The sequence below is a fragment of the Ylistrum balloti genome, unplaced genomic scaffold (genome assembly GCF_031769215.1).
Source record: "Ylistrum balloti isolate Yb309-2 unplaced genomic scaffold, AGI_CSIRO_Ybal_v1 Utg370246, whole genome shotgun sequence".
In the NCBI taxonomy this organism is placed as follows: domain Eukaryota; kingdom Metazoa; phylum Mollusca; class Bivalvia; order Pectinida; family Pectinidae; genus Ylistrum; species Ylistrum balloti.
Window position 1 is genome coordinate 1,080,002 of NW_026782198.1, and position 61,030 is coordinate 1,141,031.

The 61,030-nt window shown below is 32.4% G+C and overlaps 3 protein-coding genes across 3 annotated transcripts; 2 read left to right on the forward strand and 1 right to left on the reverse strand.

The window, feature by feature from the left end:
- Positions 1 to 14,923: 14,923 nt before the first annotated feature.
- Positions 14,924 to 37,775, forward strand: LOC132552413 (T-cell leukemia homeobox protein 3-like). The gene is made up of 3 exons (XM_060216581.1): positions 14,924 to 15,488; positions 32,464 to 32,680; positions 37,589 to 37,775. Exons 1-3 carry the CDS (start codon positions 14,924 to 14,926, stop codon positions 37,773 to 37,775), a joined length of 969 nt encoding a protein of 322 aa, XP_060072564.1.
- An 8,829-nt stretch (positions 37,776 to 46,604) lies between these two features.
- On the reverse strand, positions 46,605 to 55,541 carry LOC132552378 (uncharacterized). The gene is made up of 11 exons (XM_060216545.1): positions 55,457 to 55,541; positions 55,081 to 55,169; positions 54,059 to 54,145; positions 52,967 to 53,482; positions 52,336 to 52,458; positions 51,827 to 51,945; positions 50,041 to 50,116; positions 49,719 to 49,864; positions 48,731 to 48,860; positions 47,715 to 47,791; positions 46,605 to 47,355 (listed from the first exon to the last, which is right to left on the reverse strand). Exons 1-11 carry the CDS (start codon positions 55,539 to 55,541, stop codon positions 47,277 to 47,279), a joined length of 1,527 nt encoding a protein of 508 aa, XP_060072528.1. The 3' UTR covers positions 46,605 to 47,276.
- A 228-nt stretch (positions 55,542 to 55,769) lies between these two features.
- On the forward strand, positions 55,770 to 58,405 carry LOC132552412 (leucine-rich repeat-containing protein 57-like). Its single transcript, XM_060216580.1, has 3 exons — positions 55,770 to 55,787; positions 56,385 to 57,120; positions 58,039 to 58,405. The coding sequence occupies exons 2-3, from the start codon at positions 56,389 to 56,391 to the stop codon at positions 58,396 to 58,398; spliced, it is 1,092 nt and encodes a 363-aa protein (XP_060072563.1). The 5' UTR covers positions 55,770 to 55,787; positions 56,385 to 56,388; the 3' UTR covers positions 58,399 to 58,405.
- The last annotated feature ends 2,625 nt before the right edge of the window (positions 58,406 to 61,030 follow it).

A 61,030-nucleotide genomic window follows, 5' to 3' on the forward strand; every position in this document is an offset into this window, starting at 1 on the left:
CATGTTAAGAGAATCTTAATTCAAGCTCAAATTCGATGAAACAATTGCAATATATGACCAAAAGAAAGACTTACACAGAGACTCCTGACAAGCACAAGGAGAAGAAACACTATTCCTATTCTATAGGACAGACAAAGCCGTTCCATTCCGGAATATCCGTAATACAACATGAAAACAGATATATTCCTTTCACAATCCAGTTCATTCCCTCTTACAGGTCATTTTTTCTTAGGGCTTTCCACTTACCGTTATTTCTCTCTCTCTCCTCAGATACCTTGAGTTACGTTTTACAGTACAGTCTTCTACATTCCAAGCTTACGTCTTTTTTAAAAACAAAATCCAACTCTCTACCCTCATCGTTCAACTTCACATATATAGAATCTTACATGGGTGTTCCCGTAATAAGGAATTAATTTAACGAGTTCTATAATTCAATTGCTCGTGACAAGTCAAGTTCAATGTTAAATCGGCATGAATGTATTTTTGTTAATATCGCGTGACGTCATCAAGACGTTACTTATTTATCACGTCACAACGGTATCATTACATCTAAGACTTAAATGTTTATGACATAGCCGTAAGATATGTAACAACAAGAAAATTATATGATAAGTAAAAAAATCGCTGCCATTAATTGAATTTTTAAATGTTCCTGCTCATTTCATTTGCTGCTCGAACACACTCTCTCACAATCTCGCAGTTCATGTATCGCCTTTCATGAGTCCACAGTTTGTCTCATATGACGACAAAGAAATATTTCCTTTTTTATTGAAGTAAATACATGTGAATCTAAAAGAAAAAAATGGTTTGAAATAAACAAGTTTAAATGACAATTGTTTCTTTTATTTTAGTTTAAATGTGATTCATGCACATCTATTGCAGCCTATTGTATGTCTTCATAATATCGTTTTCGATAGTGTTTGTAACCACTCTCGTCGACTTCCCCTAATTCACAATGACGTAACAACTTTAGCTAACACCATAGAAATCTATTACAAATAATTTTTTTTCCGTCATTTCAATCCGCATTTTCGTCATTTCCCATGGATAAGATGAAACACAATTGTCACGTGTCTGTTGTTGTATACAAGATAAACTACATTATAATAAACATTTTTATGTATTTGTTACCGCATACTATATGTAAATGGGAATTTTTCATTTTTGACTGTTACCGGGAAAGTTTGGTAAAAAATTGCAACAAGCGGTCAACTGTGAAGCTTTTGTTCCGAACACGTTCAAGTCAAACAATTGTGATTAAGCATCTTTTTGATCCATTGCAAAAGTAACGCCATCTTCTCCGAAATGTGCAAAAGTAACACTACCATAGCAAAAATATAATAAGATATGATAACACTGGTGTGAGTTGATTCTGTGTAACATTACACGTGTTTAAAGAAACTAATTTGGATATCTTTCATTATTGCGTACGCATTATATGTAATCTTCAACTTGTGTCCACGTCACGCTAAATCAAGATTTTATCAATTGTTTAATGAATTTACTTTGACATGGTCGTTTATGTAAAGGTCTCCAGAGAAATAGTGGTAGGTCATGTGACTTTTTAATGAGATGTGGAGTAAAAAACTAAACGTTACCGTACAAAGTCGTAGCATTATGGTCCGTTAACCGTATCAGAACTTTAGAAGGATTGTGCAAAAGAAACACAAATGAATAGCACCTATCATACAAATGTAGAGACTAGACATGATAATAAGTTTAACTTGAGAATTCAAATATAAAAAGGAGTCAGTTTCGGTATTCCATTTGATATGCTCTAAATATCTTAAAATCGTTATCTAAAATTATTTTTACAGCATCCACCATGTTTATGTTAAATAACGCGCTTTTCTGACAACTAGCTTCTAATGAATCACGTGATATGTGATATATGTGAAATTTTATATGAGTTGCGAAGTGTGGTTTATAAAATAAGTTCATATTTATATCTATTTTAGGGAGCAGCCCTTTGTCTTATCAACTGAAACAAAAAAAAAAAAAAAAGAATTTAATCAATCACATAGGAAATACTAAAGAACTGTTAAAATCATTGTCTTTGTTATCACATAATCGGTTATTTCAGCAAATATTACAGATATACGGATACTTCAAGTCACATCTTACGTCACAATGGGAAAGGAATGTGTGACGTCATTTCCTTGGGAAACCCGACGTTATAATTGGTTTTAGAAAAAATAACAAAGACAAATACAAAAAAAAAAAAAAAAAATAATAATAATAATAATTATAATAAGAAAACAATCGTATGGTAAATTTCGATTCTAGAAAAGGAAACACCCAACAACAGACGGATGTTATACTGTAGCAGGGGAACTGAATCTCAACAGCAACGCACCAGATCGCGGATAAATACCTATCACTGCCTCGACTGTCCCTATGGATATCAGAGGAAAACACAAAATATTGAATCGAAATTTTATCAAATTTGTAAAGCTAATCTGATTCCTATGTATTAGATACTTGTATGCTTTGTGGATATACGCTTAGATGTGATAGGCCAATGATGCCATGTTGTTTTCTGTAAAGATTCATCAGAAGTTGCATTTACAAACGAATTAATACAAAGCCCCGGGTCTTCAATCAATGAACTTTCCGATGTGTTTTTCATATAAATAACAAATAGATATCATGTTTGAACATTCTAAGGGGAACCGAAGACGAAGACACAGAAAGAAAAGTGCGCATCGCGTCGCTTATGCGTATTATTCGTAACAATTTATAATAAGTAAACACAATTATCATTCATTGTCTAGAAATAAAGACAAAATGGTAATAATGAAATATTATTAGTGTGAATGCTTTTGCTATTAGATTTAACTTTTATCATTTTTCTTTTCTAGTCCTTATTTGATATATTTTTGAGACAAATAAAGTTAAGTTATTATAATAATTGCCTTGATGAATATACAATGCAGTTTATTCCCACATTAAATAAAAATGGAACAAACAAACATTTTGTTCTCCAATGTAACAATAAAAATCGTGTTCTTTCAGGTATGGAAGTAAAATTGAAAACAGACTATAGTTTATCAGACAGATATTAAGCTTTATGATTACGATTTTTTATCAAATACAATCAGATGAAACATCTGCATTCTTGTCTTGGTTTTTGACATATCCTAACATAATATTGTTTCGTTTTTCTTCCCCGTTATTTCTTGTAAAGAAAACATTAAAGTCTTTCTTTGCTCTTTTTCAACAATTGGAGTTCCATCTTTTTTCCTATCAGTGTTTCGATTTACATTGAACGGTTGCGTGCTATTTGAAAATTGTTTTTAAAATTATTTCCTAGCAATGTTGTAAATGTACGATGTCTGTAGTTGTGGTCGATTAGTTGGTATAATAACAAGTCAGTTATTTTGTTTATTGTTTTGATATAATGTAATTTGTCTTATTACATTAATACATGCTTTTCCTGAAAAGTGATCAAGAAGCATCAAGCTTTTCGGAGATTACAATGCTATCATACCGGCTAATTGCTGGAACACTGGAACAGATGGTAAATCCCAAATGAAATTGAAATGTTCAGGGTCAGGTAACAATATTCACTAGTACGACACTCTTATATGCTAGTGTTGGTAATTGATGATAGTTACTAAAGTGTTCTATTTTTAGAAGCATACTTACCTCAGAGAGGTACCTTTTTTCTTTGACGTCATAGATATTTCATGATAAGTTCTCATAATTCCGATATGGCGTATTGTCGTACAGATTTGTGTATAATCCAATTGTGCCTCTATTTCAAATTAAAATCACGAAGGAAAACACAAGCATAAATGTATATATTAATTTGTGTATTCATTTATTCGATTATTTATCCATGCGTTTGTCCATTAAAGTAAACGTATAAAACTTTAATTTGGCATTTTTTAATCAAAGCGCAAATCACAAAGAAAAATTGTACAGAGGGATATATATTGTATTTCGATGACTATAACAATGAAATATTGTGATTAATTTTGACAAAAGGCATTCATATTTGACAATATGATTACAAGGGGCATATGAATTAGTTTGTAAGACTTAAACAAGGTACACCCAGAAACACAGAAAAAAAGATATCAAAGGAAAATATCGTATTTACTATGATAATTAGAAAAGCGAAAAAATATAGACAGCGGTCTTAGATTAATAAAATCTGTTTCATGTAACTGAGCGAGATCGTGGTATCTCAGTCTTGGGCTAAGATCCTGTAGCATCCTAACAATATGTTACAGGATCTTAGCCCTCGACTGAGATACCCCGAACTCGCTCGTTCATTATACGTTATGTACATTTACAGGTAAAAGATTGTTCTGCTTGCACCTACTACCCTGAAAATTTGGATAGTGCCGCGTAAACAATGTAGGCCGCAAATAAAAATACTGCATTACCTTTCAAGATTGCCAGGTCGCATTTTCTTTTTTCATTTTATATATGATTCATTAAATTGCATATCGTTGAAATTTTAACGACATCACCGACGTTTTTTGTTGAAATGGAAGAGTGTAGGTGCCACCAACGCCTATAAGCGGATGAATACACCGATGCGTAAAACATTGCGCGAAAACGCACGTAAGAGTATTAGACAGAAATATTGGGTATTACGTGGGATGTCTCTCTCTGAGGTGCTAGAAACCCTTGTTACAATGTAGAGATTGTTATTTTCGAGCACTTCTATTTTTGCTGTGTTCGAGGATTCAATAGATCCGCGAAAATTAACATTGTGAAAAACACTGCGATAATAACAATAGATTAAATAAAATCATGATCTGTCTCATCACATTTTGCTTCGAAATATTGATAGAACTGTAAAAAATATTCCATTGAGAAAAACAATCTTAACGGTGAGAGGATTGGGGAGTCGGTTGGATGCTAATGATATTTGCCATTTTGTCAATAAGTCGTAATAAACCCGACAGCTTTCTCCATTGTTAAGAAAATAACACCTCTCACCATTTCTTTTTCAAAAGAATTTCTCAGATTTATATATGAGATATAAGAGTTACATTGCATAATACATGAAAAATTAACTTTATTGAATATAAGAAAAAGCCTTATCGATGATTTAGATAGATTATGATAGCATACCAAGAGAGATTACATTGATAGTTTATTTTAAACTTCGTGCATAAGAAACTGTGTTAATGGGTTTCTGTAGGCATTATTGTAAATTATCACGACAGAGTATTCATATTTAGATCATACACACCAGGCATTAAAACGCCGTGTCTGTACCATTACGAGTTAAAGTACAATGCCCGTATGTGCACATTTCACCTGATTGAAGACCATGTTGAGGGTAGTTTAATTTGCACGAGTCTTTATTCATTATTAAAGATTGCCCTCAGTATATTTGTACCGCTTTCTTTAAGATTCAGTTGTGTTTCAATTTCTTTAACAATTCAGACGTCTTGGTGGGTTTTTATATTAAGAAAAGTACTGTATCCACGTATCCATGTTATTTTGTTAATTCCAATCATAGCAATTCGTTTTAATTACAGAAATGGTTATAATCTTGAATAATGGAATGATTAGTACTGAAGAAATCGATTCTCCTTAGTATACATGGTGGTTATGTTGTTGTTTACCTTGTTCTTATTTGGATTGACCAAGATTCACATGGCGTGCGCTGTCGATAAAGCAAGGGATGTTAATTCTTCTAGGACATCTGGTCTTATTACCCCTGCGCCTTTTTTTCAGAAGTATCCGTGTAAATCTTTGTTTTGTTCATATTTTACCATAGCTTTATCGGATTTGTGTTTGAATTTGAATTCCGTTATCTGCCCTTTTACAGGAGTAAACATCGTCTGCTTAATCGACGATGCGTGCCATGTGGACCTTGGTCGATCCAAATGTCATTTTCTCAAATGAGAATAAGGGATACAACAACGTAACCAACAGGTATACAAACGAGCATCAAATAGTCCAGCTTCAGATCAAAGAAATACAATATTTCTAAATGAAATCATTATGACGGCCGTTAATTTTTTTCATATTTTTCATCAACCTGCATCTTTTGAAACCCCGAGTTACGATTTTGTCCGTCAGTCGACAACTTTTTGCACGAAAATCGTGATCATGGCACCAGGCTTTTGAATAACCAATTACCTGCTACATTTAAACAACAAAGGTTGGGGATGTAGGAATGTTTTTTTCCAGAAATGGAAAATTCACGAGAGTACTATTAAAATCACCACGTTTATCATACAGCCTGGTAGCCTATGTTGGTTTCGTTGAAGGAAAAGATCGTGTGAAGCGACTGATATAGAAGTGTCTGTCGTATATTTTATTTCCGATTCTGATAGGTATATAGATTAATGTGGTCAATGAATTTCGTGTAATTTAAAGAAAATATGATATGATTATATCTGAAAGTGGAAATGAAAGTCTTTGTGACCTGTTTCTATAAACTGAGCCTCGTATGAAAACAAAACCAAGTCAGCCAACAGAGGGGCTCAGTTAATTCCCATAGGGATGTCAATAGTCTGTTGGAAGATCTTATTGCCAATCTCGACGAATATGGCAACCAGAAACTTGTCCTTCGTATATCTCCTTTTTGATTTAGCTGTAGAAAGCTTCAGTTCACAACCATATATTCATATATTTGTACCGACGGTCACATTTCTTACACTTCTTCTCGTAACTAGAGATGAAAGACATTCTGTCATATAAGAATGGGATATGGTGGTGTATAGAGTAGACGATAGATGTTTTTAGGGCGTTGAAGATTGGTCAAAAGTTCTTTGCTAAGTTCTTTATTATCCACATATTATTGATTCAACTTCTTAAAAAACAGTTTCATAATTAGGCTGTAACCAAGTTGTGATAGAACTAAGAATGGGGGTTAGTAGTATTGACAGAGGCTTGTTTGATCCCACAATAAGATGTTGTTAAGTTGGATTCTGGTGTAGTATAGGCATGATACATAATAAGCATGATAAGCCAGTATTCCTCCTTTGGAAAGATTGAATAATGTATGGCATGGTTTCATTCGTTATCAGGCAAGCCTAGTTCTTTTTTGTATACAGGAAATGTGATCATGTTTGCAGACAAGGAACAAGTTATCTGCAGGCACAATAACATACCTGCCATGTAAATATTGAAGTGTGGATTAAACATTGAGATTGTGGAAATCTGACCCGAGTTTTGTTTTCATTTCGGAATCCAAGCTGCAATATTTTTACAAATGATAGGCCGAATGGATTTAACCTACTCAGAAAATGAATCCAACGCAACATGTTGTCGTTTCCACCCCTTCTCTGGCATCGTTTTCAACAGAAAGAGAAAGTGCTTGAAACTCGTATTCTCAGATGGGATTCAACTATATTTAGGACTCTTAATGAAAAACTCTCGTAGCTTAACATTTTGAATAATGCTTAAATCACCGCTTACTATGTTCCCAGTTGGACCATAGTTATAAGCAGAGGTGGAACATGAACAAGCTAACGGAGGACTAGTTAGCCTATATTCTGTTGCTGTAACGTTTGTTTGTATTTGAAAAGTTTGGATGCAGTGAGCTTAGAATAACTGTAGGAAATTACAGGGGTAATTCTGCTTCGAAAGTATTGCGGAATGTAAGCTTGAGTTGACTTCTGGTGTAAAATATTGCTGATTTTAGCTTAATTCATTTGAAGTTTTCGAAGCACAGAGAGAGGAAACGAATAAAAAGTAGTAAGAACATGATAGACGCCTAATGGTTTCTGTTAAGTATCAATTGAATGTTCAAACGTGACGAAATATCCGCTAGATTAATTGCAATACCTCTGCCCATGGCTTCGACGAATCCTAGTTTGACGAGTGAATAAACCCACTAGCTGTTGTGATTGTCTGTCGTGGTTGTATTATGGGGAAAACCATTTCAGGCTCAAAAATATTGATAGCAGTCAGCGTGACTTCCATATGTTGTTCAGCATGGTAGTCTTCACCTTTTGCATTGAGATCCCGCCTCAAAATGACCTTGTCGATATACACAGCAAACAAATAGATAAATATTCATAATTACTGGCAACGACGGAAAACTCACGCATAAGCGTTAGTAATGTACACTTTGGTATTGTTTTATTCTCTTAAAATTAATAACAAAACAAAATCCTGCAGTTTTAAAAACAAACAATTGTGTGGTTCCAAGGAGAAGTTAAAACGCAAATTTGGTGATATAATAACAACAAATACCAGATTATACAGTATAGTAATATTTTTTGATGAAATATTATTTGTTTTGCTAATCACAATTCCATTCTACAGAGATAATAAACCACAAGCAGTCTTACTTGTAGCGATTTTATCACAATAACAAGTGTTTCTCTATGTATTTTCTCATTTAATCATGCTTTTCAAAAGCAATCCACACGTGATGAGTTTGGCAACATAACCAATCTATTCCCTAGGGCATAACAAAAGAAAATATCAGCTATTTAATCTCAAAATGGTGATAGTATAATACATTAATCGTCTGAAAAACCTTGTAATGAACATCAATACGGGATCTAAAATTCATCTTTAAATTAGTGTTTACAGAGTAAAGAGTAAAAGACACACTACGAAGATTAATTCTCCTAAAATGCTGTCGCAAGATATTTATTTAATTTCAAGGAACGAATTGCATATATCTTCATTAAATCGAAACAGATTCATTTCCGCTGAATACGGAGATAACGATATTCGTTGGGCACTAGACATCTCATTTCCGAATGAAAATACAAGAAAAAAAAAGCTACATCGGTAAAACCCTCGTTGTGTCACAGCGTGTCTTCATTGATTGTACAAGCTATTTAATACAAATCTTCATTTACTTACTGAGAACCGACAAGCGTCGTAAATAATTGAAATAATTAAGACTTTAACAAAAGATCTGTGCAGCTCATAAAACCCGTATAGCATCTTTAATCGTTTCCTCTCTCACCGGTTTGTTTTACTCAGGCTTTCTTTATCATTTCCATCAGAGTCTTCACCAGTACAGTAAGCTTAATCTTTGACAATGAAAAAGAATAAATCAAAACAATTCTAATTAAATAGAATATTACTCTTCCAAATTAAATGTTAAAGATTTTATGAGCAGATATTTAGTGATTTTGAAACCTATGATTATGTTTCCTAAATAATACTTAAATTGGAGTTGTTAAATCTAAGTGACAATGCGAAGCGAATGAAGCTTTAGAGTTGTGACTGTGATGTATTTGCGATCATTCTGTACTTGTCTTTCTGAGAGGCATTTAGCACCTCGTTATTGATCAGTATTATTGTCTTAGAAGAAGCCATTATACACCATGTGCTTCCTTTTTAACTTCGCCTAATTCGTTACGATGACGGACAAATTAGCAATGTCGAACAACGCGATAACACAACAGTACACTATCCCGTCTTAATTAGGATCAATGAGGGTAACCCTTTCACGCGCGCATAAGTTCGTGCCTGACGCTTTCCTCACTCTGTTATGTAAACCTTTTACCAGCGTGTGTTAAACATTTGCTTCTCAGAGTGAGGGCGGGGTGACGTTGAGGCCGGGTCGAGGCTAGCCCAGTGTCTATGGGCGGAAGCTATACGCATATCGGTCGTATAATTGAAGCGTGCTAATGCTCGGACCCTTGAACCCTGTCAACAACAAGCCATCAGTAGTACACCAGACTTTGACAGATTCCGTCAGCAGTATCGTTCTAAATCATTTCAAGATATCATTTATCTGTAAACGGAATTAAATACTTTTAAAGATAACCTTTCACATTGCACGATGGATATGAAATAAATAAAATCGCATTCTTGTATTAATTAACACTGTTATGTTTATATAAAACACGCCTTATTTTAACGATATACATTTTATCCGACATATGTATAGTTTGGATGTATATAAATTTGCCAGAGTAGGACATATTGATATATACAATGTATATAAATACACCATTGGACGTTTAACAAGTGTGAGCAGTCTAGATTGGTATCGCTCCTCAAAAATCAGCCATACCGACAGGGAATAGAAATCTTGACAAATAAAAACAAAAATTGACATTACAATTTAAACAAATCATATCAAATTAGTGTATGTGTGACATCGAGCTGTGTGGGAAATGCTTTTCAATATTTCATGAACAGATTGGAGTTGTTTTGTTTTTTCAATTGAAATCTATCTTATCTAAATTTAAAGCTCATTAAAAGCTAAAGTTATTCTAAATGTCAGTAGATAGAATAAAATAACGAGAATTCATGATGTATTATTTAGTGTATTGTAAAATATACATCTAAGATTTCAAAACACAAAATTCAGACATCTTGTAGGATTAATTGTTTAGTTTATTATTGTATATAGAAAAATGTACAGAATTTGAGGTTTTAAACTTTTAAATGTAAAACATGCCGTTATTTACATGAGGAAATTAAATACTAATTGCAGTCGTATTTAAAGGTGACTGGAAATTCTCAAGAAGAAAAACTCCTTTGTTATCCTATTAGTTCGGCCTTGAGAGTAAGTTAAATCCTTTTAGCGTTGAATGGGTAAATAGATTGAGCCTTGCAAGTGAGGCATGGGATACTTTGCCTCAGCTTATTCTAATGAATCGAAATCGACCAAATCAACATAGCGTTGAAAGAAAATGACACACATTTACTCTTGTTTTGGAATATAAACGTGCAAAAATTCTAAGCGGAGAGGAAATTATCAATTTTATCTTAACTGTTTTATGTCTTTTTTTCAAATATCTATAAAGCGTTAAAACCATTAATGTATTTCAAAAATAAATATTATGAATATCTAAAACACTTGTTATTTCGAAGAGTTCACCACTACACATTATAGCCAACATTAACAATCCTCCTTCTTTTAAGATAGCCGGACAATCAAATCTAGACTTATTGAAGAATGACAGCAAAGCGATGTGTAATCTTATTGACTTGATGGTAACAACGGATTCCGATTTTCTGTACGAACGATGTTTTATAGTTGTGACATGACCATTTGAAAAGGGACTTCATATTGATTTGAAGCAAATTCATGTCATATTTGAAAATAAATCATAAACCGAAAACAAATGGGTCAAGTTATAAGGTGCGTTAATATGTTGAACTCGTTCATAGAATTCGTAATAGGTGATCTTCTCCAGAATCTAGAACTTCAATTATCTTTATTAAAGGAATGATATTTTTTTGTTTTTGAAGGAATGATAATTTCCATCAACATAATTCCGTTACAATAGTATTAAGTTAATAAGTAATGTTAATAATATTGTGATAATGTTATGCATAAAAATGAATAATTTATCATGTACATAGTACGTTGCAAAACTTAACCGCAAGTGCATTTCTCAGCAAGTGTGAAATACAGAGACTAAATGCCTCTTTTGGGGTTTGAATTAACAATCTTAGACTTTGCAGTCAGACTCGCTATCGTTCATCCCCCTCCCACACACACAATATTTTTTTCCTTGCCATACGATTTGTGCACTATATATGCCCTTAACATTTGTTTACTGAAATCGACATGATATTCAAAGTATTGCCAAGAAAGTAACCTCTCCTCCGGTGAAACAGCGTTTTGTATATATGATTAAAGTAAAAGTTGATAGATGCCACTTCATCTGATATCGTCGGGAAAATCAAACTAGCATTTAACTAGAAAACTCGGTAGTTTAAAAACAAGACATATCACAAATATGATGCCGTCAGAATATATAGTATATTAAGACAAGAGATTGGTACCAAAGCAAATATAAATTACATGTTTTATTTTAAATATATTAATGTATAATAAGAGTTTTGTCTTTAATATCGTTGTAAATTGTGTCTAATAGAAAACGATCGAGAAATATCAATTTCACTGATCTTTTGTTATTTTCATGTTATTCTGTAGAATGTTCTGAATTTTCTTAATATATTACAAACATGCTAAATAATCCCTTAAAGGGGAGGATAACTTCCCCGATGCAATTTTATTCGATTCATGACAACACAAAATCCATACATAGCTTGATTAAATGTTTGTTTCTATATCAAACTCTAATTAAAAATAAGTGTGAGATTTCTTACATAAAATGTCATTTACACATGTTACATCAATACGAAATAACTGTGGCATGATCCCAAATATTTCGATTAACAATTTGTATGAAATGTGAATCCTTCGCCATTTGTATGTTAAAAAGTCATTGTTTTTAAATTGCGTGTCTTTACACGTATATCATTGTGATAATTCCATATTAATTGTTGACATTTGATAAGGTCAATATGGTTTAGTATCAACCTTGCAGAAAACTTTTGACCAAGGGCGAACACTATATTGACCGAAATAAAGCGTTCTTTACTCTTACATTCCATATGAACAGGTAAATTGATTATTGCTTTGAATATATTCTTTTTTAAATCGTCTCATCCTAGATGGAAAATCAAGACGAATATTTAACGAACAAATGCAGCGAAACCTTCTAAAGCATTTTAACAATTAAAATATCTGAATTGATATATCACAACTTAATCTTTCAGACACATATCATATTCCGATTGGTCCGAATGATCCGGATTTTCTGAATTTAGAAACACGGAGTCTCTATGGTCTCGCCAACACGTGGTGATCTTTTATCCAATCATATCCTAAGGAAATCTAAACACATGTAATATTAGAAAGTAATAATAATTAAATGCGAAATAATCAGGCAATATTTTCAGAACGCAATAAATCATATTTATAACATGTCCAAAGTTTATCATCAATAGGTAAATAGATCATTGTAAGAGAAGTACTTAGTGGTGATCAAAGGTTAGCCTCAGCGGTAAAGTATTGGCGGTAATAGGTCACATAAATCGTGTGGTGTGAAATAGTATCTTAGGCTAGACGGTACGCACCAACTATTGGCAGGGTACATTATACCAATGTGATGAAGACGTCTTAAAGAGTCGAGCAAGCTTGATCTCATCGAGATTGATGATACATACATTTTCAATTGCTTACAAACAAATTGTAAAGTCTTTTATTGACAAACGAAAGAAATTAAACAAAGTTCAAATATAGATGTATATATGCCTTATTAATTTATCGTGAAATATAAAAAAATATGATCAAATAAAATGAATTTATGGTAAATATTGATATAACGTTGTAAGATAACAAGCCATTGCTAATCAGTTCAATACCAAAGTGCACATGATCTTAAAAATAATAGAAGAACCAAAATAGAAATATATATGTACTGTTGTTGAGGAGTTATCCATAATTTATGATGTACGTTCCCCACATACAATTTAATTCCATATGAATCTGTATTTGTCGGTTCCAATGATTACACTGAAGAAGCGCCAAATATCATAATTAACAAACACACTCCTCTCGACATAAATATCAAACACTGAAAGCAAACTACACTAAGACATGTTACTGAACGAGTAAATAAAGATAGATATGATGTAAAATATTCTAATTAGTTGCGTTCAAAAACTGCAAAACGTATACATCAATCAATTTATCAATCTAAGTAAAAATGAAAATGAAAGTACTTATCATTTTAAGGCATGGTTCTGCTATTATTTGATAATGAGTTTGAACTAAAGTTTTTATGAAGGGCTGATATCTTGTATAAACGTTATACCAATAAGTTTTAGTTACAAAATTTAACTAATAATTACTAAAATATTGGAAAGATTAAAAGACTAAAGATTGCTCCCATGTACTACTGTATCTAAACATTATTTTCGTTTTGTTGACATAATGGTCACTTTTTTGTACTCGTGTGTCTATAGAAATATGCTTTCAATTATTCAACAGATAGTAAACCATAACACTATTTTCTTTCTATTTTTTATAGAAATATTTTTTCTTAAATGTCTTTATTCTAAATTATCACAGGTTTGAGATCAATTTCATCTGAAGTTGCATAAATTCCTTAAAAAACGTACATTTCCAGGGAAAGGCTACATTCAAGATGCCATTTTTATCTTTTTATTTCTAGTTTTATGTATAATAAAACCGTATACATTATCCTTGATATCTTGAAACTATTTCATAACGCTTCAGTTTAGCATTTAAAAAGCACATGGTGGAAATACGGACAACATTATCATAGTCCTTGCTTAAAGTGGTTTAAATATTTCATTTTATTCGTCATTAGTTCCGAGATATTGACAAACGAATTCAATATATTTATATTTTATCTGAATGTCATTCAATTGTTTAAAGAAAGTTTAGACATCTATAAAAAATGGAAAAAATATTAAACAATTAAACATGAATATAGAGAGATATGCAGTCATATCAATCTGTGATATTCTGATATCCACTATAACGATTGCTCAAATCACATTTTACTTACTACAAATTTGCATTGCATTGCATCTCACAATATCAAAAGATTTTCCCTTTTTTTCTTTGTATGTTTTAAGAATAGTAGTTTATTTCAATAAATGCCAACTCTAATTTTAAAACATTTGAAATATATCTTGAATTTAGAATTCATCAATTATGATAAGCCAAAGTTTTACTTATCATATGTGAGTCTTATTTACAAACAGGTCGATTGATAACCTCAACGAAGAAGCAGTGACATTAAAAATATAATTCTTCACCCCCAAAAGTGCCTTTGACATGTCTGGCGAAATCATTTGTGGTTTCTGTGTATGCGCGTCAAATTACAGAGTAAACAGAAAAAAATGGATGGCGTCGGGGCGGGGAACTATTTAATATAAGACCCACCTCCATTTGTCAAGAAAGCAAGCACTTGGCTCGTGTAAAGATATATCGCTCATACTGGACACTGAGAGTCATCACCGCAGGGAAGGGAGAACCGCACCTGCCGAGCAGTGAGGTTTGTTGGCTGTATTAGTATTTACGGTCGACGGCTTATACGAATGTACACTGTTTGCTAAAGTGTCGATATCCTCTCACTCGTTTAAAATCGATAGAACATCACGGCTCCCCATATCAGCAGTGGCCCATGGAAATAGAATGGACAAGAAGAACAAGTGTCAAGATAGAGGGGATACGCTGTCGTCTTCAATTTCTTCAAAAGAGAAAGACGACAACGAGCATATGGATGAATCAGATGAAAGATCTCAATCACCAATTTTAATTACACATCACCAGGAACAACATCAACAACAACACCAACAACAAAGTTGCGTAAAACAACATGTTAATTCTTCGGGAACAACTAAAGTACGACCTAGTCTTTCATTTGGAATCAGTAGAATTTTAGACAATGATTCTAATTCAGATTCGGACTTTCAGTCAGGTGGTGAGGACAACGGGCCTTGTGATGGCCGTTCGAGACGTGAAAACGTCACACCGGACAAACATTGTTTATCTGTGAAAACACCCCCAAATGACGATGACAAACCATTCATACAAGTTCCTAAACTTACACCAGAATTGTTTGCATCTGTATCAAATGGTTACCATGGATTCCACGTGCCTCTGGCGGTACCTATTCACCGACCCCACCCCGTTTTTCCAACTATGACGTCATATACACTACCAGGATGGCTCGACCTACGACGGGACAGATTTGGTGGTAAGCTGTCATCAGCATTGCTTTAAATTAATTTTAAAGTGTAAATTGGTAATTCGTTAACACAACGGAAATATATATATATGATGTTGACCCAGCAAATAAGTCTGACATAGTCATTGTTTTAAAAGTGGCAGCAAAGGCATTTCTTGAAAAAGTTTATGCAAAATCAAATTGTAAAAAGAATCAGAATGTCAATAATTGATGTTTGTCAATTGTTGAAATAAATGTATTTTATTTTAAAATATGTACTTCAGAGAAATAGTGAAAAATGTGTGACCACTATAGTTTTATACATATTGACAACACATTTGTTTTCTTTCTTTCTTGTTTTATTTTATTTATTTTTTATACTGTAATGATTTTCCTTTTATTTTTGAGAGGCAAGACAATCTTCGTGTTATTTTCTGCTGTCTGTACAACATTTTTTGTGTCTTTTTTTAATGTGCACTGATATAATTTATTGGTCAATCAAAAGCCTCTTCTTCCTGGCTAACACATAACTTAATTACGTGCAATAATACATGAAAAGAATAAATGCATAAAATCTAATGTTGATAAAAGTATTAGTTCATTATGGGGGAAAATGTTATTCTTATGTTCTAAGTGCATTTAAGTTTGATAAAGAATATTGCTATAATATCGCGACAGGCAAATATGTTAACAGCACGCGTAATCTGTTTTGTTTCAAAATCACCCACAGTACGTTCTGCATCATCAGCAAGAAAATTCTATATCCTTGAAAATCTAGAATTAAAATTTTGATTATATAACACAACGAAATAGCACGTGTGATGATCACACTAAGTAAAATTTGTTCCCAATAATAAAAACATGATATATATCAATCATAGCAAAAGACAAATACGTTTTCTAATTCTAAAAACGTGTTGAAATACGACATCGTTGTTAACAAAATCTTCGATTAAACACTTGATTGAAAAAATAAATACAAGGGGGTTACTCTTTACATCGTTGTATTCAATTCTAATTAAAAACCTTTACAAATCACAAACGTAAACTCGTGACCTGGATTTTAATTCAATTCAAGGCTGATATTACCTGGAGGATGACGTTCTAACACTCTCTTCATAGCAATCAGAACGCAATAACGGTTTTATTGTAACACGTTCTTCTAATTAATTGGTTTTTGGCAGCGCTGAGCTATAAATTTTATCTCTAATTACTAAGAGATTTACACTGCTAATGATGTTTCGGTATTTGACAACTATAAAACAAAGTTACTGAGTTAGTATGATAAGTTGGAGGGAAGCAGTCGCCATGTTTACAAAGCATTGTTAGCTTTTAACACAATATATTTCTTGTAAAGAATCGAATTCCCCTTAATTGACTGCATTTTATTCTTGATATGAATCTACCAATTGTTACTTTTGACACAAACGCGTTATCAGGACCTTTTTTCATGCATATTATATATAATCAAATTTGCCAATTCAAACTACAAGATATCATCTTTGATCACGTAATAGACTTATTTATTGTAAACATTAAATGATACAATATTGATAACCATGCCTTTGTTCATTTCAAACATAGATAGAAATTCTATATGTACGATGGCCTGAAATGGCATTTGACTCTGTGATCGTAACTCAGTTTTAGAATTATAACTAGGTTTTGGTTTTGAGTGGCGGACGCATTCTTACATTTTTCTAAAGGCAACTCTCGTCAGATGTCACAATATCTACAATTATTTAAGCCTATGCTCGTGATATTTTATGATATTTTAAACAAACATGTCGGCAGAATTCAATAACTCTTTCAAAATAATTATTTCTTTGTATTTTCTATTTTCTTAATTACCTGTGATCCTAAGGATTTTACAACGTATAATTGAACACAACATTTCTATTAAAAGACATAAGAATATATTGTCAAATTGGAATTTTCGTATTATATTGCTTCTTAAAGATTACATAATCTTTCACTTATCTTTTGCAAATTTGATCGAGACTGGTTGCCGTTAAGCTATTGATGAAGGTGGTCATTCAATAAAAAAAAGTTTGTAACTAAAAACATTAATTGAAACAAGTCTTGAATATCTCGTTCTATATCTGGACTTATATCTGGTTGTGTAGAAAATGACAACGTGCTAACATTTTTGAGCCTAACATTAATCAAAATCACTAAACGAACAAATGTTTTATATACTGTTGGCAACATGAACAAAGACTTAATATTGTTTTATTATATTTATTTATTTGTCAACTTCATCACCAATTATATCATCGGTATAAGGCCACCTGCGGCACACGTCGTTCGAATTTTGTAGGTATATAAATCATATCGTTGTGCAATGATTAAGATATAGGAAAACCAAACATAACGCAACTGTATGAATGTTAAATTTCTGGAATCTAGTTCATACCGTGCCTTGCGTATTTCCGTAGTCGTTTCATTTTAACATATAATCGTGATATGGACAACATAATTTGATACACGTTACTCTTGTCCTTATCAGTTGTGTTTTGTACTTTACATAACCATAATAGTTAGATTTAAGTTCAATGATTTTTTTATGTTTTCTTGAAGTTGAACATTGTATTTAAGTTGAGACGAGATTTATTTTTCGTGCAAAGTATTTACGCTGAAAAGATGTGATAATTAAAACCCATAGTGACTGAAACTCGCACACTACAACCCGCATTTGATATTGAAAACACATAGTGTCTTATCGTTTCATGTCAAGTAAACTGCCAGGTCATGGAGCGGAGAGAAGATGCATAGGTTCTTAATTAATGGCAAAGGCTAGGAGTCATAAAATATTCAGAACCAAAGATTTATTTTAGCAAATACCCAAACTCATCGAAATCAGCTCAAACTGGCTGGTGTGTAGCGATACATTACATGTTACAAAACGTTTCTTTTTTCAGTTGAACTTATTATCAGAAGTACAATGCAGCTTTTCAGCAAAGTAAGAGACATCTTTAGTGGTTTTTATATATGTCAGATAAACCTTATATCACATTTGAATCAATATCAAATGAAGAAGTGAGATATATAACTAATTGAGATAGGGAATGAAATATGTTATATGTTAAGCAAGCCTGATACTGATACATGTATACTTTATCTTATCGATTTTAATCCTTGATATCTAAAGTTTGGTGAAAATCATATCATTTAGAAAAAAAAATGCCGACTGCATATTCTGAACACATTCCCGACAGGATTAATTATTTTAAATCTGGGGATTTATCCAGTGTTCCAGACGCAGTAACTGATTTCTTATCGATCGGAGAGAGGCAGACTCCGCTCTTTATTTATATCTAATATGTAGGTATATATACATGTATTTATGTTTTACATGTGATGTTAACGAATATATATATACATATGATTTCTACACACATCTTCTCTTTATTTTACGTATCTGTCATAACAGCGAATTGTAAACGGTTTTCTTTTTGCGCTGAAATAAGAACATTTAGTTGCCGTTTTAAATAATCGATTATATGGATATTGAACACAAATCAGGAGTCAATTACTAAAGATGCAATTGTATGGCAATAAAATATCAAAGTAAACATGCTTAGTACAGTAAACCAAATATAGCACTGACTTCAAAATTTTCTCTAAAAATGTTAATATGACAATAATGTTTACACAAGGTGCATGTTTACCTGTTTACATGAACGAGATACTGCAAAACTTGACATTTTCACTGACTTATATTTTCTTGGTTTAAACCTAATGTTTCATGCCAAAGAGCCTTTTTCACGAAAGTTATGAAATGACTTGGTTTGAATAATATTTTACTGACAATATATCTGTTTTTTTTTTTTTTTTTTTTTTTTTTTCATTCTCGAAAACATTCGAAAATATAACACATTGAAAATAACAACCTGTGGTACGGCAGAAATACTTATATTTCATTTATTAAGTACTAGATCGTTATGTATATAAAAGAACTATTAGATATGATTATAACAGAAATCGATATCTCTTGAGATCAGATATAAGATCAAATGACAATAAAAATATATATATGTCGTAGATTGCATTGAGTTAGGAACTGCTCTATTATAAACACACAATCAAACTCTCCATTTATTAATATTTTATTAATTTATATTGATAATATACTTTTATTAATCAAAGACCTGCTGCGAAGTAAGATCGCACTTTAAGGTATATAAATACGACATAGCTATCAGAAAATGCTACGCTACATTGTCTAAAGAATGGGCTGGGATTGTACAAGACAGACAAGTGAATAGTACCTTCCGATACAAATAGAATTAGATAGAGTAGAGACAAATAATGAATCCGACTGTATCATTCAGTTGTTTCCTACAGTGACTCTGATAGTTAAATGGTTAATACCTATGAGGCGACAGTGGAAAATCCGAAGAGTCAGACGTTTTTGATGGTTTTGTTGATAACATATTCTTTTCGGCGATACAAAATATATTTGATTTGAACTTTATTTATTGATGTATATTGCAATAAGAGATATATGATACAATCAATAAAAGGAAATCAGTACAAGTACTTAGTACATCCGTCTCTGTATGTGGATAGAAGAGCTATGGTACAGTATTGACAATTATACATATACCTTGTGCGGGGAAAAGGGAGAGAAATGGTGCAAGTTTTTTTTAAGGGAGGTAACGCTAGAGGGTATTTCTGTATTACTAGAACAAACGCTGTGAAAAGTGGTACCTTATACAATTAATACTGCAGGTACAATTTTAAATTGACACAAAAAATCTATAGATATGAGTTTTTACGCAATATGTAGAACAATATGATATAGCTGTATTAAAATGTATATCATATTTTTGTTATGATATCAAGAAAACTGTACAGTTGTTTATAAAATTTGAATATATTGATAAACATATACATGATTTCTGATCGATAATTGCTGATAACACAATAGTAAAGTTTTAGAACATACATGTTAACTATCAAAGCTGAACTTTGTATCTTTGCACAACTCTCTCTCTTATTTAATCACGTGGTTAGAATAATTTACACTAATTTTGCTTTCGTATAAGGGCTTGTGCAAGTCCACGTAAAGAAACATTGTTTCGTTTGTTGTTCATTTTTAAATACATGCACAATAACACATTATTTACCATTTCGCTTGAAAAGCCCACTTCGTGACAACGGAAATAATAGCATGTTGTCCATTTTCAAAAAAGAATATTATCAGATACTTAAATAACAGTGCAGAGATCTTCTCGATGGGTATTGTTATTTATTAGATACGCATGATGGAATCGTCGTTATCACGAAAACGAACATGATGTAAATATGGAACACTATGCATCCGAAGCCGCCGTTTCCTTTTGTTTTCTAGATAAATGCGAAAGACAAGCCTTTTTAGACTTTTTGATCTTGATCACCTATATCTTAATATAAAATGTTGTATGGCACATCCTGTTCATAGATTTTTATGTCGTTAACTAATATTTCAAAATTTATTAGATTCAAGTATAAAGACAAATAAGATAATGAAAATATTCAAGATCTACGGTTTTATGTGTGTATATTACATTGTAAAGCAGTCCTTAAAGGCCAAAGAAACATCGAATGCATCACGTAGATTTAATTAGCTACGGCATTAACAAACTTCTCATGCAAGCATAAATAAAAAGACATATTTTCGTATCAAATAATTTCTAACCAATTAACAAGACAGAGGACAATGATATCAGACTCCAAATCAGATCAATTTCTTTATCTTACCTGTTATTTCTTACACATTGCTTGGTATTCTATCTTGTATTTCTTGGATTCTCCGTAATATTATAAAAGAAAATCAACTACATGTAAAGGTCTCTCAAGGATTCTGATCCATATATAGAAAACACTTTTTCATGTGACTTAAATCACTTGATATTGTTTTTTCCACTGTAGCATTAATAAAATCTCAACTTTACGAAAGTAGATTATTTTAAACATTTTACTGCCACTAACCATGTGTGGAAACAAATATTTAACGCCGAGTAGACAGTCTTTGTCTTGTATTTTGTTTCTAGGCTGACAAACAAAATGATAACAGGATGGTCTTTTTTCAGGTCCCAATGAGATTAAGTCAGTAATATATTTTTATCACGATATAAGCATTTTGTGCCGTACAACAACCCCATATCATACTTGTTGACGTCGTAATTAACACTAAGTCACACAATTATCAAAGCATTGGGAAACTTGCTGAGTCTGACGTAGTTATGCAGTGATATGGAGCTTGACAACATTGTTTTTGCACGTTTTCCAATGCATTATGTGATAAATACAGTCCTAAATTCCTATCGATGTTGTATAAATTTTACTTAATTCTCCCAAATGGTTTGAAATGGACAAACACATCATAACTGTTTGTTATATTGAATTTCTGTACTCGTTAAAAACAATAAGCATTGAAAGAAAACTAATGTAAATTTAGACATTATGATTCACCTTTCGTTTCACTTTGTAACACTCCTGAATGGACGAAAGGCAACAAGTACATATGGAGACCACTGCTTGTATTGTCATCGATTTCTACATTGTCCTGTTAAATATTTAAATGATAAAGGTCGTTATCAAATATTCCTCGTTGTCGTACCATATTGAGAAAGTGCACAACCCCATCTCAGTTTTGACATCACTTTGGATTTTCCTCGGTCGCCTACTTTTTGGGCTCTTAGCATCACTGACGAGTCCTAGAATGACAAACAGTTGTATGATCTAATTCATTAATTGGCTCGATCGTATCACACACTGAATTTGTATTGGAAGATACTATCCTATTTTCCCATTTGGTACTATTCTTTTATACACCTTTAGATATTATATATAGTAGCCATATTAAACGTTACTTTCGTATTTTCTCATTTTGTGTCATTTAGCTTAAAAAGTGTTTTATATGATATCTGGCTCCTTTCCTTGCAACATTATAACTACAATTATTCGTGATATATTGTTACATTTTATAATTTCGTCAATTAGCAAATGTATGATGTGATATTTCCGTATTCCACATAGGCGAAAGGGATGCCAAAATAAACTTGATAAAATTTGAGAAAATAGGAAAATAATTCAGAATTGTTATTTACAGGAAATTGTTTATCACGATAACATTGACATATGTTTTGAAAAATCCGGTTGTACTCACACAACAACACAAAACGGAGATATTGAGAAACAACAATATTGATAATCTTGCCATTGCGTCATAGAATCATCAATAAGGAAAAAAGTTGATTATATCATAATGTTGTTTCATTCCACGAAGGTGACAGGACAATGTCCATCAAAATGTTAATACAATACCTATCACATTATCTCTCTAAATGTGTATCGCGTTATCTTATATGTCAACATAGATTTATTTTCATAGAATATGTCCATATTAAAATTGGTTCGGTAGTCGTTGTTCGATATATGATCGCCTTTGTTTGTGCTAGTCTATATTGTAGTAATTTTGCATATATAGGTCCATTTTTCATTTACATAAGTACACTATATACATTCCTAAATATATGTGGTTCAGTTCACACATTTTCGTGTTTATTTTAAACTACAGAATGATCTCTGGTCAACATTTTGGGCGGTCAACCACTATTCCCTACCTTTAGGTTTAAATAAACAATGGTTATTGCAACACAAATCATTTTTCATGGCCCAAATCATTATTAGTAAATTTCATATTTACTACCATCACTTTACATAAAGACAAGTGAATACCTTAACGATAATAAAACTACGAGAAGATTTCCTCAGTGTCGATGACACTGAAAAAATATCAACACAACGGAGATGGACGTAGATGCTATTTAAAATGTACAATACACGTGTTTTCAAAATGAAATTCATTAATGTAATGTATCTCATATATTCTATGTAGATCTAGCATCAATTTAATTTAAGTGGTGCAGTGTTCACATTTTACATTTCATACCAATGAGTCTATATCGACAGAAAAACGTAATACAAATGCTAGAGGAAAACAATTATTTACAAAGAGAAGTAAAGATAAGGGACGTCACATTCCCCTATTTATTTAAGATGTTAGATAATACTACTTATATAGAAATAAAGAGCAAATTACGATCATTGAGGAATAGGTATGAAACGTAGATAGTCACCTTAGGAAATTCAAAGTAGCCTTGAACATTCATTCATACTACAGGATAGCTGAGAGTTGTGTTAGTTGTCGACTTCGATTGAAGCTGTGGAAGTAATGGGTACATCACACGTTCATCCTTCTCCTTGACACTAATGAGAAAGAAACTGCGTTTGTTCCTGTGATCTGTATTTCAACACCTCCAAAAGCAAATATATTAGGTGTGTCCGGTAGGCATATGACCTACCAAAATCGAGCACAGATTAGCGAAATTATGGACATATTGATAGAATTTCAGAGCAAAATAAAAACAAAAGATCAAAACACACTGAGCAAATTGACAAGTTACTTCTTTTTCAGAACAACAGTTTAATGGTGACAAAAAACAAAAACAAAAACAAAAAAAACTACCAAAATTGATATTGCAGCATTCTAATATATGATGTGTTATTAATTCTTTGAATGATTCATTTTATTGTCAATATTCGTGTTAATATGCAAAATATCTACCTTTATACAACAGAAATGTAATGTTCCGGGTGGCAATGTGTGGTTTGGGACTTGCGAATTTTACGCTCACTTTAACGATTTAAATTCCCTTTGAGGAATTTAGATGTCTTTCATAATTATCGTGTTATCTGAATTTAGAGTGATGGCAATTATGATATTATATCTTTAATTTAAAAACAAATTGTTATTCTGATTATCGTTCATTGCACAGGAACTGTTCATTCTTACTCGGGGATAACGATCAAGTTTGACATGTGCTCATACACATAGCGTAATCTCACGGATTTGGCGTTAAAATATATATCATTTAGTATTTTCTAATTATTTCTCATCCTATATTATGTCTCTTTTTGTGATGAGATGGTATCAATTGACTTAAACTTATAAGACACATTGTATTAAGCAAATCATATATGTAGATTTTATTTAGGTTAAAAAAGAATCTGAACCTGTTTCAGTGTTATTATATACATTGCAAATACATATGCGTCTTCTGTAAAATATCGGGACATTTGCGTTGTACGTTTCCCTTTACTTATCAATAGATTATAAGTTGCCGCAATAAAAACACTATCATCTTCCACTAAAGCGCTCGTGGTTGGAATCCCTGATATGACTGTTTAATCTTAAGTATCATTTGCTTGACCAAGTGAAATTTCTCTGGAGTATTACGATTTGATTTTCATTAATGCCCCAAGCGCTTCCATCTAGCTAGGCACAGGCGAAAAAAGGAGCCTTGTTATATAGGTTTTGTACAGTGCAGAAGAACAATAAATAAGCCATTTGCGCACAGAACGAGCTGGTGTTAACCAAAGTTTCATATCCAATAAAAGTTGTGACTGAAATTTCTCTAATGACTTGGCTTTGACGCAGGTCTACAATAACACATGAGGTAAAACCATTACATTTTCTTACTCTTCTTCAGGATGAAACAGCTTAATCGTACAGTTTTAATAATTATTTGGCTCTGCTGTATCCATTTCTAAATTTATACTTTGAAAAGTGCTATTCACCTGTGTCTTCCGTACAATTTCTGTCAGTAAATTTCAACTGTTGATCTTTCGATCCTGCTCATATAGATTATCAGATGATTCCCGGTTGATATGATTATATTGCTTTTATGTGAAATATTAATTTGATAAACGATTTAAGAAAGTTCATATTGTTAATACATAACCATACAATTAAAGGATTTCGTATTAATTGATCCAGGACATCTCGTTTTATTCTCCTTAACGCTCATTTTAAAGATATCATTAAGGATTTGTTAACTACGCGGAACGTTTTGCTTTTGTTTCAGTCATTTTCAATATATCAAAATGGGAAAAATACTAAAGGTCTCTAATGTTTAACGTATACATATATATTTAATTTCAGAAAAGAGTGATCACAACTTGAGTTAGAATTTAAATATTTTGAAACAACGACAAATCTCAAAACTTATATAATGAAAATCGTTCCAGCACGTGTGTCTTTTAACATGCAGTATATTCAATTATTTGAAGTGACATTTTGATATACGATTCCATGTTGTAGTAAGAAGTTAATTGGGCAGATGATGTTAAGAGCACTGTAGTTTCGTGTGCAAATCGTTTCTCACTATTAAACAGAATCATTACTACTGATTCTTCTATACGCGTGGATTATACGGGTTCCTTGTACAAAAAACGTGCAATTAAATCCGAAACACAATGCTAGATTTATTAGCCTATATCGTCTCCGTCGAGTAGGTTATACAAGCACTCTAAGAAAGAAGGTTCTCATCAATTTACAAGACGACTGTATCTTAAAAAATATTTTACAATGTCCCTAAATGATAATCAACATTTTATTCTTTTTGGCGTAATGATCACTAACTGTAATTTACGAGAACGTATATGTGGGTTTGATTAATATTAGCAGATAAGCATTTTCCGACAGCCGTTTTAGTATAAGACGTCAGTCACACCTGAGTTAAAGTATAATGTGGGTCTCATTTGACATAAAACAAATATGTTTTTGGTTCCCATTACGTAATATTCTGAGGTATACATTACATCTAGACGATATATACACTGATTAGCTTGAGTAATCATATAGAAACATTTGCAAAAGTACATCTTTTCATTTCAAATTTATTGAAACTCATCGAAGAAAATACCGACAGGCAAGTAGAATCTTCATTGAAAATCAAATTCTACGATACTGGGGCAAGAGATTAATAACGACCCATGGAAAAATAGAAGGAGAGTAAAACTATAATCATGAACCTTCGTTGAACTAACATACAATCTCTTAGAATACAGGAAAATGTTTTTTGAACAACGTACTTTGCATATCAGGGCGGCATCACACTTTTGTCGATATTTAATTACTTTTACCAAATTAATTGTTTATAAAGATATTACACTGAATTGTATTGTATATATAATGCGTACAATAGAGCCTAATTACTGGGTTGCAGAACTCATGAATTTCACAAGTTCAGATCACAACTTGAGATTAACAACAAAAAGTTGAATAGATTTGTACAATCCTAAATATAATAGCATCGGAATCCATTAACATATTTTAAGGCGGAATAAGCCTCTTTAAGAGATCCATTCATCATTATTGTATATTTCCTTCTTCGCACACTTTATTACTCCTGGAGGACTTTAAAGTATCCGACCCGAACAACAACTACCACAATCAGAATACATATTTAGGACGGAGGAGACGAATATCTTTCAGCAATAATAGAAACATGAAGAGAAAACCGACCATATGATATTTTTACGCCCACTGGAGCGATTTAATGGAGTGTTTTGTTTAACTGGCGTTACAAGTGTTAAACATAGTGGCCGCATAATAAAGACGGCTTCGAAGTGACTATTCCAACATTGAGTTCCATTGTAATTATGATACAATGGAAGAAAAGAAAATGAAAACCTAACCCGGTACGTGGTTTAGTCTGTCAAGTAGATTTAAAAGAAATTATTGCAACAGTTTTTGTTTTTGTTTGGAGGGTTCTATTTCGGCTACTCTAGGGTACGAATGAAGATTAACGGGGGGATGTTCGTTCTGTGATACTCCTTACTAATACATTCTTGGGGTTTCTTTTTCAGAAGAACACCAAATATAAAACCAAAAACAAAACAAACAAAAACAAAAAACAAACAAACCAAAAAAAACAAAAAAACAAAAAAACAAAAAACAAAAAAACAAACAAAAACCAAAACAAACAAAAACAAAAAACAAAAAAAAAAACAGTATTTACAAGCAACCTGAAATTTATTGAATTAAAAAAAGGCAGTTGATAATTTTGCGAAAGGATGAAATTTCAAATAATTGGTAATAACTTAATTAATTCAGAGAATCTATCTTTGAAGTACCTCATTTTCACATTGAACAATTTTTTAAACATTTAATGTACGACTTTAAAAAGCTTAATTCCATAGTTACCAGGTACCAACAATTTTTTGACTACATATATAAGGGATGTATTTAACCTTCAATCAATATATTTATGTAATCTGTAAGACCCCGTATTCTATTCTGCAGACAAGTGGCATTTCTATTAGTCACCAGATCAAAAGTCAGGGCTAAAAGTGCCAAAACAATCCTTCTAGGGCGATTTAAAAAGTATTCTAATCCAATTTGATATATCATTATAAATATTTAATGCATCTTAAAAGACTCATTCAAAGGACTCATTCTAGAACTACTTGTGAACTCCAAAGCCGTGTATGGCTCCAGTTCAATGTCAAGGTCACATGGCAATTTTTAAGGAAAGGGATTGAAGGTCAATGCTAAAACTCTTAGTATAAGTCGTGGTTAATTTATCTCCACAGGTTTTATAAGAAAACTGATTTATATTCAACCAATAAAGCGAATGTCTATTTATAAGATAATGATCAGGCGTCTTGTCTGGTGTTTGAAATGTATCTAATGTCTCGAATAGCCTATTTCTTAATCTGATCGCATTGCACAAATCCACAGATATGCACAAGTTTTAATGCTCCTGTGGAATAAAACGAAAAGTCGACAACAACAATGCAGTGAATTACACAGAAGGAACGATAAAAGACATGAGCCTTTTAAAATTTGAAGGGATGCAATCATATGAAAGTTTAATTGTTGTGTAAACAGTTAATCATGTATCTCCCTCCATATTTTGACCATTTTGCTTTCTTTATCCATACAATTTGATAAATGCTCCATATTTTATTTTATTTTTTTTTTTTATTTTTTATAAATGTATTTATTTCTTTTGCGTATTTCAGTTTCCCCTGTCCATTTAATAATACAGAATGATTTCTTTTTCCATTGGGTGAAAGGAAGAATTTCTTGGTGTGGCTATCTACCTGTACGCTATCATGTTCAACATTTATATTAACGTACTGCTATTCATAAATACTGAGGCTAGTATTTGACTGATACTGCTATTCATAAATACTGAGGCTAGTATTTGAATGATACTGCTATTCATAAATACTGAGACTAGTATTTGAATGATCGCATAATTATTTCCATCAGAATGGATTTGAACAAGCTTTATTTGGCGGATGTTGTCGATGAAGCAGAAGATGCTTACCCTTCTGGAACATAATATCTTATTCTCCTTGAACTTTTTCAATAGTCGCTGTGGAAATCTTTATTTCATTAATATTTGCTGTAGTCTCACCGAATTTAAGTTCGAATTTAGATTCTGCTGAACAGTTGATAGTTCCTATGTTGCTTTGTGTTGGAATATGTTTTGCATAAGGAGATGATTTTTACCTCAGTGCACATTACAACATTATTTTAGATCAATAAACTTTGTATTATCAAACTAATGATTAACTTTAAAGAAAATATCAACATACTGATAGTTCTTAGTGGTAGAGAAATAATTCGCGTTGATTTAGGATATATCACCATTTCATCTCGCTTTTTATTGTACTGTATGTCCGAATGTCGGGCAGTTTATACCGAAACAATAGTACTTATGTTGCTATGCGAGATGATGAAAACGAGTATTTAATTTTGTGAACTACACGATAGGGTGTCTGACAGTCGATAAGATGGACACAATATACGTAACGCTATACATATATCATGCGTAGTCATCTGTTTCAGACGCCACAAGTTATCTGCTAAAACAGTTATACACAAACATGTGTGCCCTGTGGCGCTCTATTAATAAATATTTATCACTTGAAATGTTTGATATTATCCTTGTTAACATTTTAGTTATATATATGAAAACATATGTAATAAATCGTTATGCCTTGGCAAGAAATGTTTTATAATACACTATTCAAAATTTTCAAATAGCTTTTACAGCCTTTACTAGCTAAAATACTTTTTGTTGCATTAAGATAGCGCGCATTCACCTGGATAAAGTGATAAATTGACCTTACTCTTGCAGGATGAATACACACAATTGATGAGATATCAATAAAACATATCTTAAATGATAACTAATAATAACAATTACATTACAACAACAATGACATAAGAAAATCGAGACAATTTTAATCTAATATTAGTAAAGCATTGTACTTTTCCAAGTCATGACCTTTTATGAGTTCAAACCCATATGCTGTTTTTAAAGACGAGTCAATTCTTTCAATTAGAGTAAACTATTCTCAGACATCATAGTTCTACCGGGTTCAGAGCTATCACAAGCATTAAAACGCTCTAAATTTCCGGCAGTCATGATGCTCCTGCCTTTCTCAACGAGATGAAGGGGTTATAATTAAATCTTGGTGGTTTCCTGCTGCTTGTCCCATTTAAAATTAAATTTGCCTTCAGCGTCTGCCTATTTCATTTTGTGCATATAATGCTACATTTTCTACTTTCTTTTTTGTATTTTTTATTGATGTATGTGGCTTCCGCAGTATATAGTATTTGAACACAGACAATGAAAATATTTTTACAAAAAGAGAAAAAGGAATTAGATAAAAGTAAATTAATAGGTGTAGACAAGAACAGTTTTGTTTTTTTTTTAAAAAAAGGTTAAACGATGTCGAAAAGGTAATAATCGATAGAGCCTGTGGAGGGCATGGGCTACAAACACATTAGTTACTGTGTCCGCGTGTGCTATTCAGTGTACAAACTGAATTGGGTACAAATAGGGAACATTTAATAATGTGTTTAAGGAAATGACAAAAGTACAAGCAAACTAAGTGCTCCCACATGGTTCCTTTAATACTTTATTTCTATAATTGATATTATCTTTTGTTGTAAATTGATAATGATAAAACCTGGTGGTGGTACATATTACTCTCATTGCCTAATTAACACCAAGTGTAAAAGGGGACAGATTTGGATTCTATTAAGCATCCACTTTTTCCTATAAATAAGAATGACGATTGATAAATTAATAATAGATAATTAAGCAGACAAATGAATAAATATAAAAAGAATTCCCAGACTTAATTAGATACCCGAGTAAATTCATTAGGCAACTAACTTTTATTTTCGCTATAATAGTTACACCGTGCAAAGATAACAGTATCATAACAAGCTGTCAAACATTCCTTCCAGAATTTTAAATACATTATTTATGTTACATTTCTTTTTTTATAACTACATTTCCATCAAAAAGTAGTTGATACAGAATAAAAAAGGCATGCTCAAACCCTAACGTCTCAAAATATGTAGTGTTCTCACCTTCACATAAACGCACGTAGGAATAATGTAAGTGAAGTAAGGAGATATATATATACTGGATTCAACATACCCGACAACCTCTTCATATTAGTTGGCTCTCGAAAATACTCAATTTGACAAGCAATACACACGTTAGGAAAATAATATTGCTCCGCTGTTAACTTTTTTCTCCATCTAACATGTGTCATATCATAAGGCCATGTCATAAATATCGTAAGACACAAGAACATTAAAACCATGTTGACGTCATAATTAAGTCACGTGTTGCTGACGTCACATGATAGTCATTCGTGAATAAGCCCGTTTTATAGAGGAACTAATTTGAAGTTCGCCTATTTGCCAGAAATACTGTCTATATGATAAAATATCGTCTAACAATCATGCTGATCTTAAATCAGTTTATACGTCTTTCGCCTACAGGCTTGTGAAATATCATCAAATTATTTGATTCGTTTAGTTAATTATATATTACATTGCTACTCATGTAAAGCACTATATTTAAAACACAAAGTAACTCCACAAAGTCTCTTATGAAAGTCATCGTACGTGATATGTATAGGCGAACACTACACTGTTATCAGAGTTATAACAGTCATTACATACAAGTCTGTAAAAACTCGCGTTCAATATGACTTTGTGGAGTAAACGTGATTTTCTTAAACCTCTCATTGTTTTATTATGATGTCATAATTTCATGGCGGCGTGTCGTTATGAAATCGAAAAAGAAAAATATTTCGCCAATGTCGCCAATTTAGATTTTATACCAATATACGGATATTTGCAAAAGCATCTCTGTTATGTAATGAATCCATTTCTATTTTGTGAAAATCATTAAACTCGGTCTTTCAATCTTTTAAACTTATATATAAACTTTTATCTTATATAGACGAAAACTCTTGTTTTATCTTATAAATAGACATGCATGTACCAATAAGTAAGAATGACGTGTGAATTCAGTGATAATATTAATCACTGTAAGATCATTGATTTTCAATTGTAATTTTTATTGATTTTGTGGGTACTTGCAATCATCGAATAGATATATCTATGAACTATTGAAAGTTGTGTAATATATATATTTTGATCTACATATATCTACAAAATCATGTGTCCACAAAATAGCAATATTTTGAAAAATCACGAAAAGCGTACCCCGTGAAAATATATGACTTTACAGTACTTTCATGTAATAAAACAGACCAAATTATCTGAAGAAATAGCTCGTTTTGAAATAAAGTTGCTCTTGGCAAAAGTAATTACGTTTTATCGTCTAGAATCTCAAATATAACATGACAAAAAGGATTATAATTTGAATTCAATAAGCACTGCAAGTGCACTTGATATGCAGTTTCGACCTTCATCGGTAAAGTTGTGATATTTCTTGGACCATACCACGTAAAGTAAACGCAAAAGTTTATTTCTTATTTTTACAGTAAGGTTGCATATATCATTAAGTTTCAAAGATAGATTAGGGTATAGCATTCACAATCAAACTTCCGTGTCACAATAAGTTAGCAAAGATAACTAAATCGTCATGTCAAAGTAGGGTGAATCCTCCTTAAGACTTAATGTTACAGTAAGAATCATATCGAAAAAAAATTAAAACTTTATACTTCAGTATTGTGACAAACAACTTTGTGGTATACATAATGAACCAGTGAATCTGAGGGTATTTTACATTGGAAAATAGCAATAGTCATTGATAGTTATGACGTCATCATAGGTTGTTGATTTCCTATCATGAATAATTGGTTTATGTATATTGTTCAGTGACAAGACGAATAGGCCATCCATACCAAAACAGAACACCTCCAAAACGGAAAAAGCCCAGGACATCTTTTACCAGACTACAAATTATGGAACTCGAAAAACGCTTCCACAGACAGAAATACTTAGCTTCAGCTGAAAGGTCTGCTTTAGCTAAGGCATTGAAGATGACAGATGCTCAGGTGAAAACATGGTTTCAAAACCGTCGAACAAAATGGAGGTAAGAACTTGGGTTTTTTTTAAATAAAAAAAATAGAAGACAAACAAAGAACTGAACAAAGTGTTTATTGACTCCTTCATTTTTTCACTAAACGAATTGTTATTAGCTTTGCAGGCAGGTCGTTCATTTTCATAATTTTCAAAGATGGAGCGTTCATTTTATAAATTCAAACTTAAACGGGTAACATTTTTCATGGTATATCTAAATTACAAACACTACAAACATGTTATGCTTGTCCCATTGTGTCCTTATTGACAGCAGATACATGAAAAACGGATGTCAAATATCTAATGATACAGTAGTATCCGTAAATGAGCAATTGAACGAGAAACAACAGCACTAACCAGTGTGTTATGTAACACCATAACGTTATTCCCTGTGCTATGTAGAAAAGCAGCACTATTATGTTGATGTATAGCATAACAATGATTAAGCACTATTCGATTTTTACTAATTATTGGAGGTTCGGATGAGATCAATGGAACATTACTGCTTTATATTAATACCAAACACTGCTCAGTTAATAAATTTGATCGACTTTCTATACTGTTTCTGAGAGTGGGTATGTGCGACAGATACTATTTTTCCTAGTAGCAAATTTTCAAGTGATGTCACTATCAATGGTACAACATTATGATGATCAAAACCAATCTTTGAAAATATTGAAAGTAATTTCATGGAATACGTGAACTATTGTAAAATAGTAACACCTTATAACTGCTGTACCTTGTCAATATAACATTTGGAAGTTGATGTCGTTAAGTGAAAAAAATAAATATGAAATGTATACCTGCGTAATAATCGTAGCAACTATTAATATACATTTAATAAATAATAAAAATGTCCTAAAACTTCACAATGTCTTGAATCGAGGCTTAAAAGAACACATTATATTCATTTTGTTCACAATCATGAAGGATAATGTTTCTACTTTTTTGTGACCTAGACATCATGATAGGATTTTTTTTTATATCAATGCCATTTTACCTTCATTCCATGACAATCACGTGACAAAGACAGCGCTAGATGTTTTCGGCTATATTCCTAAAGCGTATCCCTGATTAAAGACATATATACTTGGACAGAACTATAGATCAAATGACTTGAGACAAGAGGGTAAAAACAAATGAGAGTAGTCTACAATTCGTGTCAAGGAAGCATTCGGCATGGAACTGACCATTGGAGGGCAATATTAGCAATTTGTCACGGTTATAACCACTGGTCAGAGTAATCGGAGATTGAATGTTAGAGTTGTATAAATAGCAGATGCAAATAAAACCAAAGAATTTATTAAGGAATGGCCAATTTCCCATGATGATATCATACCAAATTTGAGAAGAGCTTAAATTACCTCTGTACTTAACCCCCTCTGCGGTACAATCTAACTTGAAGAATCAAGTCCGTATCTTATCTCCGGATATCGTTGGTGTTTTCACAGCCCTGCTGCGAGCAACGGATCCGTTTTCTTCTTTACAATGTCTCCGACGGATGCATGATGTTTAAATGCACGCTCCGGCTCATCTATTTTTAAGTGAGAGCGGTCTTCGTATTGTTTCGTGTTAGTCAGGTTTCGAGACCCCTACTGTGACGCCATATTGGTTCAATGTCTGGCAGGGCTTAATTATCGTCAGTAATTCACATTTACAAGCCTCCCTATCATGTGTCAAGAACAATGTGGAAATTTGTAGTTATAAAAGTGAACTATTTGAATATTTGTCAATTAAAATACACTACATTTTGGCTAATTTTATTATAAACCATCTTAACCATACTCCTGTTGTGTAAGAATGATGAGGGAAAATGTTTAATTAATATCACAGGGAATACGATACAGTTAATCAAGCGTATTATCAATTCAAATTTTGGCAACGACAGCAACTGAGATAATTTTATTTGGGGTAAAATTTTATAAATTAAACATCGAACGTAACATTAACATGTGACCTACATGAAAGGGCAATACCTAATCAAAGTAGTTTGAGATATCAAATTATATTTCCATAAAATGTAGGAAACAAAGATGTTGTCGCGGTGTTCCAAATAGAAAAGATATATACTGTCTGTGTGACAAAATTTCATGGTATTCTACCGTATCAAATTTCGTTTACATATTTACATCACTATTACTCCATAATTTCATTGTTATTTGTCAGACCATACGTTTCCTTATGCAAATATCAAATACAGGTTATGTCAGATTCATAACAGAGATTGATTTACTGGAACTAAATTGTCTACTAACACGTGCCAAACATGTCTGGAACTCTACCAAGTGATTCCTGTAAACGTTATAATACTGCAATTGCAATGCTTAAAGTGATAAACGTGCTAGTAATACCATCTTCAGCCTTCAGGAGACATCCTTCGATGATCCTACTGAGAGGTAAACTGTCAAGTCATACGCTTATTCTTGACAACATAGTCAGACGTTTTGTTTAAATATTCTTGTGTAAAATCTAAAATATATTCTAAATAAATGGGTTTCGAAATTTGATCTGTATGTTATTTTTGTAGCATACTTTTATCAGATAAAACTTTTATATCACCAAATGGAGGATAACCATCCTTAATTATAAGAATGAGTGATAAAAAGTATCTTAAACTACTTTTCTCGAAGCTGAAACTTTTTACTCGACAAGGCTCACAAAACAAAAATCGTTTGAAAGACTCGTTGCAAAAATATCTCATATGAAATGATTATGTATACAACATATTTCTGCTTCTTTGGCAAATGTTTATATGCTGGTGATTGGGGTCTAATACACTGTAAAAGCTTTATTTTGATTATATCACATATTGAACATCTTGTGTACAGAAAATGACATAATTGTCACTTTATATTTTCGTTGAAACGCTCGGAAATAAATATCATGATAGATTAAAATTATCTACAATGTAAATGAACAAGCAGAGAACACATACAACTGACCAATAGTATTGGCCTATATCCTGTCGTAAAATTCTATTAGAATGGTTACTGGAAAATAGTTATTATTTGTTAAGGTTATATTTTCGTTGTATAAGTGTGAACTCATAAGTCCACGAAATTCTAAACAGTTACACAATTGCATCTCTCAATCAATGTCAGTTCTGTTGAGTTCGTAATCGTGATATCAGATGTCAGTGAAGTTTGGAAAATAAAAGGAAATCGCGACATTTAAGACCCACAAAAATATAAAGTTTAAAAAATTACGAAATTTGATTTTGCAACAATACGGAAAATAGATGTATAAACAAGGTATGACTTATTGATCAAAACTGGTCATGTTGGTACATAAATATGGATGTAGGTATCAACACATTGCGTTATTCACACGAACATCAGTGTACAGTGCTCATACGTTACCGATATACATAGCATGCGGGTCAAGGAGCTGATCGTTCTCAATATGTCGAACAATGTGAAAGTTTCATCAATTACAAAAACACTATTCATGCGCTAGTGATGCTTTCAATTATTTTGTAAGATTAAAATTTTGCTTTTTATTGTTCTCAGAGTTTAGATTAATCTATTTTATAGACGCCGTTCAGCATCACTTTTCTTTTCTGCTCCAACTTTTTTCCAAATTTCTGAGAATCAATTTCATTATGTTCCGATTTCGATTACTACTGTCAAAATGCCGATTTCAAAGCAAATGTAAATAACTGGTTGTTGAATTACCATTATATAGTATAGTGTTGTCTTTGTCCAAATCAAAGAGTAACCATGCGGTTCTCGTACTACACGCCATGGTCTGTATGTCTATAGCTGGAGATTGGAATCATACATAGTAGACACTTATTTCAAACTCACTCCACGTCTTCCTGAACTATAACTGCACATTACATGATAAGGGAATACATTGAAGTAACGATATTCCGTTCAGTTTTCGATCAGATGACATCCAAATACAGGTGTAATTATTCAGTGTTTACAAATGTTGATAGAAACGTCACAATGTCTAAAGGGGAGACAAGTAAGGCTAGTACGCGTATGCTATCGGCACACATAGATAACATATGTGTAATAATTACATTAAAGTCGATTAATGAATCAACTGGGTGACACAGTTGTAACACAAATATTAGCTAGTGCCCAGAACGTCTTGTCAGTGATTCTGGGAATAGAAGAATTGAATTTAAATTTAGTAGACGTGAAAATAGTCTGTATAATAGATACACAAGTGAATAGCACTTTTAGATACAAATTTAAAATTAGATAGTATAGACAAATAAGGAGTTGGATGCCACCATACATCATTTTCGTCCTTCTAGGACACGTCAGAAACGCCAAGTGTTTGAATTGATAAGACATATATGTGGCAGGAAAATCCAAATTGATCGAAATAGACCAAATACGATATGTACTAACCATAAAAAATCAATAAATTTCATATTAATTTCAATACTGAAAAATATAAAATATCAAGTATATGTGTATATTCTGTACAGTATCACTATGAAACATATGAAGCGTAGTTCACTCACTCCAACATCCATTCATTAGCACAGAATGTATCAGTTACCTGCTTCGCCTGCAATGTCGAAAATATCCTTTATTCCTTTTTGATATATCATGCCAACAATTATATAGAAACCCTGATAACAACTACATCATATCAATTGAAATTTGTTTTATGTTTCAAATGAATTTTTATTAATTGTGGGGTTAAATTTCATGCACAACTAGATATTCTTCAATTTATATCCAATGTTCCAAAGTATGCAAACTAGCAGTTCTTCATTGAAAATACTTTATATCTACCATACATCACTGTTATTTATGCAATGGCGCATTGATAATACATCAAAGCGTACAATTTAGGAAAACAACCGCTCAAATCAAATTTACAGAAACTAATATGACAACGAAACTGTATGTATTCTTTATAATACAGCATATTAAAATTTTGTGCTTCTGTTTTGCAGACGACAGACAGCTGAAGAGCGGGAAGCCGAGCGCCAGGCAGCCAATCGGTTGATGATAAGTCTGCAAGCGGAAGCCAACAAGACAATATATGACATTCGAGACCCCTTGTGCATGAGCAATTCTTCCCTACACGCACTTCAAAATCTTCAGCCATGGGTTGATGATTCCTCCCGTAGTGACCGGTGATTGTTGACATGTATTATGACGCAGGGAAAGATCCCGCTGAGAGATAACTCCCGAAGTGATATTTTATGACAGAACAATCCCGAATGATAAATATATGAAAGGAATGTTCCGAATTGAATCGAATGATAATGCGGAGGACTTGTCTCTTATTATCTGAATTCTTTTTACGAACAGACAGGCATTGTGATGCGATTCTACAGTGCGAAACCAACATTCAAACTGAATAAGGCGTCATATACTCATGATGACGTCAAGATACATTAGAACATGATGTCATTTCGTTCTATGGCGTCATGATTGGATTACCAATCAGGTCGAAGAATATATTCATTTAAACTCAGGATCTCAAGCTAACTGATAACCTCACCTTTTCATATGATATTGTGCTGCAGGGATTTTTGGGGATGACGGGTATCCCCCACGTGATATCGTAAAGTCTTGTGACCCCTGACACTTCGTTAACATGAACGTGCTATCCCCCATGCCAATTTCTATGTTGTCATCTTCAGTTTATTTCAAATAACAACTTATGATGTTTACAATCAACATAAAAAATGACAACAACAATTCATTATGTTAATGTACGTCATCCATCAGATAGTGTTTAGTAAATTATTTTCTTGTATAAAAGTCATTCTTGCCATCGTTATAATGTTCTATTACTTTGCAGTTCTTTGAAATGAAATGAACGCCATTTTACAATAGGAAAATGTCATCTGTGTGAACAGAAAGAAGAAGACAACAGAATGCATCCAGTGGGAATCTTACAAACCTGCAGTATAAGATTCCATTATTATGTAGCGGCATTTTACAACTGAAAGTCCATGTGAGTTATTTTCGTATAAATCTTTAAGAATATAGTAAGTTGAAGTTGTGTATCAACAACAATAATCATCAAACAGTATTTGTTGGTTCAGATAAAATTTCAGCACCATATTTTGTAGATTATAATCCTACATATTCGTTACGATCTATTACAACACGCCTATGGCTGCTTAGATACTGGAGCCTTCTGTTGCCGAGATTAAGTGAACTTAAAACATAAATATCAATACCTGAATTCATTTGAATTATATTCTAATTCGCACAAATCCAATCTGACACTAAATCAATCACGTGGTGTATTGATACATGACGTGTTTAAGCTTTAAACTTGCTTTAATTTATTTTTATTCGATATGAATTCTCCTATATATTGAAATTGACGGTAATGTTGACATTCTCTATGAAAAAAAAATGAAAAGAATACGGGTGTTTCTGCGATATGATATCAGCATTTGTATATTATTATTGTAATCACACATTTATAAAGATAAACATGTGAAATTTTAGATCATTTTTTTTTATTAAGCTTTTTTGTCACTATTTATTTTTTGGATTGCATAACTGAACGTAAGAATTTTGTTGAAATAAGTAAAACATTATTGGACATAATGGTTTTATATGTATCGCTTCTAAGAACCCAAATACCTATTTTCGACAACCTGATTGATAAAAATGGGGGAAAAGAGAAGGAAAAAACGGAAAGAATAAAATTATAATAGTTAAAATACTTTCTTTCCATTTATTTGTACCATTATTATTATCGAAATGAAATTGTGAATCGAAAATATACATATATATGTGTGTGTGTGTGTGTGTGTGTGTGTGTGTGTGTCAGTAACTGACAGTAATTCACAGATCGAGTTTTTCTGATTGTACTAGCTCCGGCTTAACAGTTTTTATTGTAACCTGGTGGCCATGCACTCCTGTGAAGTCAACGTAACAATTCAACACAGTTTAGCGAAGGGAGCGTCCGTCTTGACTAGGAAAGAGGAAAACTCGTAAATTGTTTTAAAAAGGGACTGGAATGATGGGGAACGGTACGTTTTAGATCATGACATTTGCCAATCGGATTGACCTTCTCCTTACCGCGAAACATGGTAGGCAAAGGACATATACAACGGTTTCGCAGTTTTCTCGGTAATGATGACGGACGACCAGAAATTGTGCTGACGATCGCTGTAGCTGTTGGTCTGCAATTTAACAAAGTGGGTAAACTATATAGAGCTTAAACATGGCCGCTTCTCTAATCCAGTCAGTTTGTGAAATATATCTGTGTTCGATACATTTTTTTTCGTTTGAGGTCTCTTCAGTAGAATTAATACTGGTATATTTATCATGAAAAGCAACACTAAAGAGCATATGGATTTAAATATTTATCTGTATATCATTGAAAATATTTTAATATATATCCAAAAGTCGATTTCTTTATATATCCAGAGAGCATTTTCAAAAAGATCGTCAAATAAAAGAAACTGAAAGATTCAAAATTTCGATTTTTCTCTCTTTTCTTTTGTCTCAAACGTCTTGATATGTTTCAGTATCTGTATTCAAATACTTCAGTCACAAGCTGATAAAGACGCACTCATCTATTCAATAGTTATGGTCCAATTATTGATAAAGGACAGTGGAAGGGTTTTATCGATTCTTCAATCAATACTTTGATAAACCAGTTCGTATTTCTTATTTATGTTGATATTTGTTTTCCACAAGGATTTAATAATATATCTATATATTTTTGAAATATTGCTATCGGTCGAATCTATCCGGAAAAACAGATAAAACGTTTTAGTGTTTGTAACGGATTTACTCTTGTTACTACATGCACAAGCTGGTTACTTAAATTTTGAGCTTCTGAAATCATTTAACAACAATAAATATTGGCAACTGCATTGTAGCAAGTACTATGTAAAGTAGGGGTCTGATACCTTTCTTTATTATTTCTAAAGTGACAATCAATATAATTTGTAATATTTTTGTAAAATGTAACCTGCCCTAATAGAGATAATCATTTTAAGAAATGACTATAACAAATAGTCAGTTAAGAAAAAACAACATGTGATGAAACTAAGGCAAAATGGCAATATCAACAATGATAATAAAACCATGTGTCCAAAAAGGATAAGCGTCTATTGCTTCATCGACAACACCCACTATTTAAATCTTGGTCAATCCCAGTAGGTACTGCCATGTTCCAGAGTGTGAAAAGGATACGTATATTTATATTTTTTTGAAAATCTTCAAGTCTATTTCATGCCATTACGTTGAGTCTAACATGGTATTACGTAAATACATACAAGTATATATGGAAAATAATATATCGGGGTGTACTTTAACTTCATAATATTGGTTAGCTTACATGTCATGTCACGTGTATGTGAAATCCGCTTCTGTCATTCCAGTTGTAATATGGAATCGAATACTAAAGAAGTTACTTTTTATCAATGCCTTCGATTTTTTCCGCAAGAAAGCAAAACGATCTATTGGCAAATATATCTGCCTGAATTTATTATGTTTTCTAAAGATAAAAATTGTTCTGTTGTGTAACTAATTTAACTAAGAAACATTGTTTTCAAATTAGGTTTTAGAATTATGTTTAAAATGACTCTTGTGACTATAAGAGCAATGTGAAATGAAGTCATTTATGTTTTTTTCTGCGAATTAGCGATTGACCGATCTCCCAAATAAACAGCATTCAGAGTAAATCTGATTCATAATAAAATATATCGGATATACATATGCCACCAATGACAGAGGAAGTAAAGGACATTTAGCAACAAGGGAGAGAAAGAGTAAAGAGCAAGGACATATTTAACAACAGGGGATAGAATGAGTGAAGAACAGGGATATATTTAGCAACAAGGGAGAGAATTAGTAAAAAAAACATGGATATATTTAGCAACAAGGGACAGAAGGAGTAAAGAACAAGGACATATTTAGAAAGCAGGGACAGAGGGAATAAAGTATAGGGAAACATTTAGCAACAAGGGAAAGAGAGAGTAAAGAGCAGGGACACATTAAGCAACAAGGGACAGAGGGAGTAAAGAATAGGGGACACATTAAGCAATAAGAAACAGAGGGAGTAAAGAATAGGGGATACATTAAGCAACAAGGGACAGAGGGAGTAAAGAATAGGGGACACATTAAGCAACAAGGGACAGAGGGAGTAAAGAGCAGGGACACATTAAGCAACAAGGGACAGAGGGAGTAAAGAATAGGGGACACATTAAGCAATAAGAAACAGAGGGAGTAAAGAATAGGGGACACATTAAGCAACAAGGGACAGAGGGAGTAAAGAATAGGGGACACATTAAGCAACAAGGGACAGAGGGAGTAAAGAGCAGGGACACATTAAGCAACAAGGGACAGAGGGAGTAAAGAATAGGGGACACATTAAGCAACAAGGGACAGAGGGAGTAAAGAATAGGGGACACATTAAGCAACAAGGGACAGAGGGAGTAAAGAACAGGGACACATTTAGAAACCAACGACAGAAAGAGTAAAGAATACGGACATATTAAGGAACAATGGGGAGAGAGAGTGAAGAACAGGGACATATTTAGCAACAAGAGAGTGTAAAGAACAGAGACATATTTAACAGTTTCCATTTGATCACCTTTCGGAATATAAATACGGAGAAAACTTTCGCCATTAAGAAGGTAAGTTGAATGTTAAAAGTATGGTTAAGTTGGATTTTACAAATGAAATGTAAGTTTTAAGCATTTTAGAACGAATATTACATTCGGCGGAAAAAGTCTATAGTTAAAAATTCCAAGAGCGAATAATTCCCCTTTTACAGTATCATTGTTAAAATATAGACCATAGAATTGACTGAGAGTTTAAAAAAAACACGACAAGGTGCTTTATAACCAAATGTGTATACACCATGGTTGTGACATTCAGATTTCGACGATGTCAAAGCTACAACTGGCTATATACGTATATGATGCGGATTGCATGTGTTGTGTTTTTTCTCTGTATATCACTGCATTTACATAGAAATTGAAATGTTATCAATGAAAGATTAAAAGATATTTCCCTCTTGTATCAAAGTGTGTTTGACTATGTCTTTCCATGGCTCATATCATGTAACAATCACAGCCAATAAATTATGTCAGAATATTTGGATTCATAGCCAAGTGACACCCTGAATCATAACTCGAAAATAATTGATAACAACGACTCAGTTATTCCCAAGGACAAATTATGTAACAACGACGCCATAAAAACATTTCACATCGTCAACAAAGTATGAGACAACATAAAAATGCACCGACAAAAATCAATCAAACGAAAGTTAAAAATCATTAAAACGTTCAACAGAAAATGATTTTTAAGTGTGATAAACTTTCTATTTCAAATTGTTTTCCCTGATAGATTTCTTTTCAATTCTCATTAATACATTTATTAGGCCAAAAACTATTTCCCTATCGTACTGACATCATAATCAGCGTTAGTGTCACATCTCCAGACCAAGAGAGACAACTCTTCAATAAAAAAATAAATGGTAAACGAACCGCAATATCTATACTAATAAATGGTGGTCTCTGGTACGCAACATATGAAATGATTTAAAGCCTGTTTTTTAGCATATATGTGTATATGTAAATACATATATTGCGTAACTACAATGTTGGACCCCAGAGTTCTGTCATTTATAACTCCAATTAATGCCATGTAAAGAAAGTTTGATGCTTATAGTTACATTGCATACACGCGTTGTAGCCTTTGCAGATTATCATTTTATTTTGAAAATTACGCACTACCGACATTCGACCGAGAATCGTCGCGGTTTCTATGACAATACTAACGCTAACCTGGTCACGTGTTCAATGCCATTTATGGGTCTTAAAATAACACTTCTTTCTTGTTAATTTACATCATGGTATTGCTGTTATCTTAATATTGAGTTGTTTACACCTGACTTAAACAATGGATGCAAATACGTGGATTTGTAGATGGTTTGTAACAAGTATCCCTAAATGTCATGTTGTTTAGAAGCCACAACGACATCTCTTCCGTCCATTGTACGTCCGTCCGGCTGTTATGTTGAATAGGCCCCATTTACACTAAAGGAATGAAACTTAACATTCTTCCGTCACTAAACTGGACGTAACAGAGAGATTGACGGCAGCGAAAAGGGTATAGTCTAAACCTTCAAGGTTAAATCTGTAGAAAAATACATCACTTTTAGAAAAATTGTTGAGAATCAACATGAATCTTACAGTATCCAACCAAGGCAGGAGAATGTGGAGACTATAAGTCAACGATCAATGCCACGTTTAAAGCAGAGAAAGGGCCATTAATTAAAAGAAATGGAAAGAGTCTTAATATATCGAAACCAAAACAGAAACGCAAAGCAGTACAGTGTTCGGAGAATTTTAACGGTTCATCCACTCAACTCGATAATGGGCATTTTGAAATATTGTTTACTGTATTTTTCCTCATTATAATCAACAAAGCACTTCTTAAACGAGCGGTTTTTTTTCAAACTTGATTTACCAAACATTTTTTCTAATGGAATGGACGTTTAGAATTACATTTGCGTGGCCTTACAAAGACAAGACATGTTTTTTTTTTCTTTCGTTTTTATGAATACACAATATTTAAGTCTATATAATGTTTACTTCGTGAATAACCGACGAATGTTTAATAATTTACTCTTAAAAGCCACCAATTTGTAATCTAGAAAATTATTACCATCATAAGATGTTTCTATAAAAACCTTATCACATTTCACATAACACTTCTCACTGCAGCGCTATGCAATGATACACTGTGTATGAAAAGTATGTTAAAAAGTCATGCCGTGGTGCGTTTATTAATTAATGAAACATACAGAATGAGACGGAATTATATGAAGAAGAAAAGGAAGAAAATATCGACATGTAAACAGAATCTCAGCCTAAGCTCAAATTCGATGAAACTAGGGCAAACTATGAACAAAAGTATCACTTAAACGGTAAAAGTACCAGGCGAATCAGACCAGGTGTTCCAGAAGGACAGGCGTCTTCTTCTTCAACATTACCCTAGTCAATTAAAGTAAGTAATGTAATGATAGCTTAAATTTGATGAGACTTGGGCAAAATATGAAAAACAGTTTCACTTAAACAGTAAAAGTACCGGGAGAATCAGACAAGATGTTCCAGAATGGCAAGCGTCTTCTTTTTTAACATTACCTCAATCAACCAAAGTAAGTAATGTCACGATCCAAAAGGGGGACAAGGATAACATCGACTGAACCACCTGATCTACGAACGAGCATCGAACATATCCAACTTTAAAACGCACAAGAAATTAGTATATTCCCAAATGAAATCGAAAATACAGTTTGGTAGGATCTGTCGTTCTCTCTATCAAATGAACAGTTTACACAAGCAGATCCAAGAAAATGTTACTTTACCTTGTGAAATTTTTCTTCGGATAATTGTATATATGTTACAAATGAACGAGATTTGATGGTGAAACATAGGATACTGATGGTACGACAATATGTTATTGATTACCCGAGATTTATCTTATACGTTTCTATAAATTGCATAATTGTTATGACTTCTACAATCTACAATAAATGTACATACTATGAAGGCTGAATATCAGTGATGATGTAACATTAACATGGAAATAAACACTGTCTATTTATGTCGGACTGCCGGTAACCTTTATACTTCGGGCGGAATTAAAATCTTAAATTGTTTTATAATTTAATTTCTTTAGATAAGATTGAGACCTTGCCGTAATAATGTATAGTTACTATTTTCACTACTCTATAAAATGCACGTTTTCGCTTTAGTTTTGTCTATAAACTAAAAGCGTGTCAACGAATGCATATGCCCCTTTAACGAAAGCATCTTAAACTGCCTCTAAAATGCATATACACGTGGTTTATGTAAATTTCTTCTGTTAAATAATTTATAATAATCGTATACATACACATGTGTACGGAAATCGCTACTACACAGGTTAATCGAAGAGAGGATTTATTGCATCGTAAATCACATCAATGAATGAAATAACATCAAATTGACTGTCCCACTTGGCTAATTACACTGTCAATTATAATCTATTTTAGTTTAATTAAACTCAAAATCGGCTCGTCCCAACGGCAATATGTCTACGGATCATAAATATCAACACTGAACTGTGTCGTTAACTAGGACATCTACGGCCGTTATAGATGAGAAAATGTTGCTAACAAATATTATTTTAACGACTGTAAATATTATATGACATCTTATTGTTTTAATAACTTCAGAAACGTCACAGAAAATACGACATTTCAAAAGAATCTTAATTCAAACTCAAAATCAATGAAGCATGCAGGATTAATGACACTGTGATAAAATATTAAGAACAGAAAGACTTACACAGCGACGTCTGAAAAGTCAAAAAAAAAAAAAAGAAAAAAAATGTCAGTTGCAAGTAAGTAATGTCAGGTTGCTAAATAAAGGCTAGACAACAACAATACGACCATTATGATGACTAATTCTATTTTTCATCATCTACATCAACCTTGTCAGTTGTCGACACCAAGCAAGAAAATCAAGCAAGAAAATCGTGGTATTGGGAACAAACCCTTGAATATGGAATCAACTGCTTGAAAATACTCTTACAATTGTCATAGACAATACCAGGTATTGGGACATCAAACCCATACCCTTTACATACTTCTTAACCGTGTGTCACTAATCATTTGACTTACCATCCATGAAAAAGAAAACATTTTAAAATAAAATCTAGAAAATGTATGTGAAACAGTCTCCAACTCTCTGCACGTAAGCAAAACCCCTAGATTAATTTGAAAAAGCTGTCAAATATGAGTTTTGATCAGTCAATGGCAACCCCGGTGACATGACATAAATGTATGGACGAACCAATGGGGAACATTAGCTGATCTCCCACACTTTCCCTACTCCCATTACAAGGCAACGACATAAAAATCATGTTCAAAACAAGTCTTTTAACTAAAATTTAATTTCAAATAATTGATCAAGTAACGTACAACATGTCTGTATATGTAATAACAAATTTAAAAAAAAACATTTTTAAAATACATCAAGATAATAGTAAAAACTGGTTGTGGGTGAAGATATCATTCAAATTCAATTAACTCAATGTTAAAGTGGAATGTTTGTATTTTCGTTCAATCATTTGTACGTTTTGTAACACTGAAGTGCCATAAAATTACCTAAAACAAAAAAGAAATATTACTTTCTCTCCCACCAGACAATGTAAAGTTTTTTGTTTTTGTTTTTTTTTCATTTTATAGAGTGTTATCAAATGATTCAAGCAAAATGAATATATTTTTCATGGAAGCAATATCTTTTTTTCCTTTATTAATTTTATTTTGAAGTCTGTTTTCATGATTTCATTCCCTCCTAAAAACAGTCAAAAAGTGACCCCTCAAAAATGACCACATTTCATAGTATTAAACAGTATTGCAAACCCACAAATACATATGTACATTGTAAGTAATGGACACAACACTTAGCATATCCACCTTCAGGTAAAAACAGTACTCACAGCTACCCCAGATATTTATTGTGATCCACAGCTTGAAATGAAAATTAAAAACCCGACAATCTGATCTAATATGGTTGCCAGTAAGAAGACAAATAGCTTCTAATATGGTTGACACTGAAAATGTCTAATTACGCATCAACTGTATGGTGAATACATTCAGGACCATGGTCGTGTGTTGGCAGTAAACAGAGTAAAATTGGCAAACACTGGTAGATGGTCTGAAGCAGCTTTGTGTCTGCAAAACAAAATGAGCTATGATTTTTTATTTCATTCGCTACTACTATTTTTCACCTTTTTTACAAATAGTTATCTGATATTATTTTTGAATTCCAATATTAAAGCATAAATATGATTCAGATTTCAACTCTTTGAGTAAAGTTCATCAATGAATAATGGTGAAACAGTCATTAAATTACTTGCTTTAGACGGATACAACTACAGCCAGTAGATTTCATGGTCATTAACTTGAATTAATGGAAAATGGGTGAAGCCTTCATTTCATGGCCATTAAAAGTGTGCATTCTTTAAGACCATGTCATTTATGTATAATTGATGGTTTTAATGCATGTATATACAATAGGTATATAAACATACCCTCTTTTTTTGTCATCTGGTGTCGTAACTTCAGCAATCTGTATATCTTTAGACTTCTTTACAAAGATGTAATCAATCTACAAAAAAAAACATACTGATAATTTGATTTTATATAATTACATATTTTTTTATCTTGCAAATTGTTTTGGTATATTAGGGTTAATATTATCTAGAATAAAGATAAACAACAAATACAATACAATTGTACCAAAAATATAACCTGTCTACATAGGTCACCGAAGGGAGCAGAGAAAAGTGACCTTTTTAGGCAGGTTGTCTATATGTATAGATTCATTTACAACAATGTTACAACATTAGCATGCTGGGAAAAGAAACAGGGTCTTTGACGTTTTTCAATATATTCAGTTTCAATTACAATAATGATTTCATATTGGGAACCTGAGCAAAAAAAGGGATCTTTACAGACAGGAGGTCTTTATATACAGTTTCAGTCAGAGCAATAATATTACATAGGATGTCTTTATATACAGTTTCAGTCAGAGCAATAATATTACATAGGGACCCTGAACAAGTGGCCTTCATTTAAAGGTTATTAATACATGTATATAATATAAAGGTAAAATCAATACAGTAATTTACTAAGGTTTTTAGGCTTAGTAGCAAACTTTAGGTAATTGTTTAATGACTTGGTAACAACGTTATGACCTTATTGATAGTACTAGTGAGGGAACTAATAACGTTACTTCCTATAAGGTATCACGTCACTAAATGATACAGTTAAAGACAATTTCATATTTATAAGTATAATATATATATCTGTGTGTATGCGTGTGTGTGGGTGTGTGTGAGTGGGTGTCTATTTAGACACTGGTTTGTCCATTTTAATGATATTCTGTGGTATAATTGATTCAATGTAAAACAAATGTCAATAAATTCTAAAGCAAAAACCTAACAGTTTGATCCTAAAGTATGGATGGGTTTGCTCTTCAAGGTCATTTCTTATCTTTTTTGTGGAAATGAAACAAATATCAAGAACACTCCATATAAAACCTTACACGCTTGGACAGCTCATTCTTCAGTGTGTTATAGGTAAGACCGGGAGTCTCCTGGCCATGAAGCTCCAGCCAAACATCTACAAAATCTGTAGGTCGTTGATTTTCAAGGGAAACCTCTCCTCGTAAAAATCTGTAAATAAATATATAAGTGTCAAATCATATGTTTCCTCTAATAAATTAATTTCTGGGTAATTGATACACTGACCTACTTCTATTACTATTCATAAGAAATGCTTATAATACAAGCTCTAAGTTTGTTTTCCCATCTCATATGTATAAATGTATGTGTTAGATTGTTGAATATTAAATAAATGTTGATTAAACTAAATCTTTTGGGTCATTCATATCATGAGTTATTCCCCTTGGAATAAATACAGAAGTATTTGGAGCTATTCTTAAAGATATTATTGCAATATTCAAATCCTGAATTTCAATCAATCATAATAATAAATTTGCATGTTAATTATGTGTGATATATGATTAAATATTTCCTTATTTCATATTCACTATGTAGCCATAGAATCAAGTATCTGAGAGCTCTCTCTTCATTAATCACTTAGCTTAGGAAAATAATTTTTTTCTGTACATTTTAGTCAATTTGCTCCATGATTTATTGTTTACAGAAGATTTTTTCTTCTTTCTTGCCCTTTGAGGAATCATTATTCAGCTTTACTAGACAATCAAAAGAAAGATAACAAACAATAATAGTATTTCTAATATCATCAAACGTTTTTCAACAGAAATGCTTCATTCAAGCAAGATCCATGTGATCAACACAGATCATTATTCTGATAGAGATAAACAACTTTCTAGAAAAAACTGATACATTTGTACCTACAAAACATTATCCTGATGTGTAAATTTGTTTAAAATCAAAACCACAGGGGATAAAACACTAGGGCTGAGCATTGAACACATTCATTATCTGACACAGGTCTTAAGTTTCATTTCTTTAATAATTGCAAATATTTAATATATGTAAATGTACCTGATAGCAGGTTCATCAGGTTCTGCATTCAGATCTCCCATAAAAATGACTGGTCCCTGGAGTTTTTCAGCATATTGCCATATTGCAACAACTGATTTCTCCCTGGCTTCATGACTCAGGGAGAGATGAGTATTTAAAATATTGATCTGAAGTGAAAAAAAAAATTAAATGAATTTGAGCAAAGGTAAACAAGTTTGACATACTTATTTTTCCACTTTTCTTTAGAAATATTTTCCTCTTTGAAATCAGCAACAGGTATAAAATGGTAGAAAGACTGATGTAACTTTTAATTCACCAAAATTTAACTGAATACTGAACATACCTGTATTCCTGAAGGATGAGAGATGACTGCATGCAGACATACTCTTTGATGAGAGTCAGCACTATTGCTTCTGTTCCTGAATAAACAGATTCAATCATTTCAGATTGTTTCAATATTATAGGTAAGTCTTTCTGGTATATAGTCAACACAGACATTCAAAAGGCAATTAACAAGAGGGTCATAGCCCTCAATGGTCATCTGACAATAGATGAATGGATGGAAAAAACACAGAATTTGTAGAAATTCTTCTCATTTTGGAGTCCCATCCCTAAGTCCCTAGGGGTCAAATCAACTTTCTGAATTTAAGAAATGATGCTTCATCCCAAATGATTTTTTAGACCAAATTTGGTTGAAATCCAACCAGGTGTTAAGCATGAGTAGTGTTTACAGGCGACGGACAGCGCATGACGCTGGGCAATTCATGATAGCAACATGTCATGTATTAAAGCTGTATCTACTATGACAATGTTGAAATGAGTCAACTTAACCTATTTGTCCAGCAATAAGCCCATGTATATACTACACATAGCTTGACAAGCAATATTCTATACGACTGTTTAGTAACATTATATACTAAAGCAATTTCATTGCCCTGTAATAAGCCTACCCCTTAACTTTGAGTAAGTAATATAATGATTCCTGCCAGCTAAGTGTCTTAAAAGCCCAATCCTGGACTTTGTGTGAGAACTTCAGTATTGACCCCCTTGGGGTTATTGTCCTGTAATAATTTCTGACTTGAGTATGGCATCATTGGTTGACCTCTTGGGCTTATTATAAGATATATATGACATCCATACTTTTTACTGGAAAAAAGTACTAGTTTCCTTAATCTATGAGATCAAGTTAAAAACAATTTATTTCAATGATCTATGAATGTGATGTGCAGAATATATACACTCTACCTCTGAACATATAGTATAGGTGAAAACATTTTTCTTCAATCAGGTTTTTCCACCATACCCCTCCTGTATTGCGGTAAAGCATCTATTTCACCCGAGGACTTAAGGTGTTGCTAAGAGGTATAATGCATGGAATTGATAATTTGCTTAAAAATAATAAGCAGAAAGCCTATTCATGGATAGAAGTGATTTATTCTAGAATCCTGGAACAGCCCTAGGTAAATCCTCTTATAACTGGGAGATTATGGCTGTTCTGTTAATTTTTTAAAACTCATTCTAGTGACTTTTAAAACTATTGTTAGAATCAAAAAGTCTCTCCTGTTGTCAGTTTGGACAGGCAGAATTGGTTGGAATAATCCCAGTCAAACCCTCTAAATATAACACATCAGAAAATCCAGAACTAGAAGGTTACTGGATCATAGATTTTATGCCGTGTGTTGGATAAATACACAAGTGTGTATGCTGTTCACCAAAATTTCTGCAGGGGTTACCGTTTTATTTCTCCTTTATTCTTAATGTCTGTTGATTTTATAATTAACACAATAGTTTCACCCTATTTGACTTATAAGCAATCGAACTAGCTATATATTTAAAAGAATTTCCGCAAATTAGATATCATACATTTATTTAAATATATGGTAAATTGAAATATTTAATTTCCATAAGAACATAAGTAGATGATTTTGAACAGATTTCTTCAAAATCATCTTATGAAATCCTAACTTGCGCAGAATTTTCCTTTAAATTAAATACAGTTATCCCTGGTAAGCCTCAAATTGGTACAGTATATTTGGAAAACTATTTGTAAAATTTCCATGTAAATTTGCATGTCATTAGTTACAAACAAAAAATGCTGTCATACTTTTATGTGAGACATGAAAACAGACCTGAAAAGAAGTAAATGGTTGACTGACATGATGGGATACTTGGAGAAGATGGCCACTCCCTCCTCTGTGCGACCCTCATACAAACTGTTCGGCTGCAGTTGGCCAGGTTGAAATACAAACTGAAACACAAAAGAGACAAGAAGATTGAAATACAAATTTGAACAATATATATGGCAAGGGCTTAAAACAGGAAAATTGGAGACCTACAGATTGACAGTCTTTTGCCAATTTTTGCAATCTTTTGCCAAGATTAAATTACATTTGTGCTTAAATATCTTATTATATTCTGTAGTACTCTATAACCAGATCTCTCCAGTTTGAGTCAAAAATCTATATTGGAGATCTAAGTAAATGGAGATGAACTGGAGACTTCTGATCAGCCAACTTAGGGAGACTTGACAGGTGTGTTTAAATACAAATTAAGAAAGCACACAAAAAACAGGTTCAGAAAACACAATATATCTTACTCGCTAATCAGTTTTTTTTTTAAAACAATAGGAAACAATTGCCTGATATCCCTCCAGCATGTCTGCAAGATGTTGAACCTGATTTGGACCAAGTTGTCCCCCCTTGGAGTACTCATAGCGGACTTCCTGGAAACCTATAATATCTGGTGTACTTCTAGTAACCACCTAAATTTTCAGAAAAACATTAATTAGTGTACATAAAGTATCAAATAAAAAAAGTATGAAGTATAGAGTTAATTCTATACTAACATCACAATTACTTTCATTTCCTATCTACATGTACCTACAAATCCAGGGACAAATCACCCCTACACATTTTTTCCCAAGTTGTCATATAAAAACCTGAGATATTTAACATGCTATACATATATGGAAGGTCTCTTTATTTACTTGGATTTTTTTTATGGAATATATCCTGACATTTCAAAATGTAGATAAATCAATGCAAACCATGGCAACAACTTCTACATATAATATATCAATATAACAGCAATATCAAGATTTTATAAATACATTTTCTATGGTTTTCATAACAAAATATATGCCCAGGAAAATTTCAAATACGGAAGAGTGGACTTCGTCCTATCTGAAGGGCATATATCAGATTAATGCTACTATATTTCATTGAAACATTTTGTAGGATAAACACAATGTACTTGACAGTGAAACAAACCTCTCCAAAATATTCAATTCTTTTCACATAATGTTTATCCTTTCCTGATAATGAATTCATGTTCCATGTGTTGAAGCTCATCACTGTAAAATCATGTTTTGATGGATGTTCCTTCTTGAAGTTGATACCAGATCCTGACATTTTATCAGAATCTTTTAGCCAATGGCTAGCATCCTTATGAAAATATTCCTGACTACCTTCATCTTTTTGTAACAAGACATCTGATTGGCAATTCATCGGTTGTGGACTTGTTCCACAGGGCATTGATGGTGGTAATCCTTCTGTGTGTGACTGGAGATCAAAATATGTGTGAGAGTAAATACTGAAGACTTCTTTTGGAAACATGGACACTGCAAATTGATGAATAAAGCCTGTCTCCTGTTTCTCCCAGTAAAGTGTGAACTTGTAAAGAAATCCAAAAAGAATGAGATGTAGAGGTGACACTCCATCATGTCCATCTTTTAGCAAGTCTTCCTGGTAGAGGGGATTTTCTTCATCAATAGAATACACCAACTCCTGTAGAAATAAGAAAACTATAGCTATAATACTGTATTAATCTTGTTATAAGCCCAGGGGAGCAACAAAAGAGTCTTTGTCTCAACAAAAAAGGACAATAACTAAAAAACCAGAGAGTATCAATAAATTGTCAATTTTAATGCAATATTATCCGGTCCTTAAATTACTTGTACACAATTGATTGTCATATCATTTTTTCTGTAACAAATACCTTATTTTGACCCTGATGTTAATAAATCACTGCACCACTTATCTTTGATCATTTTATCAGTGCAATACTGTGATTGTCATACTGACCTTTCACCTCATTATCAATACAACACTACAGTACTGACTTTAATCATATTATCAATTCAACACTGCCATACTCACATTTGACCCTATTACCAATATAACACAGTCGTACTGAGCTTTGACCACTGTCAATACAAAAGACATGTAGACGTCTTTCTTGATCTTGCAACGTCAGACAATTATGCATTTCACTTGGGATAACTAAATGTAAGGGATTTTAAAAATGAATTAGACAAATTCTGATTAGTTTTACATACATTTTAATATGCAATATATACTTACCAGTTTCTGGATATCAGAGGTTTTAGTTTGGTTCAGGAAAGTTGGCACCGACCAAGGGAACCTTTGCTTTGCAAAGATGTAGGAAAACTAGAAAGTGAAAAAGAGCATAATTAATTACAAAATTGTGGAAAAAATTACAGCAATTATTGCTCGCTGTTTCTTTCCCATGTTCTAGAAATGACTTGTACCATACTCCTGAATCAAATAAATCATAATGACTGATTTTTTTTTCTAGTTACCTACTTAAAATGTTACTGACTATATAACAGCATAAAACATATTATATTATAATGTTAAAATATACTTACTAACATAGGCTGAAGAAGTTTGTTGTTAGTATTTTTTTTTTGGCCGGGAAATGTTAGTTGTTTAAACTTTTCCAACTTACCTGAGTCATGCATGCCTATAGAAGCTGATTTACAACGACTAAAAACCACTGCACTATTGTTATGGATGTTGATGATCCTTTATTTCTAGATATAATTTGCACTTATAATTATGCTATAATATATTCATTCAATGCCACAATTTGATACAACTGGAGTGTTGATTCTCTTACAATATTTCTTTATTATCTTTTTTAGTACAAAATGAATTTCAACATAATTCTTTCTATCATTTTCTTGTAATGACTTTATATATCTTAGAATGTTTCATAAACACTTTTTATATCAAAATACACATGTACATGTACCTACAGTGTATTTCACAAATACTAAACTATTATTGTATTTAAAACTTTATCCATATAATACATTGTTTAAATTTTTTGGAAAAAATTAGCATCTCAAATATGAGATAACAAAATATAAATGTATATACTTTATAAAGTAGTTGAGTACCATATACATGTGTAGATAATATTCATAAATAGTAGTGATTTTTTTAAAAGAACTTAAATGAACAGCCCTAACACTATCAGTTATTGTAATCCCTTCATTGAAAAATGTTATCATGATGTTTGCACAAACATGACATAGAAATATGGTAAAATAATTACAAAGACTATTTAAATGACTTACTTCAATAACTGCCACATAGTCCTTGTCTTCACTTGAAACTTTCTCATCTATTCTGTGTAATATTCCACCATATTCTATTTTACTATAATCTGAAAAAAACAAAAATAAACAAACAAATAAAAGTTTAATCATATGTCCTGTACTAACATACATGATCAACAAATAAAGTTTTCACACCATTAAAATCTACTTTTGCTTAAGAGTACCAAAGGTTTTCTAGACTGAATTCCAATTATAAACCTTCAAACTTGGACTTGTGCAAGTCCATCACCAAATATGACAGGTGTCTGAATTGATGTGATAATGGGAAAGTATATGTATTATACAGTCATGTTTAACCATGTGATTAGACATTACAATTACATGTTATAGTTACCCGGTTCGTCTGGTATTTGTTGTCTACAACTGACAAAATAAAGGGACACACAACATTGAAATATCAGCAAGTAGACCACTTCCATCTTCCATTGCAGCATCTCAGGGAACTCTTTTGTGCATGGAGGTAAGAATTTTTTTCTTCCGAACGAATTGTATTAGCTCAGTGTCTATGATAAATCTAGAGAACACTCAAGCGGAATTCAGTTCTCATGGTAGTTGTGACGCTCAGTTTTCACTTTCAAGATTTGTTATGGACCAATAATCCTATTGCCGATAAAAGTGTAAAGCCAGACACAGTCATGATAACGACGAACGAAAAACCATTGAAGGTAATGAGATCAGTAGGGTCCCATACACGATGTTTTTTTTTCTTAGTGGACTTGAAACCACGAATGCATTCGAACGCTTAGAAGCTTTTATATTTCTACACGATAAGAATTTCTAATACATATGTGTACATGGTATATGTATACGTATATGTGTAATATAGTCTAGGTGTCCGATTGTCGATTGTCAAAAAACTTTACGGACAGTTATTCTTACGAATTATGTAGGCTATAGACTGTCACTAACGAGATGCTTCGACAAAAACCTACTGTAATAATTTCAATTATTCATTTTCATAATTAATAATTTGGTATATAATATGTGTTATATGTAGACTTTTATACAAATGCAAACTACATAATGTGCATGTATTTTTCTTCTTCTTCAATTTCAAACGCTAAAACAGCATGACAAGGTGTGTGTACTTGAGTGAAAATATTTAAGAAATTCAAATTGATTAAACCAAATTTTATCATATTTAGATAAATGACGTAAGTATCATCCGAGAACCACCTCTTATATACAAATTGTATGTTTCAGGAGCATTTTTTTTTTCAGTTAAACTTATTCTTCCACGTCTTTCCTTTATTTCTTTACAGGAGTATGGATTTATTACAAATTGAAGAAATTATCCAGAAAGCAGAGAAATTAAACAAAGAAGTTTTAAATCTAAGTCATCGGAGTATAAAAGTTGTTTCTAGTAATATACAGAAGCTTTCCAGTCTTCGTAAACTGATGCTTAACGACAATGAAATCCTGATGCCTCCGTCTGAGGTCACAAAATTAATTCTTCTGGAGGAGCTAGTATTGAATAATAATAGATTGACAATGTTACCAATGGGAATAAAATCTCTGACAAACCTCCAATACCTAAACTTATCCAACAACCCACTTGGAGTTCTGGGTGATGAAATAGGAGAGCTGTGTTCATTAACTCAATTATGGCTTGTAGGATGTCAGCTTACAAATCTATCAGAAAGTGTGTGTAGATTAAAACAACTCAGAAAATTAAGTTTAAGAGAAAATTTCATTTCAGAAATTCCTAAAGGATTCGATGGCCTTTCTAATTTGATGTGGTTAAGTTTAGCTGAAAATAAATTTGATCAATTACCTAAAAAACTTGAAACAATGCCCAGTTTAGCATATCTTAATCTAGATCACAACCAGTTCCAAGAAGTTCCAGTGTTTGTGTTAGGACTTAGTGCTCTCACTAACCTGTCTATGAAGGGCAATCTTATCATGAATGTGGATGATGACACCATCTTGGCCTTGTCAAAACTGACCAAATTTGATCTAAGAGATACCTGTATTGTGGAAAAGCCTGCACATTGGAAGGTCAGTATTTGTCAAAATAGTTCTATACTGTTTTTTTTTTCATCAGGTTTATTAATCTGAATGTGATAACAATGTAGCAGTCACTAGGTGTACAATAATAAGTTTGCCTTTATCAACAGCTTTTGACATTAAATAGTTCTCCAACAAATGCAGGAGTATATTAATGTCCAAATTATAACTTTACATACTAAAAATAAAATGTAGGTGAATATATTATATGGGGAAAAACTATATATTATGATATGATTTCGTGGTCAGATGGTGCAGTGGTAACACACTTCCTTCACCTAGACATTGGGTTTTCCATTCCTATAATGGATGTGAAGAGATATGGGGTCACCTGACCGAACATGTGGGTTTACTCTGGGTACTCTGGCTTCATCCCACAGCTAAACCGCAAGCATGCTTCCATCTGGGCCAACAAGATCGATTAATATAATTCAGAATAACTTACTTCGCAATTGACGTAGAATAAAAAGTTTATCTTAAGTTGAATATGATACTGGTAATACATGTGTGCAAGATTCAGTTCTTTAGAGATTTATAAAACAAGTGTTGTGAATTTTTCATTTTAGTTGATCAAGATTATTAGAGACTCAATGAAATATCATTCTATATCTATTTTCATTTTTTCATTCTCTTTTTTTTTTTTTTTTTTACAAGATTTCAAAAGTCAGATGATAAACACATACATAAATTGGTAACAAATTCCCTCATTTCTGTGGCATAGTTTGTTGATTTGCAAATAAAAAGTATAATCCAAAGATATGATTACTGTACATTGGATGTATTGTGACATCAAGTAAGATACAAAGTAGATAGATATCTTCATAGGTGTAAGCTTGTACTTTTTTCCTTGTAATGTATACATGTATACAAATACAATATCATTTCTACATGGTGTAATTTTTCATTCAGGGCTTGGAATATATTAAGGTAGGAAACAGTGAAAATGAGAGAGAAGAACTTGAAAATCAGTTTGAAAAACTGAAAGAAATTGAGGAAGAATCAACACTAGAGGATGATGAGGATGAAGAGGAAGATGAAAATGATGAGGATGAAGAAGATGATGAGGATGAAGAAGAAGAAGAAGAACAGGATGAAAATGAAATGGGAAATGTAAAGGTGGAAGAAAAAACAGACAGTGCTTCTAAAGACAATAATAATGATGATAAAGTGGAAGGATGTGAAGATGAAAAGGGAGAGAATGAAGAAAAAAAAGATAATGTATCAGTCGGTGAGAAATCTGATTTAAAACTTAGGAATGGAGTCTGTTGAAATTTGTTTCTCTGTGCAATATATTAATGATGAATGATTGACTCTAAATGTTTGAAATATATGCTATGTATATATTTTGATATACAAGCGGACCCATTTAGCAAAATCAAAAACCAAGAAAATAGATTTGTTATCTTTTTTTCGGAATAAAAAATTATGGGAAATGCATTTGTTTACGTCCATCACTGTATCAGAAATGGATGTAACTTGTGATGTCAGACTATGTTAATATTTATTCATTGAGTAATGTTGATTCAGTCTTCAGCAAGTTATCCTGCAACCGTTACTGCCTTTGTTGGAAAATACCTGCCACATATATTTTCTGTGTATGTAGCAGTCACAAAGATCAGCCATATTATAGCATAGGCATTACCAGGTATCTTTCAGGAATTGATTTCTGATTTATTTAAACATAGCATCTACAGTACATGCAACATTTTAAAAAGTATATTTTTGTTGCAGTGAACAAGCATATCTACAGAAATTCATATAATTGCTGTCATTTTCATAAAAATTTTGGAATGTATCCCCACGTAGGGCAGTTATCTTGGCATACATCCTTAGAAAACATTCTGTGTCATGTCAACATTAGGTAAAAAAAAATTTGATAACAGTGTTCAGTATTTTTTGTGTATCTTCAGAAGCTCTGTCTTATTAGAGACCATTCTGTGCTTTTAGTGATTCTGTCCACTTGGTAAAGCGGTGGCCTACATAATGTCTAGTGAATTAATCTGAGCTGCCAATCCATGGTGGTATGAATTTCTCAGGAAGCTGAGAAATTGACTATTGGTGCTGATGTTATTTTCTTTGGCAAGGCCCTTTATCCTCTTGATGGCATCAGGTGGGTCTCCTGCATGTTATTAAGTGAGGAAGCCACCAGCTACTTACCTCAAGGAAACCAAGTCACAAGAGGACCTTGGCTGTTCACAGGATGATAAATGCAGGAAATAGCAAAGGGATTAAATATAGAAAACAAATATAGGACCAATGTTTCTCCTTGAATGGATGGCATGTTTTGCCCAATTGCCATAATGGATTATTATATGTTAGTGATATTTTTGATGCAGTTTTATTGCATATTGAAATTGGTTGACCTGTCCAGCTATACTTGTATAGAGTTATGTCCCCTTAAGAATTGTTTATTTTCTGATATCCAAGTTTGACCGAAGGATGAGGTGTGTGGTTTGCTTGTAATATCCTGTGCCTTATATGTTCATATATTGAGGACAACAACAGAAAAAAAAGTATTCACAAAAGTTAAAGTGTTCACAGTATAACTATCAGTATTATGTTATAAAAATTAACAAAAGGAATGTTTTGGTTTTAAACAATCAAAATGTTCTTAAAAAGAGAAAGGATGGAGGGAAGAGGTCTGTTCACTTGATATTGACACAGTGTATTAGTGATGCACATTGAAAACAAACTTACTACTAACTTGCATTATCTTTAAAGATATATTCCTACAGACTTTCTTTTTCTTCAAAGAAATACAATGTACTGTCATTGAATTGTAGTGTTTATTTCTTGATTATTTGTTACAACAGCATCATTCTTTGATTATTAATATGAATGGACAACAAAGTACTTTAGTATAACAGGAAACAGTAGACTTTCAGTTGTTTTCCACCATTTTTGCCACCAAGTATTACTATGGTAATTCCCTGAGCTGATGTATCTAAGAATTCATTGATTTTTCTATGTTAACATGAACGCTTCAGCTTCAAATGCTTATTTAATCATACAAATAGAGAAACAAGTTAGCTCTACAGGCCCTTTGATGCCTTTTGTTTCTGAGGCGGTAAACATGTATTAATATACAATTTATTTCATTTAATTATTGAGATGTTGAGAAATATTTTGTCCAAATGCATCAGCTAGTGATCTGTCCTTTTGTTTCCATTTAAACAACTACTTTGGTTTTTGTTCTGTACAAGCTAAATTATTTAGTATATTGTACATTGTATTAATTGTGGGTATGATCAAAGGAAGAGGCCATGGAAACTGGACCTTGCACTTGAAAAGACTACTTCTCAGATATAGTTGAAGGTGATTTAACCAGATTTGGTTTGAAAAATTCCATTATCTTTGTTATTCTCAGATAAAATGAAAAACGACTTTTCAAACTTCTGCTTAAGGTATCTTGCTCATTTTAGAAATAATCTTACCTTAATTTAGATCCTTTAATGTTTTCCAATGAATGTTATTGCCTTGTGTGAATAGTGTTATGGAGTGTAATGAGAACGATAGTTATCAAATCCAAGATGCATGCAATTGATTTGGAGATGATTTTCACCCTAGTGTTAGTTTAGTATTGTTTCAGATGGAGATTGAGTATGTAGCTTCAACAAGAAGGAACAATTCTGATACAAATGCATAGTTCCAGATTACAGGATGTTGTTTTGGAATTGTACAGCTGCAGAATAATATTGCTATATCTGAGAAATAGCTTGATGACACTGCCTTAAATCTCCAATGCAGGTATGCCTTGATCCCTAGTTTGTGCTTGTTCAACTTTCAGACTTATAAAAAGACCAATAGAAATTCTAACATGCTTATCTTCTAAATTTTGATACCTACAGTTTGTTGTTATTGCCATTTCTTGAGAAGTACTCCCAGGATCTTGATCAAGTTT

Bases quoted from the DNA above. Each gene is read 5' to 3' on its own strand.
- LOC132552413 (XM_060216581.1), top strand. From the start codon at position 14,924: ATGGACAAGAAGAACAAGTGTCAAGATAGAGGGGATACGCTGTCGTCT. The intron at 15,489-32,463 runs GTAAGCTGTCAT...TATATTGTTCAG, and splicing joins ACGACGGGACAGATTTGGTG to TGACAAGACGAATAGGCCAT. The intron at 32,681-37,588 runs GTAAGAACTTGG...TCTGTTTTGCAG, and splicing joins AACCGTCGAACAAAATGGAG to ACGACAGACAGCTGAAGAGC.
- LOC132552378 (XM_060216545.1), bottom strand. From the start codon at position 55,541: ATGGAAGTGGTCTACTTGCTGATATTTCAATGTTGTGTGTCCCTTTAT. The intron at 54,146-55,080 runs GTAAGTCATTTA...TTCACTTTCTAG, and splicing joins ACTATGTGGCAGTTATTGAA to TTTTCCTACATCTTTGCAAA. The intron at 47,356-47,714 runs GTATGTTTATAT...TTTGTTTTGCAG, and splicing joins CCAGATGACAAAAAAAGAGG to ACACAAAGCTGCTTCAGACC.
- LOC132552412 (XM_060216580.1), top strand. From the start codon at position 56,389: ATGGATTTATTACAAATTGAAGAAATTATCCAGAAAGCAGAGAAATTA. The intron at 57,121-58,038 runs GTCAGTATTTGT...TTTTTCATTCAG, and splicing joins AAAAGCCTGCACATTGGAAG to GGCTTGGAATATATTAAGGT.